The sequence below is a fragment of the Lolium rigidum genome, chromosome 1 (genome assembly GCF_022539505.1).
Source record: "Lolium rigidum isolate FL_2022 chromosome 1, APGP_CSIRO_Lrig_0.1, whole genome shotgun sequence".
Lineage (NCBI taxonomy): Eukaryota > Viridiplantae > Streptophyta > Magnoliopsida > Poales > Poaceae > Lolium > Lolium rigidum.
The window spans coordinates 320,503,082-320,575,170 of NC_061508.1; the positions used below are offsets into that span (position 1 = coordinate 320,503,082).

Sequence of the window (72,089 nt, forward strand, 5' to 3'; positions counted from 1 at the left end):
ACACCAAATTAACTTGATTCCAGGAGCTTCGCTGCCCAACCGTGCGCCATATCACACCAATCCTGAAGAGACCAAAGAGATTCAATGACGAAATCAGGTTCTCCAAAATAATGGTTACATTCGTGAGTCTCTTAGCACATGGGCTGTTCCTATTATTTTGGTACCTAAGAAAAACGGTTCTTCGCGTATGTGTACTGATTGTAGAGCTATTAATAATATTACCATTCGATACCGTCACCCTATACCTCGTTTGGATGATATGCTTGATGATTTGAGTGATTCTATTATATTCTCTAAAGTTGATTTGCGTAGTGGTTACTGTTATCACCAGATTTTGGTCAAATCAGGAGGTGGGCCGTAAGAGAGATGGGCTTAGAAGATTACACGTGGGAGATCTTTGAAGCGGCCTCGCACGAAGAGTTTGGGCTAGATTGCCCGTGTATCTTTAATTATAGTAGATTGCATCTTAGATTAGAAGATAGAATTTTACCCGTGCACGGTTAGGTGCACGCCTAAATTAGAAAGTCCCTGGACTATAAATATGTATCTAGGGTTTATGGAATAAACAACAACCAACGTTCAACCAACAAATCAATCTCGGCGCATCGCCAACTCCTTCGTCTCGAGGGTTTCTACCGGTAAGCAACATGCTGCCTAGATCGCATCTTGCGATCTAGGCAGCACAAGCTCCACGTTGTTCATGCGTTGCTCGTACTGAAGCCTTGTTTATGGCGAGCAGCGTAGTTATCATAGATGTGTTAGGGTTAGCATAGTTCTCCGCGTAACATGCTATCGTAGTGCAACCCTTGCATGTCTAGCCGCCCTCACACCTATCTTAGGTGTGGGGGCAGCACCCCGCTTGATCATTATTTAGTAGATCTGATCCGTTACGATTGCTCCTTGTTCTACAAGGATTAGTTTAATATCTGCAATAGTTAGGCCTTACAAAGGGGTGGAGGATCCAGCGGCACGTAGGGTGTCGTTCGCTGGCCCTAAACAGGATGTTCCGGGGATCAACCTTGTGTTGGTTTTTAGGCCTTGTTTAGGATCGGCTTACGATCACCGTGCGTGGCCGCGAGGCCCAACCGTGAGTAGGATGATCCGATTATGCGGTGAAAACCCTAAATCGTCGTAGATCTCATTAACTTTATCTTGATCAAGCAGGACCACCATATATTCGTGCACCTCGTACGAATCATGGGTGGATCGGCTCCCTGAGCCGATTCACAGGATAACCTGAGAGCCGATCGAGGCTCGTATTTAATGTTTACGTGTATGCCATGCAGGAAACTAAGCGAGGCATCTCCATCACCTTCCTGACCAGGTATAGGTCAGGTGGCACGCCCTTGCATCAGCTTCGGACGTGTGGCCAGAACGCTTTGCGGGCCGTCGCTCGGAGGGACCTCAGCCAGCCGCAGCTCTAGGTTGTTCCCGGCTCTACGGTGTTGCCCGTCGCTGCCCGCCGGTGGGTTTCTGATGACAACACATTCTGGCACGCCCGGTGGGACACGCTTCTACATCAACCACATCGCCATCTACATCTGAGATGGCGGACGGCACGCCAGTCACGTACGAGGATCTGACGGACGAGCTCAAGAAGAAGTATGACGAGATCAAAGTCATCCTCGAAGCCGACCTCATCGGCTCTTTCCACAGAACCCGTTCACATGGCATCAGGTGGAAGGGGTTCTCGCCTAATGGTGCACTGGATGGGATAGACCTCTCTGCCCCGTCGGAAGAACGCACCGGGTCCCCGCGGCAGGAGATCAACTACTTGGTGGCTCACTCGTACACCGCCACTCTGAGAACCTGGTCAACACGTTGGAGCGTGTCGCTCTTCGCGTGATCCAGGAGATCATGAGGCACCAGTACTCGCCGTCAGGACCAGCTCTCGGGACGCATCAAGGAGAGTTGCCACTCCGGGTCCCGTCCACCGCCGCCATATGCGTTGGCAGCACCGAAGTGCCGGCTACTCCGGCATTCGTCGTCTACAAGATCGGTGGTGACCCTAGTGACTACCAGTTCTTGCCCGAGGCGCCTAAGGAGGTCCCTCACGGGTACACGTGCACGTATGTGCCGGACCGTGGCAGCCGGGCACTCACAAACCAGGCCACAACATCGGGGACTTCGGGAAAACAGGAGGGACGTCGGCCGACGAGCCGGAGAAGCGGACGTGGCTAACTAAGTACGCCACTCCGACGAACCTCCGAGCTCAGCTCCTGCAGCTTGGCTCGTAGCTGGAAAAGCAAACATGGCTGGCTAAGTACGCCACCCCGGCGAATCTTCGAATTCAACTCCTGCAGCCAGCACGGCGGATCGGATCGGTACCATACGCGAGAGACCGGTTCGGCATGGTGCCGAAAAGAAGGGCCATCGGCTATTCCAAGCCGTACCCCGACGACTACGAGATGATCCCGCTACCACCTAAATATCGGCTCCTCGACTTCTCCAAATTCGGTGGATCGATGGTTCCAGCTCCATCGAGCACGTGGGCCGATATTTGGCGCAACTAGGACCGGCTTCAGTGTCGGATCAACTACGCGTGAGGCCCTTCTCACAGTCCCTCACGGGATCGGCTTTCGGATGGTACACCTCTTTGCCACCAGACTCCATCCGGACTTGGAAGCAGTTGGAAGAGCAGTTCCATATGCAGTACCATTCAGAGGCTTCCGAGTCCGGCATTGCCGATCTAGCACAACTACGTCGAAGCGCGGAGAAACGCGTGACGGAATACATCCAGGCGCTTCAGGAATCTTAGGAACCGATGTTATTCGGTTCGTATAACCGAAAAAGAAGCGGTCGAGTTGGCAGTAGCAGGCCTTGCAACACAGCTCAAGGACATGGCCTCCCAAGCGGATTATCCCTCACCGGCGCACATGGTTCGAAACTATCGGCATATGAACAGCGCCACCCGGACCTGTACCAAGACAAGTTCAAGCGTGCGATAGTCCCGGTCGATGCGAGAGGAAGACGAAGTTCCTGCGGGAGACCAAGAGGTAGCGAGTGGCTGAATGGACTCGGGGAGGAACCCCCGTATCCTGCAAATGGGTAAAGCCACCAGGCCCGCCCAGGGGATTTGATTTTGACGTGACCAAGACTGAGCAAATCTTCGATCTCCTGCTCAAGGAGAAACAGTTGACGATTCCGGAAGGTCTCAAATTCCCCACGGTGCAAGAGCTGAACGGAAAGCCATACTGCAAATGGCACAACTCGCTCTCCCATGCCACCAACGATCGCAGGGTATGGCGTCGGCACATCCAAGCGGCGATAGAAAAAGGGCGTCTAATTTTCAACCAATACGCCATGAAGGTCGACACCCAGCCCTTCCCCGCCGTTAACATGGTAGAGTGCACTTACCCTCGAAGGTTGCCAGCCAGGATCCTCGTTCAGCATCAACATGGTAGGACCTGGGAACCACTCTGGCAAAGATGGAGACGAGGGCAGCTGCTCTCATAGCAAGGACACAGAAGAGGCCGCTCCAAGCGATCGGCTCCGTCATGATGGCAAGCGCTACGTCGCAGAGGGAGAAGTGAAGAACATGAGATATCAAAGACCCCTCTCTGATCACCTCCTCAACAAGTATGTGAGTCAGTATGACCAACGCCGACGATCCAGCGATGATGATGAGAGAGATCGTCTGGCTAGAGAAGCCAGAAGACATCGTCGGCACGATCGCGATGAGGAGGAGCACGAGCGCCGTGCCACGGAAAAATCAAGGGAGCAAGACGACAACGATATGCACTGGGACTGCCCCTTCTTCAGACACTGCTGGGATTCAGGAATGAGCCGATTGCCCACAATCGGCAATTGCCCAGAATGCAACCAAAAGAAGAAGGAGGCAGCCAACGTGTCCGTGTTCAGGCGCTTAGGGCCTCTCCCGCCACAGAGCAAACGCGCTGAGTCCCCTTGGTGGGCGGATCTCGAGGATTCAGAAGACGAGGGACAAGAAGAGGAAGACAGGTACCACCGGCCAAGGTGGTGCCTTGATGGACTCAGTCGTTCACAAAAGCGCAGGGTTCAGCGTTTGCGCGGTCTGGAGGAAGCCGAAAGGATATACTTGCATACATTAAGGAAGGCACGACCTGATCTGGCTGCGAAAGTTCAGCGAACCCTGGACGAAGAGGGTCGTCCACGGAAAATGGAGTGGCGCCCCAAGCAAAGGAAAGCCGATGATGAAACATCGGCTGGCACAAACATGGTGCTCGTCCTTCCGACGGAGCTTAGTGCTCCACGATTACACGATGCACTCAAGGTGGACGACGGCAAGCGCAACAAGTCAGAGGTTGGGCTGGTTTTATCCACCAGCCTGACCGAGTAGCTGAAGCAAAGCGATAAGCAAACGTGGCGAGGCTGATCCTTGTGATCGGCCCCAAAAATTATGAAGGAGCATTACAGAACCTTCAGTCAGCGCTTCAATCAATATGGAGGCCGATTCCAGCAATCGGCCAAAATTATCTTCACCACATGTTCTGCTTGTGTTCAACATCGGTCTACCGGGCAGCGGCCACGTCGGCGGATATAAGTCAGCACGAATCCTCGCGGAGCCGACGTGCAAATACAGTGCTTTGGCTAACCACAAAGCCGATATCTGCAGTCACCTGGCAGATTCGGCTCGGGGGGCATATAGTCAGATGAACATGTGCAGATAAACATGTGTAAACATGTGTGTAGCAACCATTGGGGGCCGATGGGAAAAATCGGCCAGTAAAAAAAAAATATACACTCGCAGTGGGTATACAGCCGATGCATGGCCATCGACTCAAGAGGTACAGCTGTTATGAGCAGAAGTCTGGTGGAACAGTTGTTGAGTTACAAGAAGATTTCTTACTGGATAAATTCCTTCTCAAGACTCCCAACTCCTTCTGCGAGTCTCCAAGTTCGGCAGTACTCGGTCAAGCATGGACCAAGGAGGCGGCTATGATGTTTTGCCTAGCATGGACCAAGTTTGCCGAGAGATGATGAGCCGATCCGATCGGCAAGGCGCGAGTAAGGAGTTGAGAAGCCATTGTGTTTGAGGCTTCTTAGTCCGAGGAACAGATTTGCCGATCTGTCCAAGGCTTTTCGGTCGACTGTTTTTCCGAAAATCAAAGGCTCGGGGGCAGCTCGCCCCGAAATATCTTTGCTCTAGAGAGCCGATTTTGTTGGAATCGGCTGTTTCTGCATTATAACTTGGAAACCAATGGCGACGCATTTGGCTCGCTTTGGATGAGGCTCGGAGGGCAACTCGCCCGAGAGGTTCTTGGCTTTGGGAGCCGATTTTGTTGGAATCGGCTGGCTCTACATTGCAACTGTTCTGAAGAATGATGCTTTATTACAGAGTTATCAGTTTCAGCATCCAAGCTGATTCAGCAACAGTTCCGGGGCTCTCTTGGGAACGTCCGCTCAAAATCAAAGAAAGCCGGTCTGCTGCGATCGGCTGCACCCAGTGCTATCGTCATCGGCAGAGCTAGTTAACTTGGAAGAGCTAAGTTAACTTGGAAGGATGACTGAATTGGCCTGTCTCGCGGATTATCGTGAGAGACCAAGGCGTGGCCCCATCTGGTCATTGATCATTGGTTAGGCTAACAATCGGCAAAGTCAGATGAGGAAAAATCGGCTAAATCAGCATGAAGAGCATCGGCAAAATCAAAGGAAATTTTTCATTGATAATAAGATTTCTTACAAAGAGGAGCCGATTGTTCAGCAAAAGGGACAGAGTTGTCGCTGCTAATCCTATACTAGTAGGTCCCTATTCTAAGGGCCGTTGCCGTCTTCGCCGTCACCGGGGTAGCTGCCTTCATTGCTGCTGTCGACGAATCCCTCTGTGCTGCTACTGTGACCTTCAGCAGAGGCTTCTTCCTCGTCATCATCATCGTCCTCGTCTGACCAAGCCCAGCCCCGGATGCGCTTTGGCGGTGGTTCGTCGGAGGAGGTGTCGTCCTCCTGTTCCTTCTTCAGGTCGGAGGAGACATCTTTTTATTCGTCGTCCTCTTCTTCTTTGGTGACGGAGGTGAATTTGCCCCGGAAGAGAGGGTCGTCGTCATCACTCTCCACCTCCAGTGCTCCGTCAACCAGGTACCGGAGGTCATCTTCCCCGTCGGTTAGGGGCATGGCCCCATCTGACCAGACGAGGTCTTCACCCTCCGGCACGAAGTCGAAGTCCCACTCCTGCTTGTCCCAATGTTTGGGAGCCCGGCGGTTGTACGCCTCCATCTTGTCGTGCTCTGGGATCAACTCGCTTGAGGAAGAGGATTGGAGGGAGACGGAAGAGGAGGAAGAAGACGACATCGCTACAGAGGAAGAGGGTTTTTGGTGCCGATGACTCGGAACAGAGGAAGGGGATGAAGAGAGCTAATTAATCGGCACGGTTAAATAATGAGAGGCTCGGTGGAGATTTAATGTCATTGCGGTTTTCGAGGAAATGATGCCAAGGTTATCAAATTTTGCGAGAGAAGCTGGAAAGACAAGGCATCATGATGAGGAATACTCGCGACAGGTCCGCTTCCGCCATGACATGACCCTTCGAAGGAAAAACGAGTGGTTTTGAAATTATCATTGCCAAAACCAGGGGGCATGTGTTATCACCGGATTTTGGTCAAATCGGGAGGTGGGCCGTAAGAGAGATGGGCTTAGAAGATTACACGTGGGAGATCTTTGAAGCGGCCTCGCACGAAGAGTTTGGGCTAGATTGCCCGTGTATCTTTAATTATAGTAGATTGCATCTTAGATTAGAAGATAGAATTTTACCCGTGCATGGTTAGGTGCACGCCTAAATTAGAAAGTCCCCTGGACTATAAATATGTATCTAGGGTTTATGGAATAAACAACAACCAACGTTCAACCAACAAATCAATCTCGGCGCATCGCCAACTCCTTCGTCTCGAGGGTTTCTACCGGTAAGCAACATGCCGCCTAGATCGCATCTTGCGATCTAGGCAGACAAGCTCCACGTTGTTCATGCGTTGCTCGTATCGAAGCCTTGTTGATGGCGAGCAGCGTAGTTATCATAGATGTGTTAGGGTTAGCATAGTTCTCCGCGTAACATGCTATCGTAGTGCAACCCTTGCATGTCTAGCCGCCCTCACACCTATCTTAGGTGTGGGGGCGGCACCCCGCTTGATCATTATTTAGTAGATCTGATCCGTTACGATTGCTCCTTGTTCTACAAGGATTAGTTTAATATCTCGCAATAGTTAGGCCTTACAAAGGGGTGGAGGATCCAGCGGCACGTAGGGTGTCGTTCGCCGGCCCTAAACAGGATGTTCCGGGGATCAACCTTGTGTTGGTTTTTAGGCCTTGTTTAGGATCGGCTTACGATCACCGTGCGTGGCCGCGAGGCCCAACCGTGAGTAGGATGATCCGATTATGCGGTGAAAACCCTAAATCATCGTAGATCTCATTAACTTTATCTTGATCAAGCAGGACCACCATATATTCGTGCACCTCGTACGAATCATGGGTGGATCGGCTCCCTGAGCCGATTCACAGGATAACCTGAGAGCCGATCGAGGCTCGTATTTAATGTTTACGTGTATGCCATGCAGGAAACTAAGCGAGGCATCTCCATCACCTTCCTGACCAGGTATAGGTCAGGTGGCACGCCCTTGCATCAGCATCGGACGTGTGGCTAGAACGCTTTGCGGGCCGTCGCTCGGAGGGACCTCAGCCAGCCGCAGCTCTAGGTTGTTCCCGGCTCTACGGTGTTGCCCGTCGCTGCCCGCCGGTGGGTTTCTGACGACAACAGTTACCACCAAACTAAGTTTAGCTTACATGAGTGGTTAGTAATTTTTTTTTCGAAATGGGGAGCAAAACCCCGGCCTCTGCATCGAAACGATGCACACAGCCATTTATTTTATTATTCATAGGTTCAAAGGTTTAGTTTTACAACTCATGGGTCACATAAGATGTACATCAACCAGCGTAATAAAAAGAAAGTCTACTCATGCATCATGTAATCTTTTAAAAAGCCGCCAACCACCCTGGTTGTAGATAGCCCGAGCAACCATCTCCAGACGGATGCATCCAGAATCCATAGGCGCCCGCTGCGCCTCCGGAAGAAGATAAGACCACTCTCGGGTCCAGTGGGTAGCCATACGGATAACCTGTAAAAAGTGAGCAGTTCCAATCTTGTTAAAGACCATATCATTTCTACAGTTCCAAAGGGCCCAAACTAAAGCACACACACCTAGACGAATTCGAGCTTTAGTGTGCTTCTCAACTCCATTTAGCCAGTTTCCGAACATATTCGTAACATTAGCAGGTGGAGGAATATCAAAGGTAAAATGTACTACTCTCCAAACTAGGCTAGCGAAGGGACAAGCGAAAAATAAATGGTTAATAGACTCCTCCGAGTCACAAAAGGCACACTTTTTACAACCATTCCAATTACGCTTTGCAAGATTATCTTTTGTGAGTATTACTTTATGATGTAGAAACCACATAAAGATCTTTATCTTTAATGGTACTTTTAATTTCCAGATATATTTTCTTAAGAAAACTGTGTGCCCGTTCATCATATCAACATACATAGACTTTACCGTGAAAAGCCCAGATGTTGTGAGGTTCCACACAAATTTATCATCTTCGTTCGATAAGTTGACTCTCATGAGCCTACGGACTAGTTGCAACCAAGTCTCCCATCTATTTCCCGTTAGATTTCTTCTAAATTCGATATTTAGATGATCCTCCGATAGGATATCAGCAACTAAAACGTTTTTCCGTCGCACAATATTGTATAGAGATGGGTATTGGCTTGCAAGCGGCAAATCACCTAACCAAGTATCTTCCCAAAAACGAGTTGTCTGCCCGTTTCCTATTTGGAAATTTCCTCTACTAAAGAAAATTTCCTTGACTCTCATTAATCCTTTCCAGAATTGAGAGTCGGTTGGTTTGGCGGTCACTTGTGACAACGTTTTTTGGCGGAGGTATTTATTATGCAGCAGTTCTTGCCACACTCCATCTTCGTTTAACAGTTTGTAAAGCCATTTGCTAAGCAAACATTTATTTTTTATATCTAGTACCTCCACCCCTAGACCCCCTTGGTCTTTGGGCCGACAAATGATGTTCCATCTTGTTAGTCTATACTTTCTTTTGTGCTCATCTTCTTGCCAAAAGAAGCGAGACCGGTAATAGTCCAATCTTTTCCTTACCCCTTTCGGTATTTCTAGAAAAGAAAGCATGAACATCGGTAAGCTCGTCAGAACAGAATTAATAAGAACAAGCCTATCTCCGTATGAGAGCAACTTGCTTTGCCATCACCCCAACTTTTTCTCAAAGCGGGTTTCCACTGGATTCCATTCTTTATTTAGTAATCTTCTGTAGTGTATAGGTACCCCTAGATACCGAATAGGTAGAGCTCCAGCTTCGCACCCGAAGATTTGCTTATACTGGTTCTCCATCTCTTTTGCTTTTCCAAAACAAAAGATCTCACTCTTGTGGAAATTTATTTTAAGGCCTGATAGTTGCTCGAAGATACAAAGAATCAATTTCATGTTCACGGCCTTCTCTAAGTCATGTTCCATGAAAAGAATCGTATCATCAGCATACTGGAGAATGGACACTCCACCATCCACTAGATGGGGTACAAGTCCTCCCACTTGTCCATCCTCTTTTGCCCTTGCAATAAGGATAGCCAACATATCAGCCACAATGTTAAATAAGATGGGGGATAGAGGATCGCCTTGTCTTAACCCCTTTTTTGTTTGGAAATAATGGCCAATATCATTATTAACCTTTACTCCTACCGATCCCCCCTGGATAAATTGCATAATTAAGTCGCACCACTCTTGTGCAAAACCTTTCATACGCAACGTTTGTTGAAGGAAAGACCATTTCACTTTATCGTAAGCCTTTTCAAAATCTATTTTAAATATAACTCCATCCATTTTCTTCCTATGAAGTTCATGAATGGTTTCATGCAAGACCACTACTCCCTCAAGAATATGACGTCCAGGCATGAAAGCTGTTTGAGTCGGCTTAATTACTTTTGGGGCTATCCCCGTTATTCTATTTGTACCTACTTTTGTGAATATCTTAAAACTCACGTTTAGTAGGCATATAGGGCGATACTGCTGAATCTGAATCGCATCTTCTTTCTTAGGAATTAAAGTTATAATACCAAAGTTTAGTTTATACAGTGGCAACTCTTTTTGTTGCAACTGCCTAAACAACGACATTAAATCATGTTTTGTAACTTCCCAAAAAGATTGATAAAATTCAGCTGGGAACCCGTCTGGTCCCGGGGCTTTATTATGTTCCATTTGAGATATAGCCTCAAACACTTCTTCCTCTGTGAAATCAGCTATAAGAATGTTGTTCTCCTCTGAAGACAACTGAGGAATGTCTGAAATTACATCTTCTCGCATGCTAAAGTTATTTTTGGCCGGTGCCCCAAATAACTTTTTGTAATACTCTGTTATAAATACCTTTAAATTTTCCTCGCCAACTATAGTCCCTTCGTCTTGCTCTAATTGATATATCCGTTTTTTCCTATGTTTACCATTCGCAATCAAGTGAAAGTACTTCGTGTTATTTCCACCCTCTTTTATATGTTTAACTTTTGCTCGTTGAGCCCATTTTGACTCTTCCTCCCTTCTAAGCTTAGATAACTTATCATTTGCCTCTCTTAACCTATCGCTTTCAACTTTATTAAGAGGGCATGTTTCAGCTCGAATATCTAGCTCATCAATAAGTAGCATCAACCGCTCTCTCTCCTTCTTATATCGCCCACTCCTATTTTTAGCCCATCCTCTGAGAAAGCGCCGAAGGTGACGTACCTTGTTTTGCCATATCTCAAGAGGATCTTTCCGGACATTAATGGCGTTCCATTCTGTCTTGACCATTTCATAAAAACCATCCTCACTTAACCAGGATAGTTCGAATGAAAATTGGGCTTTATTACCAAGGTGAGCTTGATCACCTGAATCTAATAATAAAGGAGTATGATCTGACCCCGACCTAGTTAATGCCCTAACAGAGACTAGTGGAAACTTTTGTTCCCACTCTACGCTTGCTAGTACTCTGTCTAGCTTTTCGTAGGTAGGATTTTCTCGACGACTCGCCCAAGTAAATTGTCTTCCCGAGAGAACTATTTCTCTTAGGTTCAAGCTTTCAATAATCGCATTAAAAACAAAGGGCCATCTTGCGTTATAATTATTGTTATTCTTCTCCTGGGGGCTGCGGATAATATTGAAATCGCCACCCACGAGCATGGGTAGCGTTTCATTTTCACAGATCCGAACTAATTCTGCTAAAAAGGGGGGTTTATGGGCATCTTGTGCAGCTCCGTATACTGCAACAAAAGCCCATTCAAATCCATCCAACTTGGACCTTAGATGGAATTTAACGGAGAAATCTCCTGGATCAACTTTTTTGACCATTAGAGAATTCGAATTAAAACCAGCCAGTATACCCCCGGAACGCCCGTGTGGCGGGAGGCAAAACCAAACAAAATCTTGACCGCCTGCTAAATATCTTAAAAAAGATGAAGAAAAATTAGACCGTCCTGTTTCTAACAACGTGATGAAGTCTAACTTTTGCTCCCTGATAGTTTCTGAAATAAATAGATGCTTCCCCGTATCTCTAATCCCTTCACTATTCCATATAAGCCCTCTCATCTTAAAATCTTTGGTTCTTTCTAATTCTTGAGCTACGCCGTACCTTTGTTTTATCATAAACTATTTTCCTACGGGTACGTGTGACTTTCACATCTCGGCTAGACTGGTCCGTATGACCATCGGAGCCCATGTCATCCTCTTCTGTAAGGTCTTCGCATAGACCAGAAATCTTGGATACGAACAAATTTTGTGGGTCATTATCAATGGTACTAGCATTGGTCTTTAGCATGGTTAAGTATCTATCATTCTCTGTCTCTTTAATTATTTTCACAGAAACATCCACTAAGCTAGGAGATTCCCCTAAAGAAACGCCTAACCTACTAGCTCTAGTTGCAATAACATGATCAGGAAAATTAAGAATCGAATGCTTAGGGGGTGTGGCCATACCTGTGAAAACCGGAGAGTCCCGTTGTTGTGCTAGATGCATTGCCCTATGCAGCTGCGTCTCGTCCGCATTCGGCTGAGCTCGGATGCGGTCACTCGAACGTACTCCAGCGACCAACGGATCAGCAACTCCGCCAAAGGCAATGACCTGCTCCCTCGTGGGTGATACTGCTTCCTCGCCCCTCGCGGTCTGTCCTCCTGACACCATGGAACTCCCATTTGGAGTAGAGGGAGAAGAGCGCACAGAAACTGGCATAGCAGACTTGACCACTGACGCCACTCCTAAATTCTTGCCAGGCAGCACCGAACCTCTCTTGGATTCATGTGGTTGCATATGCATCTCCGCATCAACAGCAAGAGAATCCAGGGACCTCCGATCAGAAACAATAACAGACTTGTTGGCCGATGTATTTAAAAACTGAGCCGTCTCATCCACTCTTGTAGTGTCTAGCACAGGATCACGTCCAGGATATGACTCGTAAAAGGTACTAGCTGGTTTTTCTGGCTCCCCATCATGCAACTCACACCTGTGTGGATGTGCATCTGCCGCCACAGTCTCCTCTTTAGCAACATCGGAGGTACGTTGATCACCTGCCGAAGAAAAGAGGCGGCGACATGCTGATGATGCGCCCCCTGTAGAGTGCACCGTCTCAGCCTTCTCGACTTGGTCCGCCCATCTATCCGAGAAAGAACCAAATCTCATATTTGGTTCTAAACCAGTTGTCCGAACATTAGGCGCAATAATAATAACACCGCTTCTCTTCGGAGATGAAGCCGATGTCTGATTACCACTACGCTTATTGTTTGAATTTTTGTCCTTTGACTGCTCTGCATTTCTACTTTCATCTTCTTTATCATCGTTCCCATCTTGAGCATTCAGCATATCTTCATCCTCATCTACAGGAATAAAATCCTCCTCCACTTCGAAAGTTAACTTATAACCCTCATCTTCGTAGAAGACAATTTTTTGATAGGGAATATGGGCAATGTCTGTAACCTTAATCAAAGACCTTACCACCCCGTGACGACGAGTGTATGCCCGTGACGACGAGTGTATGCCATGTCCACTTGTTTAGTTTTCCCAATAAAATAACCAAGACCCCATAGAGTAAGATAGTTGCGTATCATACCATCCGGAACTCCAGAGGTAAGGATCCAAACCTCATCCAGTTTGGCAACAGGCTGCACAGCGGACTTCCATTCTGTGAACTCAATAGAACAGGCGGTGTCCTTTACTTTACAAGAACCAAAACGAGTTGCTCGAACCAACTCCTGCTTGTTAGGAAATTGTGTCTTATACACATTATCCCCTTGAGGTTGAACATCCCATGAAAAGTTATCATCTACAAGCCATCGAAGCCTTTCTACTATATTCTCAATACTCAAAACACCACCACTGACCTTAATTCTGCACATCCTTCCGCTATCGGACCTTGGCCGGTAATCATCGGTAGAATCTACTTCAAGAAACATAAGTTCCTCATGTCCATAACCATACATGGATATCTTTGGCTTTGGAGCAATGTGAAGATGACAATCATCATTGGCATGATCCGCAGACTCACAGAAATCGCATATTTCAGCCTTACAGTCAATAGAAAAATGACCAACATCATCACATCGGAAGCATTTGATTTTGCCGGGATTTTTTTCTTTCTTTTTTGGCTGCTTTGCACCCACGTTGGTTGCCTTACTTACTCCAGCAGCTGCATCTCCGGTTAGCATGGTCTTTGTAGCCTTTTGCTGCACTGCGACCTTCTTCTTTTCCCCCGTCTGGGTCTTAGAGCATGTCTAACAGGCCCCGTATAACCCGCCCACCCCGTAAAATTCCGGCGACATACGGGGCAGGCGCGGTTTGGGCCGTCTAGCAGGCCCCGTATTCGGGCCGCCCCGTTTCGGCGGAATACGGGGCCCAGGAAATCTGCCCCGTCGCCCCGTACATATAGTGGGCGCAGGTGCGAGTGAGGGGTTAACCCCTCACTCGCAACCCTAGCTCCGCCGCGCGCCGCCGCCTCCTCCTCCTGCTCCGGCGAGCAATTAGCCGCTCCCCGCGCCGCATTCCACCCCCAAGCTAGGATGGACTCCCGCCGCCGCGAGTAGGGCCTCGCCGGCGAGCGGATCGAAGCGATCCCGCTCGCCGGACACCGTAGAGGAAGCGTGGCGGCTGAGGTGCAAGCTTTCCGCCGCCGGGAGCCGTCGCGCGGCCTGCAAGTACGCCGGCGCGCTGTACGTGCCGGAGCCGCTCCGGGAGTACGCCGCGGGTGGGCGGTGGTACAAGCGGGACCCGCCGCTCCAAGCCGATGAGCGGCGAAGCGTTCGAGAAATGGCGCGCGCGGTGGCACCGCGACCGCGCGGCGTTGGCGGCATGGAGGGCGACCATCGGCGGCAGCGGCAGCGGCGGAGGAAGCGGAGGCGGCGAGGAGGAAGAGGAGGCGGCGGAAGAGGAGGCGGCCTACCGCCGTGCGGTCGCCTTATCCGAGGCGGATGCCGCCGAGAAAGCGCGGGCGGAGGCGAGAGGAGGAGGCGGCGGCCATCGCCGCCGTCCAGGAGTTCGAGGCGCGGCAGGCGCGGGAGGCGCGGCAGGCGCGGGAGGAGGCGGCGAGGATCGCCTTCATCCCCTACGTCATCCTTGACGATTAGACGTAGGTTGATGCTTACTTAGATGTAGTATGATCCGTAGTATGATCAATATGTATGTATGATCCCTAGTATGATCAATGAAGATGAACTTCCCGGGGTTTTTATTTTTGAAAATACGGGGCGAAATACGGGGTCTGCTAGACGGAATGGCTCGAAATGGAGCAGTTTTTCGATACGGGGCGAAATAAGAGACTTATACGGGGCAGCGAAATACAGGGCCTGTTAGACATGCTCTTAGTCTGCTGCTTCTGCGTTGCCAAAGCCCTCTGCTGCTGAACAGCAGCGACATGGTTCTGGTTCCTTGTAACATCTTCAGCGATAGCCCCCTGTATCTCTTGAGTTTCAGGAGGTATGGTCGCAGGAGGATTACGACCACGACCTCGTCCCCGAGTATTGCCGTTTGCACGGTTCCCTCGGAATTCATACCTTCTCCGGTTGCGGTAACCATAATCACCAGCACCAAAGTCATTTCCGCGAAAGAAATCACCACCACCAGCCCCGGGGTGAAAATTTCCATAGAAGTTCCCCGGCGGCCCTCCACCCTGGTAGCCATCATTGAAGGCATTAAAACCAGTGTAGCCGTCGTGTCCCTGATAGCCACGACCTCCGCCATTGAACCCACCACGACCAGCATCAAAGCCACCACGACCAGCACCATGACCATAGTCATAGCCTACGCCGTTGAAACCGCCATGATTGCCAGGCCCCTGACCGCCAAAGCTGCTCGTCCCGTCACCAGGATCTCCTTGAAAACCTCGCTGACCGCCAAAGCCGCTCGGCCCTGCACCAGGATCTCCTTGAAAGCCTCGCTGTCCGCCACCATCACCTCCAGTATCACCTCTACCGCCTCCATTTGGCATCGTGGCAGCGCAGAGATGGCGATCGCCGCCAGCACGTGCACGGTGGCTAACCTTAGGAGCGAATTGCGTCGATCGCGACCACGATAAACCTAGGATGCCCCTTAGCCCGATTCCAGCCTTAGTTAGATCTGGGCCCTTATGGCCCAATGATGAGGATGGAGGCCTGCGTTGCATTGCTGACGAGCCCATATGGCTACTGCGAGATGCACGCGATTTTGAAAAAAGAACTGAAGAATCATTACCTTGATCTGCCGTCGATGGTGACGAAGACCTTCGCCGCCGTTGCACCGTGATCCAACCTTCCGCGTCGAAGCTATCTTGGACGAAAACTGTTGGTTCTAGGGCCGGAAGGCGTTGGCATCGCTCAGTGCCTACTGCCCTGCCTTCATCCGATGGTCCACCTGCACAAGAAAGATCACAAAGACCTACCAGCGGTGATCCCGACAAGGATCTGATCAGCATGGCGTTCCGGCTCTGTTCTCTTCTCTTCTGCATTCTCTTCTTGAAACGTGATGAATTCTCCTTCAAATCCCGTCCATGCATCGGAGAAGGTGTACCACAACGGTACATCCAGTCCGTGGGACATGGCGAGATCTCCTTGATCTGGCTCTCTCCCTCGTCTTCCTCGTCGGAAGCTGACTCCGGCGAGCCGAGCACCCAGAATCGCCCTCCAGGTCGCCCTAACGGCTCTCCTGAAAAAGCGGTCTCCATTACTCTGCCTTTTAGTTTAGTAATGCCTTTTAGTTTAACTAATGCTCCTAGTACTTTCATAAGACTGATGAACGACGTTTTACGTGTTTTTATTGGACGATTTGTGGTAGTATACTTTGATAATATTCTCATATATATAGCAAATCTTTGGAGGATCATTTAGATCATTTACGTGTTGTTTTCAATGCTTTACGTGATGCACGTTTGTATGGTAATCTTGAGAAGTGCACCTTTTGCACCAATCAGGTTGCGTTTCTTGCTATGTTTTTACTGCGCAGAGTATTGAAGTTGATCCAGCCAAGATTGAAGCAATTGAGAATTGGCCGCAGCCCAAGACGGTCACTCAAGTGAGGAGTTTTCTTGCCCTCGCTAGTTTTTATAGGCGCTTTGTGAAAGATTTTGAATCCATTGCTGCGCTGCCGGATGATCTTACATAGAAGGATGTGCCCTTTGTGTGAAGCGACGCACAACAAGAAGCCTTCGTGATATTGAAAGATAAGTTAACGCATGCTCCTTTGCTCCAACTTCCTGATTTTAATAAGACTTTTGAGGTTGAATTTGATGCTAGTGGAATTGGTTTGGGAGGTGTGTTATTACAAGAGGGCAAACCTATTGTATATTTTAGCGAGAAATTGTGTGGGCCTAGTCTGAACTATTCTACTGATGATAAAGAATTATATGCGCTGGTTCTGACATTAGAAACTTGGCAACATTATTTATGGCTTAAAGAATTTGTTATACATTTTGATCATGAATCTTTGAAGCATATTCGTAGTCAAGCTAAGTTGAATCGCCGCCATGCAAAGTGGGTTGAATTTATTGAGTCTTTTTCTTATGCTATCAAACACAAAAAGGGTAAAGATAATGTTATTGTTGATGCTTTATCGCACCGTTATACTATGCTATCTCAACTTGACTTCAAGATTTTTGGATTAGAAACTATAAAGGAACAATACTTGCATGATGTTGATTTTAAAGATGTGTTACTGAATTGTAAAGATGGTAGAACATGGAACAAATTTGTCCTCAATGATGGATTTGTGTTCCGTGCTAACAAGGTATGCATCTCACATAGTTCCGTTCATCTTATGTTGTTGGAGGAGGCGCATGGAGGAGCATTTATGGGCCACTTTCGTGTGAAAAAAGATGGAGGATGTACTTGTTGCACACTTCTTTTGGCCACGTATGCGTCGAGATGTTGAGAGATTTGTGGCACGCTGCAGTACTCAAAAAGCTAAGTCTCGACTTAATCCACATGATTTATATATGCCTCTTCCTGTTCCTAGTGTACCTTGGGAGGATATTTCTATGGATTCCATTTTAGGATTGCCTCGTACACATAAGGGGAGAGATAGTATTGTTGTTGTTGTGAATCGGTTTTCTAAAATGACACGCTTTATTCCTTGTCACAAGACTGATGATGCTATGCATGTTGCTGGTTTGTTCTTTCGTGAAATTGTTTGTTTACATGGTGTGCCAAATACTATTGTTTATTATTGTGGTACTAAGTTTCTTAGCCACTTTTGGAGATGTTTATGGACTAAGTTGGGGACTAAATTATTGTTTACTACTACATGTCATCCCCAAACTGATGGATAAACTGAAGTAGCAAATAGAACTTTGTCTACTATGTTGCGGACTATTTTGAAGAAGAAGTTAAAATTGTGGGAAGAATGTTTACCTCATATTGAATTCGCTTAGAATCGTTCGCTGTATTCTACCACTACGATGTGCCCTTTTGAGATTGTGTATGGTTTTATTCCTCGTGCACCTATTGATTTATTGCCATTACCATATTCGGTGCAAAATAATTTGGATGCTACACAACGTGCTGAAATGATATTACAATTTTATGAGACTACTAAAAACAACATAAAACACATGACTGCTAAGTATAAAATTGATGGGGATAGAGGAAGAAAGCATGTTATGTTTGATGTTGGTGATCTTGTTTGGTTGCATTTGCGTAAATATCATTTTCCTGAATTGCGCAAATCTAAGTTAATGCCACGCGATGCGGGTCCATTTAAGGTGGTAGAGAGAATAAATACTAATGCATATAAACTTAAGCTTCTAGCAGATTTTGGTTCGGTTAGTCCTACATTTAACATTGCAGATTTGAAGCCTTACTTTGGTGAAGAAGATGAGATTGCGTCGAGAACGACTTTAATTCTAGAAGGGGAGCTTGATGAGGACGTCTCATCTATTGATACAACAGCTGTACCTACATCCACACTTACACAAGGACCGATCGCTCGAGCTCGTGCCAAACAACTTAACTTATCAGATACTTTCGTTTCTTGAAACTATTCCTCACATACATGAGAATATGATGCTGCCTAAATCAGATGTGTTTGTTACTCTTAGTAATGATGGACCTAACATGGACAAGAGGGACAAGCTTTGGAGCATGATCGTGCATGGAGATGGGAGCAAACATGTAAGGATTGAAGAGGACGCTTTGAGTGAAGATTTCAGAACTTTGAAGCCTCCATAATGATGAAAGAAGAGCTTGGACGAAATATTCAAGATGATACTTCATATTTTCTTCCTAAGTATGATGGTGTTGCGTCATCTTTAGTTTTGGGCCAGACCCATGTCAAATTCGCAGGAATTAAGTCAGCTACTTTTTAGAGTATTGAAGGAGAAAATGCCATCTAGAGGTCGGTTCGGTCACCATACCTAGGGCTGGCCGAAACCCTCTCCTTTTCCTCCTTAAATACCTCCTTAGCCGCCACGTTTAGACTTGAATTTTGATTAGACGAAAAGTTAGCCATTGCTGCAACTCTCGTGTACTTCTTTTGAGGCTAACGCCTAGAACAAGACGGACTATTCGGAATCCCACCTTTTCAATAAAGGTTTCATCTTTATCCGCAATATTCTTATTGCAATATTAGTTCTTACTTGTTCTCGATTTCAGGTAGGAATTAAGACCTTTTGGTCAGGCTTATCGTGCATCCGCAAGATCAGTAACTTGCAAAGATTGTCCTAGCGATTGCATTGGCGCACGAGCTTTGCACGTGCAGTCGGATCGTCAAGCAAGAACTCCACCAACAAATAGATCTATCCTCGTCTCATCGAAAAATCGGCCACCTTTGCTCTATCAGATCAGGTCTACACCGAAGCCATGTCTCCACCGCCAACGATTTCACCGCATCGTTATCATCATCTCCATCTCTCTCCCCTAGATGTAATATTGATTCATTCACGATTAACGACATTGTAAGTATCGTTCATGTCATTGAGTTTCATGATAAAATGTTTATGATTGTTGATCTAATCATGTATGAGTAGTCCTCATGGGCTATGGGCTGAATCCTAGCCTCGTAGCATCAAGTGCACGTATTTACTTATGGGATATTGTGTAGCATGGTATTAGAGACTCATTTCTAGTCTTCGATCTCTTTGTCACGATCTTAAGGTTCAACGGGTACCCGAACTAGAAAAATTAGTTAAGGTATTAAGTTTGAGTAGAAATAGTTGCATGGTTGAATGCCATGGTCAAGCGACAACATTCATGAGTCGATAGTATGGTTATCTTCTTGGGAATAACGGTGACGTCACTGATCCTAAAGCTATTATGTGGTTTATCTTAATAACTAGACTCCACGTGATGCCTAGGAACTTGAGGTGGATAATCGATCCATAAAGACTACGACTAGCAGCATTGTGGTGATTTTAAGATGCATCACCCACATTTAGTATTTTGATCGCTATTTATTCATATGAACTCCGATTTGGGTGTTTTTCAACTCGTTGGAATCGTATGAACGAGGGCTACAACACCATTATATTAGATATTTAATATGATATGATGGAAAATATGATTTTTTATACCTCATATGGCTAAGTCTGCTACCTGCAGTTTCTCTATATTGCATCATCTTGGCTCCTTTTGCCTTGCTTTATCATTAATTGTCCATCACACCTACAGACATGTCAAAGACAATCAAAGGTAATAAAATCCTAATAAAACTATAAAAATAATACTTGTGCAAAAACCCATGTGAAAATGAATGAGAATTAGTAATCATGCACAATAGACATAGTTGTACCTAGATAGAGCATGGGATGAGTGGCGATATGAGTATTTTGTATGCTTAACTAGGTGTCATAATTGCACTCATCATGCACCCTGAACCTGAGGATGTCGGAGGGCTTTACAGGGAGGTTAGGGCACGACATGGACCGACGATAGGGGACATATCGAGGAGGGCGGGGCGCTCACGCCGTCGGCCACAGGTGGCGGCAGCACACGTCCTAGCCGACGTCGGAGACGGGGGCACCCTTCTGCGTCTGAAGGAAGAAGAATCAGGGAAGAAGAAGCATATGGGCCACAGCCACCGGCCCATCATGCTTTGTTGCGTGTGGCCCGTCAAGCACACCCAGGTGGCCAGGTTTGGTTGCAAAACGTGGCGGCGGACTTCAGACTTGGCCCGAGTCCAGGGCGCCACGGAAGAAATGTCGGCCCACTGCCATAGGGTCCCGCTCGTCAGACCTGTCCCTAACCTCCATCTCCGGCTCGACGGCGAAGCAGCGCCGCCCTCGCCAGCATCAGCGCGCGATGAGAGCCCGCGCCCTTCCCCGCTTCGCCTCGCGCAGACTTGCAGCGGGCATACACCCGCTCGCGTCGCATCGACCCAGTTTCCAGCGCGCTCGAGTGCATCCGCGTCCCTCCCGTCGCTGCCCCCCTGCGCTCCAGCCTTCTGCTGACAAAATCAGAGTCCGAGCCCCCCACCCTCACCCCAGCACCCCACCCCGATGAGTTTGCCTCGCTCTTCTGTACCACATTCCCAATTCACTCTCTGGAGCTCTGTAGCGTGTCGCACGTCGCCGATCTCCCTGACCGGTGAGCCTCGTCCACTTCCATTCGCGTCACAATGCTCCGTTATACTCCATGTAAAATTCCCCCCTCGCTTAATTTTCCAGCTTCCCGCACCGGAGATCGAACTGTCGCGTCTTCGCCAGCTTCTTCAAAGACTGCCGCGCGCTCCCGCGTCTTATCTTTATCTTTATCCTGTTATCAGTAGGAGCATGTTCAGCAGGAGAGGTGCCTCTGAGAGTGGCTTTAATCTTACTTATCCTAACTGAGTTCATGTTTTCGATAAATGACAGCTTATCTAATTTATTGCTCAGAGTAGCAGATTGCGTGCTCGGGTGAGTTTCTGTGCAACCTCTTCGTTCAAATTTCCTTGAGTTGGACTTCCTTTTATCCTTGTTGAACCCTGATTGCTGTTGCCGTTCTCGGACTGCTATTACAGAGCAAGAATTGTCGCCGCCCGGTTTCACCGCATGTATGCCTCAGACCATCCTGGAGTATGCTTCGTATGCCGGTAATGTTGTAAAACCCATAGCCGTAGGGCCTTTTGAGTGCAGTACAATTTAGCGGTAGCATTGCCATATGTTTGGCTTTGGTGATGGCTGCACCATGAGGTTGCCTCACGCCGTCACTACCACATCGCCCTATACCAATAGTCCAATATGAGCGCCACAGCAACCCACATCTTTGCACATGCACCGGGATTCCATTTGTTACATCCACAGACCTCCATTGTGTTGTAATGTGATAATGTCAAAGTCATGTTTAAGCCGATCTATGTTGTCGTGGAAACCGTCTGACTCTTATCAGAAGATACATCACCGGGAGTCAATAATATATTTTAAAAGCATATAGGGACCATAGCAAAGTCGGTAATTACAAACTGATGTTTTCATGGCTAACATTATACTGGGCATTTTTTCAAGAGTACATCAAAAGAGTTACAACGCTGTAAGTAACACAACTATATTTCTGGTTACAAGCATCACATTTGCACAGTAAATATAACTCTCACTTCAAATGTAAACATAAAGTCTGGTATTTAATCGTAACATCTAGGCATTCAATCCAGCTAGTTTCCCATGAAAAAAAAGGTAACGAGCACGTGTAATGCTAGCTTCGACCAATAGCTTGAAGTAGCCTTGGTATCGGGGGCATTCTGATATCAACTAGACCCTCGAGAATCTGAACCACCTCTCCCATTGTTGGTCGATCAAACTCCTTATCTTGGATGCACCAACATGCAACCTTGCAAACCAGCTCAGCCTCATCCAGATTGACACCACCCTGTAATTTGTTATCTAGCAAACTCTCCACATCTCCTTCAAGAAGCTTATGTGTGGCATGCACAGGGAAATAAACATCAAGGTTGCCACCACTAGAAGATGGTGCACACGAGTTCCTTCTTCCAGATATCATTTCCAGCAACACCATCCCATAGCTATAAACATCAACTTTTGGTGTAATAGGAACGCCAGTAATCCATTCAGGTGCAAGGTACCCTGCAGTTCCTCTAATTGTAGTCAAGACTCGGCTGTAATCCCTTCCTAAAAGCTTTGCCATCCCAAAGTCTGCAATTTTCGGGTGGAATGAAGCATCAAGAAGTATGTTTTCTGGCTTAATATCACAGTGTATGATGCAGTCTCGACAGCTCTCATGCAAGTAGGCTAACCCTCTAGCAACTCCCAGGGCTATCTTATAACGAGCAGTCTAATTCAACATCATAGGATTGGTTCGAAATAGATGGATATCAAGAGACCGGTTTGACATGTGTTCATAAACAAGCAACCTCCTAGAACCCTCACAACAGAAACCAACAAGCTTAACTAAATTGATGTGCTGAACGGCTCCAATCGAGCTCACTTCTGTTCTGAATTGCTTCTCTCCTTGATAAGCACCATCAAGCCTCTTCACTGCTATGGAAACTGAATCATTTATGAACCCCTTGAATACAGAACCAAAACTGCCTTTCCCCAACTTATCTGTGAAATTTTTCGTTGCACGGTGTAAATCAGTGTATCGAAATACAATGATTCCATTACAAACTTGAGCATCATGCACTACGTGGACAGACCTCTTCTGTTTGTTGCTCCAAAACATTAGTAGGAGGATGAGTGCGAATAAGCCGAGGGCAGAAACACCTGTACCAACTGCAACTTCAATAAGGATCCCTTTTCTCTTGTTTTTCAAACTTTGGATATCTTTAGCAGAAAGGCGAAGGTAAAGAGTTTCTCCGTTTGCATTGATACTGACACCACACTGTACCTGTCTTATGTTGAGCAATTCATTATGCCAGATGGAACATCCATTGGTGCTAAAGGAATACGCGGTGCAAGAGCAATTATTCAGGCAAAATTGTTTGCACTCACTCTTGCTTTTAGCAGCCTCTCCTATTGTGGCATTGTGGGGCAACATAACACATGATACGGAGTAGAAGTTGTCTGTGGTATGTGTTGTGCTTTTGTTGCTACTGCAGTCTAATGGAGTATTTCTCGAGCACCCACCAGTTCGATCTTCTACCTCCCAGTCCTTACGGGATGTGATGGTGAAGCCCTTCATACACTTGCAATCTAGAAGTGAATTATCACTGCAAATTGTGAAAGGTCCACAAACCGCATAGACGTCACATGGAGTTCTTGGTTTGGCGAAGACCATTTGCCAATCCTTTGAGCCCTCGAACCAAACGAACACCTTTAATTGACCGGAGACATCAATTACATGACGAGTAACCGCTTTTTCATTTAGTAAGCTATATGTGTAGTACCTCTCATGGATATTATTGACAAATTTTGAAATCCATCTAACATTTCGTGCCATCTCTGGAACCAAGGCAAAGGATTTGCCATCCCATGCACCACTGGACCAATATGGTACAGAGTGGCCCAGTCGTGCAAGCAATAACTGGTCAACACCACTAGGGTCTAACTCATAGCAATACACACCGGTAGCTGGGTCGACCAAGTTCTTCCAAGAAACAATACGGCGGTTCAGGCCAGTGACCTTGTCCCATCCAAGCTCTGCCTCTGGGAAAAATGTATCTGTTGGCTGATCAAAACTCTGCCACAAAAATTCTGATGAATTTGAAGAGTTAGACAGAATGAGATTTCCACTATTTAACAGCACAGCAGTGGTGCTATTTCTTTTGATGTTTGCTTGTGTTGACCAGATGATGAACTTGGTAGACCGGTTTAAGATGACAAGGTTGCCATCCTGGGATATTGTGAGCTCCAATGAGGTGGTGTTCTTGATTGGCTTGTCTCTATTTGCAACCCATGCAGAAGTAAATTTTGGGACTGTATTGAACCATATGCCGAGGTACCAGTTGTTCGTGTTTCCAGAGGATTTGCCATTTGTTTCGAAGAAGCCAAGAGCATACCTGCCATTTTTGGAGATGAGCTTGTTGTTGATGCCAAGTGCTTGGCCTGCCAAGATGGTGTCCGTCGCGGCAGAACTTGCTGGGATGCGTAGGTACAAGAGCAAGGTGAAAAGAATGAGGAGAGGCATGATGAACTGAAGAGGAGGCAAGCGTGCGGATGAGGAGGCTGCAAATATAGGATGGGTGCTCGAAAGTCTGGCCATTGCAGTAAATAAGCACATGGTGGAGTCAACAGTCAATTAAAACAGCACAGACTATTTGAATTGACATTTATGCTAGTAGTGGTTATATGATCAACTGCGTCGCATCCACGGAATCACAGAAGGGCAACGATGTAACCTGGTCTTGTTCTGGACTGGGTTTGAGTGGTGTAGAGGAGAGGAGTGAATGAAGATGAACGCGTGGGGCATGAGATCCTAACATTTGGCTACTGGTCCACATCAAGGTATTTACCATCACAACTTCGCAAGCCTGTGAACAGCTCAGGTGCTATCCTGATCATAAGTTGTCATGTTTTAGCTGATTTCTAGAGGTTCATTATATTCACCAAATTATCACGATTTCCTCTTTTGTAAGGCTACAAATTGCTCCTATGAGACAGACTTCATATATGCAAACAGATGTCAGTTGATACAGGTCGTGTAAGGTTGTCGTTAGCATTATTACCCTGATGCGTAGTGCCCTATTTATCACCTCTGTCGTTGTCAGTATGTTTTTGACATATTAAAAACAGGGCAACAGCCAGGACGTATTTTAGTTTAGCTATAACAAATAACCTTGTGGATATTCTCATTATGTTCTCTTGGGAGGACTTTCTAAGGATTGTAATCCTCAGTAATTTTTCCGGTGTGGACTCTTTGATTTGTAGGATTACAATCGATAGAAAATTTTGGTCTGAATTCATTCGTCAGTTATATCCAACTTTGCATTGGTTCTAACATTTTGAGATATTCCTACATTTCCTATCTTAGCACCCCCTTCTCCAGTAGGTGCATGGCTTCGCATTAAAATGTGCAGTACTTTTTTTTATCTATCTTTTTTACATAACGTATCACTGTAGATAGTGCTGTTGTTCCGACTCGTTCGACTCTGGATAGACTTGAAAAATGCGCCTTGTACGTATGAGCAACGGCTTAGCTCACCCATTCTTTTTATGAAAAGATGGCTAAAGTTAGAAAAGATTTGTTGCTAACATTCCACGAAGACTTGTACTCCTATTTGACATATGAAATGATAGAATGAGACTTTGATAGTTTTTTTTGAGAAAGTAACCACGTTCATATATTAAAACACACAGAACAAGCACACACACGCGGAAACCTCAGGAAGAGACTGGAAAGGATACACGTCGAGGAACAATTGCAGAAAGACCCCCCAACAAAGGAAAATAAAGAAAAGCTCCTTGAGGACCCTGCATCCATCGTCTTCTCCAATCGTCGCCGGATCCGAGCGAGCACCATCGCCGTTGCTGGCTTTACGGATCGAAGGAGAAGCTCCTCGCAGACGGAGGAGCCATGAGCGTTGGGGAGCGTCGACCGGGGATCTTCCCCATGCTGCAGATCAGACCCCAGATCCACCGTAACACGCCGACTACGTCGGGGAAACCCGGCGAACCTGCCACCATCAAGCCACCATCCTGCTCCCGAGCCGCCATCCTCTCCTGAAGGCCAACGCCGCCGCCGCCAAAAGCAACGGACGCCAGCCGTCATCTTCACTCATGGGCAGGATCTCCAAGCTTCGCGACAATGCCGGAGGAAACGCCATCGAAATGGGGCCGAAGCTTGAGAACAAAATCCCCTGGATGCGGCGCCGCCGCCGCCTCGCCGACGCATCCTGGGAAACCCTAGCCACACCGTCCAGCAGGAACGGCTGGAGACTACGCCACCACTCCCCTCGAAGAAATCGAGATGGGGCCGGAGGTGGTGGATCTTATTTATGGTAAGCGTCGTCGCCGCCGCCATCATGGCAACGCCGCCCCCAAAGCCTAACCCTAACCTATCTACACGTCGGGCCAAAGGAGCTGGAGCTCCCCCACTCTCCCCTCACCGCCGGAGCGACGAGAGAAGAGAGAGGGAGCCAGCGCCCTCGCCGGCGGCGGTGGACGAAGGGAAATGGGGCTCCTCCCTTTTCGCGTCTTCTACTGTAGCAAGAGATAGGGGAGAGGGAGAGCAGACAGGTTTTTGAGACTTTGATAGTTACTTGGGAACATGTGATCATGGAATTTTCTCAATTATTTATCCTCCTGAAAGTAGCTCGAAATCGTCACAACTCACAACCCAGCATGAGTTTGGAAGCTAGTTGTTGTTTGACCTTTTTGTGCTGAGACCCTTTTAACTCTTCCCCTTAACTCGAGTCAATCTGAACTGGTGTGTCTCTTGCTACGAGTTGACCTCCAATTGTTGTAAACAGCTGCTACGGCGCTCTAACAGCTACCGTAAATAGGCTCAAAACCGAAAACTTCGGCGACATACAGGCCGCTCTCTGTTTTGCGCTTCGTGCAGCGCTGTTCAGTGGCCCGAGAAAATCCCGCTTCGGATGGTACATACGCCGCTCGGCTAGCCGGACCCGAGCAGAAACCCTATCTACTCCACTGCACTCCCTTGCCAAATCCGCCGCCGCCGCCGAACCTCCAACGCCCAAATACTCCACCCCAACCACTTAATCCACACCTCCGTCGACGCAAATCGCTCCGCCGTGTTGACATGGAGCTGTCCCACCGCCCTCCCGCCGCGCTTCGGTGCCCGCGGCCAGCGCCTCAAGACTAGCGCCGAGCTCCGAGCAAGTCGCTTGGTTAGCAGCAAGAAGTGGGCAGCGCGGCGCTGAACCAAATGGGGAGCGCTGGTGCCTCCCTCCCTCGCACACCGTATGCCTACGGCGATTCCTCCTCTTTGGGTGCGGGGAGCAGCAGTAGCCGCTGCCGTTGCCGCCATACTCCCTCTCCGCCGCCCTCCCTCTCCTTGGGGTTTAGCTCTGAGGAATCCGAAGAAGACGTCGACGGCGACGAACAAGGCCGAGGCGCGCGTCCTCGTGCTGATCAAGCGGCGCTCCGAGCGCACCCGCCTCTGCGAGGTTGCCGTCAACGACGCCAAGCTGGAGGAGGTCCTCTGCCTCATCGAGCGCCAAAAGGCGGAGGAGGAGGCGGTGCATCAGCTTCAGCAGCGCCAGAAGGTGGAGGGGTGCGGCGGACATTATCGTCATCGAATGAATCATCGCCGTCGCTGCCGTAGTTACCTAGCCAATGTAGGTAGATGCGTGCTAGCTTCTTTTGCCCTGTATGATCGCTCTGTTCCTAGCGACGTTTGAACTATGATCTTGAACTGTGTGTGTGATCTTACTGAATTTTATCTGGATTTTTTCTCGGGAATGCAATGAACACGAAATTTTTAACGGTTTTGCTATGTCTCAGTCAACTGAGAATTTCTTAAGTCTCAGTCACCCACAAAAATGAACTTGAGTTGCAAAAAGTGCAATTGCACTTTACTAGAAAAGTGCAACTGATACGAGTTGCACATTTTTTTTGAACTGCAGTTGCACTTTTCTGAGGTGACTGAGACTTAAGAAAAATCTCAGTCAACTGAGATATAGGCACACCCAATTTTTAAAATCTCAGTTTAAAATTCAGTGATCTGCTCGCGAGTTTCTCAAACTAAAAATACGGAATTCGGTGAACTGAACTCCTCCATTTACAGCTCATGTTTTAAGGTAGCTGCTAGAGGTGCTCTGAGCGCATCTCCACATGCGCACTAAATTTCGGCGCACTAAACGTCGGTTCCACCGCGTTGTAAACGTATAGCACGCTGCGCTGAAATTTCCCCTGACGGATGCTCTATTTTGCAACGCGTGTTGAAGCGGTAAAAAAGCTCCTCCGCCGGGTACTCCATTATGCAGCAAGCAGCGCGGCGCAAATAACAAACACACACAAGTATGCATCAAAGAAGATCAAAGAAGCATCATAAATTCACAAATAAACTGTACCATACAAATACAATAATTTTTTCACAACAAATAAATAAGTACATCAAATTGTTCACACCAAATACAACAAGTTTAAGGATCAACATACAACAATATAATATAGTTTTGAGACAATACAACATATAGTTATCAAACAAATACAAAAAGTATGCAATTGTCGTCCATGCCAATTCCACTATTCTTCCATGAGATTTGGAGCTCATCATGTGTGTCGTTGGAGCGAATGGCATGGTACGAGGCAATGGACCGGGCAATCCTATGTGCGGACCTCCTCACTTGCACGGGAACCCCATCAACTCGTAGTGGGTATGATCCACATCTTTTCCACGATCATCCTCTATAATCATGTTATGCATGATGACACAAGCGGTCATGATATACCAAAGGCACTCTTGGTCCCAAAATTTAGTCGACCCTCTCACAATGGCAAATTGAGCTTGCAAAATCCCAAATGCTCTCTCTACATCTTTCCTAGCTGTCGCTTGTGCATTGTGGAATTGGGTTTGCTTCTTACCTCGTGGTTGAATAACCGGCTTCACAAATGTTTGCCACCTTGGATATATGCCGTCGGCCAGGAAGTAGCCATAATTGTACTTGTGGCCATTTGCTTCAAACTCCACCAATGGACCTTCCTGCATTGCAAGTCTTGTCATTGGTGGTGATCGTTGAAGAACATTTATGTAATTGCAAGACCGGGCATTCCAAAAAAATGCATGCCATATCCAAGTCTCATGATCGCGACCGCTTCAAGGACTATAGTGGCATCCTTCCCTTTGAGTTGTCCATGCCATGACACTGGACAATTCTTCCAACTCCAATGCATACAATCAATGGAACCAAGTATACCTGGAAATCCTCGGTCGGCGTTGAACTCAAAAAGTCTTGCCGTGTCTTGAGCATTGGGGGCTCTCAAGTATGTGGATCCGAAAACATTCACAATTGCCACGACAAAGCGCTTCACACACAAATATAGAAGTGTTCTCTCCCATGGCCAAATGATCATCAATTAGATCTGCCGGTATACCATATGCCAACATACGCAAGGCAGCGGTCACCTTCTGATATGTGCTATGACCAAGTTCTCCGGCGGCATTTCTCCTTTGCTCAAAGAATCGATCATGCTTGGTCACCTCCGTTGCGATGTGCTTGAACAAGTCGATGCTCATCCGAAAACGCCGCCGAAAATAGCTTTCGGGAAATATCGGATTCTCACTGAAATACGCGCATCAACTTCTCATGCCCTTTAATCCTTTCTCTTCACAACTTCTGTCTACCGAACACCGATCCACCAATTTTTGGCTTCTTGACGGTGCGGTATGCTAATAGTAAGGATATGTTCTCCTCTTCCTCTTGGTCGTACTCGTCATCCGATGAACCGTATGATGAACTCTACAAACATACATATGAAATGACTTAACTACAACTAACTAGTGGCAAAAGAAATCGACAAAATCATGGCGGCCGCCCGACGGAGGCGCATACCTTGCGAGCAAATCGACGAGCATCTTGGCTGTGCCTGTAGGATAACGTTGCATAGAAAACAAAAATTTTCCTACCGCAAACACGAAATCCAAGCCAAGATGCAATCTAGAAGACGGTAGCAACGAGGGGATTATCGAGTCTCACCCTTGAAGAGATTCCAAAGCCTACAAGATGAGGCTCTTGTTGCTGCGGTAGACGTTCACTTGCCGCTTGCAAAAGCGCGTAGAAGATCTTGATCACGATCGGTTCCGGCGCCACGAACGGGCAGCACCTCCGTACTCGGTCACACGTTCGGTTGTTGATGAAGACGACGTCCACCTCCCCGTTCCAGCGGGCAGCGGAAGTAGTAGCTCCTCTTGAATCCGACAGCACGACGGCGTGGTGTCGGTGGTGGTGGAGAAATCCGGCGGAGCTTCGCTAAGCGTGCGGGATGTGGTGGAGGAGAGAGGCCGCTAGGGTTTGGGGAGAGGGGGCGCCGGCCACTAAGGGGTGCGGCCACCTTGGTGGTTCTTGGGTGGCCGGCCCCCTCCCCTTGGCCCCTCATTATATAGGTGGATCCCCAAGTGTTGGTGTCCAAGTCTTCGAATAAGACCCGAACCAAAAAACCTTCCATAAGAGGGGGAAACCTAGCCAAGCTAGGACTCCCACCAAAGGTGGGATTTCCACCTCCCATATGGGGGGTGGCCGGCCCCCTAAGGGGGAGTCCACTTGGGACTCCTCCCCCACTAGGGTTGGCCGGCCATGGAGGTGGAGTCCCATGTGGACTCCACCTTCCTTGGTGGTTTCTTCCGGACTTTTCTAGAACCTTCTAGAACCTTCCATAGAACCTTCCGCGACATTTTATTTCACATAAAATGACATCCTATATATGAATCTTATTCTCCGGACCATTCCGGAACTCCTCGTGATGTCCGGGATCTCATCCGGGACTCCGAACAAATATTCGAACTCCATTCCATATTCAAGTACTACCATTTCAACATCCAACTTTAAGTGTGTCACCCTACGGTTCGTGAACTATGCGGACATGGTTGAGTACTCACTCCGACCAATAACCAATAGCGGGATCCGGAGATCCATAATGGCTCCCACATATTCAACGATGACTTTAGTGATCGAATGAACCATTCACATACAATACCAATTCCCTTTGTCTCGCGATATTTTACTTGTCCGAGGTTTGATCTTCGGTATCACTCTATACCTTGTTCAACCTCGTCTCCGACAAGTACTCTTTACTCGTACCGTGGTATGTGGTCTCTTATGAACTCATTCATATGCTTGCAAGACATTAGACGACATTCCACCGAGAGGGCCCGAGTATATCTATCCGTCATCGGGATGGACAAATCCCACTCGTTGATCCATATGCCTCAACTCATACTTTCCGGATACTTAATCCCACCTTTATAGCCACCCATTTACGCAGGTGGTGTTTGGTGTAATCAAAGTACCTTTCCGGTATAAGTGATTTACATGATCTCATGGTCATAAGGACTAGGTAACTATGTATCGAAAGCTTATAGCAAATAACTTAATGACGAGATCTTATGCTACGCTTAATTGGGTGTGTCCATTACATCATTCATACAATGACATAACCTTGTTATTAATAACATCCAATGTTCATGATTATGAAACTAATCATCCATTAATCAACAAGCTAGTTTAAGAGGCATACTAGGGACTTCTTGTTTGTCTATATATCACACATGTACTAATGTTTCGGTTAATACAATTATAGCATGATATATAAACTTTTATCATAAACATAAAGATATATAATAACTACTTTTATTATTGCCTCTTGGGCATATCTCCAACAGTCTCCCACTTGCACTAGAGTCAATAATCTAGATTACATTGTAAGGTACCTAACACCCATGGCATTCTGGTGTTGGTCATGCTTTGCCCTAGGGAGAGCTTTAGTCAACGGATCTGCTACATTCGGATCGGTGTGTACTTTGCAAATCTTTACTTCTCCATCTTCGATGTACTCGCGAATCGAATGATAACGTAGCTTGATATGCTTCAGCCTCTTGTGTGACCTTGGTTCTTGTGCATTGGCGATGGCACCCATGTTGTCACAATAGATGACTAGTGGGTCCAATGCACTAGGAACCACACCGAGCTCTACAATGAACCTCTTCATCCATACCGCTTCTGATGAAGCCTCTGAAGCCGCTATGTACTCCGATTCTGTTGAGGATTTCGCCACCGTGCACTGCTTCGAGCTTGCCCAGCTTACTGCAGCACCATTCAATATAAACACGTACCCAGACTGTGACTTAGAGTCATCAGGATCAGTGTTCCAACTTGCATCGGTGTAACTAGTTACAACGAGCTCTTGGTCACCTCCATAACAAAGAAACATATCCTTAGTTCTTTTCAAGTACTTCAGGATATTCTTGACCGCTGTCCAGTGTTCCATTCCTGGATCACTTTGATATCCGCTAGTCAAACTAACGAGCATGTGCTATATCCGGTCTTGTACATAGCATGGCATACATGATAGAGCCTACTCGCCGAGGCATAGGGGATCTGACTCATCCTTTCTCTTTCTTCTGCCGTAGCCGGACCTTGAGTCTTACTCAAGACCTTGCCTGGTAACATAGGTAAGAATCCTTTCTTACTTTCGTCTATTCTAAATTTCTTTAGAATCTTGTCCAGGTATGTACTCTGTGATAGCCCTATTAGACGTCTTGATCTATCTCTATAAATCTTGATGCCTAATATATACGATGCTTCACCAAGGTCTTTCATTGAAAAACTATTATTCAAATAACCTTTTATCTTGCTTAATAGTTCTATATCATTCCCGATCAATAATATGTCATCTACATATAATATCAGGAATGCTACAGAGCTCCCACTCACTTTCTTGTAAATATAGGCCTCTCCATGACACTGTATAAACCCGAAGTCTTTGATCACCTTATCAAAGCGTCGGTTCCAACTTCTCGATGCTTGCTTCAGTCCATAGATTGAACGCTGAAGTTTGCATACTTTGTCAGCATTTTTAGGATCTACAAAACCTTTGGGTTGTACCATATACAACTATTCCTCAATGTCTCCATTAAGGAACGCCGTTTTGACATCCATCTGCCAAATCTCATAATCGAAAAATGCAGCTATTGCTAACAAAATCCTCACAGATTTTAGCTTCGCTACAGGTGAGAAAGTCTCATCGTAGTCAACTCCTTGAATTTGTCGGAAACCCTTTGCGACAAGTCGAGTTTTATAGACAGTAATATTACCATCAGCATCTGTTTTTCTCTTGAAGATCCATTTATTTTCGACAGCCTTTCGGCTATCAGGTAAGTCTACCAAAGTCCATACTTTGTTATCATACATGGATCCCATTTCGGATTTCATGGCTTCTTGCCATTTATTGGAATCTGGGCTCATCATCGCTTCTTCATACGTCGCAGGGTCCTCATCATTGTTGTCCACAATCATGACATTTAGACAAGGATCATACCGATGCGGAGTGGCACGTTCCCTTGTCGATCTGCGAGGTTCAGTAGCTATCTCGTTTGAAGTTTCATGATCATTATCATTAGCTTCCTCTCGTTGCCGGTGTAGGCGGTGCCGGTACAACTTCCGTGCTTGCGCTACTCGATCAACGAGTATAGATTCATCAATCTCATCGAGTTCTACTTTTCTTCCGAGTCACTTCTTTAGTGAGAAATTCTTTCTCAAGAAAGGTTCCGTTCTTAGCAACAAAGATTTTGCCTTCGGATCTGTGATAGAAAGTGTACCCTATAGTTTCCTTAGGGTATCCTATGAAGACGCATTTCTCCGCTTTGGGTTCTAGCTTGTCTGGTTGTAACTTCTTTACATAGGCTTCGCAACCCCAAACTTTCAGGAACGACAGCTTAGGTTTCTTATTAAACCATAATTCATACGGTGTCGTTTCTACGGATTTTGATGGTGCTCTATTTAAAGTGAATGCGGTTGTCTCTAATGCATAACTCCAAAATGATAACGGCAAATCAGTAAGAGACATCATAGAACGAACCATATCTAAGAGAGTTCGATTACGACGTTCGGACACACCGTTTCGTTGTGGTGTTCCCGGCGGTGTCAATTGTGAAAGTATTCCGCATTTCTTTAAATGCATGCCAAACTCATAACTCGGATATTCACCTCCACGATCGGATCGTAGAAATTTAATCTTCTTGTTACGTTGATTTTCTACTTCACTTTGGAATTCCTTAAACTTCTCAAAAGTCTCGGATTTATGTTTCATGAAATAGATATACCCATATCTACTCGGATCATCTCGTGAAGGTTAGAACATAACGATAACCACCGCGCGATGCTACACTCATTGGTCCGCACACATCGGTATGTATGATTTCCAATAAGTCGGTAGCTCGCTCCATCATACCGAGAAAATGGAGTCTTAGTCATTTTTCCCATCGGACATGCTTCGCATCTATCAAGTGACTCAAAATCAAGTGATTCAAGTAATCCATCGGTATGGAGTTTCTTCATGCGTTTCACTCCAATATGACCAAGACGACGATTGCCACATATAAGTAGAATTATCATTCAATTTAATTCGCTTAGCATCAATGTTATGTATATGTGTATCACTACTATCGAGATCTAACGAGAAATAAGCCATTCTTTTGTGGTGCTCGACCATAAAAGATATTATTCATAAAAATAGAACAACCATTATTCTCGGACTTGAATGAATAACCGTCTTGCATTAAACAAGATCCAGATATAATGTTCATGCTCAACGCTGGTACAAAATAACAATTATTGAGGCTTAAAACTAATCCCGAAGGTAGATGTAGAGGAAGTGTGCCGACGACGATCACATCGACTTTGGATCCATTTCCAACGCGCATGGTCACTTCATCCTTTAGTAGTCTTCGTTTATTTTTTAGTTCTGTTTCGAGTTACAAATATGAGCAACCGAACCGAGTATCAAATACCCGTGTACTAGTACGAGAACCGATAAGATAAACATCTATAACATGTATATCGGATATACCTTCTTTCTTCTTCTTGACAAGGCCGCTCTTCAGATCCGCCAAATACTTGGAGCAATTACGCTTCCAGTGTCCCTTCTCCTTGCAGTAATAGCACTCAGCATCAGGTTTAGGGCCAGTCTTAGGTTTCACAGGAGGCGTAGCAACTTTCTTGCCACCCTTCTTGAATTTGCCTTTAGACTTGCCCTGTTTCTTGAAACTGGTGGTTTTGTTGACCATCAACACTTGATGCTCTTTCTTGATCTCAATCTCAGCAGCTTTAAGCATGGAGAAGAGTTCAGGTAACTCTTTGTTCATGTTCTGCATATTGTAGTTCATCACAAAGTTCTTGTAACTAGGTGGCAGTGATTGAAGGATACGATTAATCCCCATTCTGTTAGGAATAACTATTTCCAAGTCACTGAGTTTCTTCGCATGCCCGGTCATAACGAGCATGTGCTCACTAACGGAGCTACCTTCTTCCATCATGCAACTAAAGAAGTGTTTCGATGCTTCATAGCATTCCACGGCCGCATGAGTCTCAAATATAGTCTTCAACTCATTGATTAACTCATGTGGATCGTGGTGCTCAAAACGTTTTTGAAGATCGGCTTCCAGACTGCATAAGATGGCACACTGAACTTGAGAATACCGAGTTTTCCGAGTTGCGTAAACAGCTTTTACTTCATCGGTTTCGGTTTACGCAGGAGGGTCACCTAGCGGTGCATCAAGCACATATTGCGGATTTCACGCCGGCGAGGAAAATCCTCACATGACGGAACCGGTCGGTGAAGTTGCTACCGTTGCTCTTAAGCTTTTTCTTTCTCTAGGAACTGGTTAAAATTGATTGAGGACGCCATATCTACAACATATTTGCAATAGTTTAGACTAATGTTTATGATAAATTGAGTTCAAATTTTAATTCAATATAATTAAAAAACTAGGTGAACTCCCACTCAAAACAATATCCCTCGCATTGTCTTAGTGATTACACGAACCAAATCCACCACACCAAGTCCGATCATCACGAGACAAGATGTAACTTCAATGGCGAACACTCAAAGTGTTCATCATATCAATTATATGATTCATGCTCTACCTTTCGGTATCACGTGTTACGAGACCATGTCTGTACATGCTAGGCTCGTCAAGGCCACCTTAGTATCCGCATGTGCAAAACTGGCTTGCACCCGTTGTATGCACTTGTTGATTCTATCACACCCGATCATCACGAGATGCTTCGAAACGACAAGTCTTGGCAACGGTGCTACTAAGGATGAACACTTTATTATCTTGAGATTTTAGTGAGAGGGATCATCTTATAATGCTACCGTCGCGATCTAAGCAAAATAAGATGCATAAAAGGATTAACATCACATGCAGTTCATATGTGATATGATATGGCCCTTTTGTCTTTGCGCCTTTGATCTTCATCTCCAAAGCACGGACATGATCTCCATCATCAACGGGCATGATCTCCATCATCATCGGCGAAGCACCAAGGTCAATGGCACCGTCTTCATGATTGTCCTCCATGTAGCAACTATTACAACTACTTTGAAATACTACTCAACATGAAATTTAAAGACAACCATAAGGCTCCTGCCGGTTGCCACAATACAATAATGATCATCTCATACATATTCATCATCACATTATGGCCATATCACATCACCAAACCCTGCAAAAACAAGTTAGACGTTCTCTAATTTGGTTTGCATATTTTACGTGGTTTAGGGTTTTCGAGTAAGATCCAATCTACCTACGAACATGAACCACAACGGTGATACTAGTGTTGTCAATAGAAGAGTAAATTGAATCTTTACTATAGTAGGAGAGACAGACACCCGCAAAGCCACTTATGCAATACAAGTTGCATGTCGAGCGTGGAGCAAATCTCATGAACGCGGTCATGTAAAGTTAGCCTGAGCCGCTTCATCCCACTATGCCACAAAGATGCAAAGTACTCAAACTAAAGATAACAAAAGCATCAACGCCCACAAACCATTGTGTTCTACTCGTGCAACCATCTATGCATAGACACGGCTCGATACCACTTGTAGGATAACGTTGCATAGAAAACAAAAATTTTCCTACCGCAAACACGAAATCCAAGCCAAGATGCAATCTAGAAGACGGTAGCAACGAGGGGATTATCGAGTCTCACCCTTGAAGAGATTCCAAAGCCTACAAGATGAGGCTCTTGTTGCTGCGGTAGACGTTCACTTGCCGCTTGCAAAAGCGCGTAGAAGATCTTGATCACGATCGGTTCCGGCGCCACGAACGGGCAGCACCTCCGTACTCGGTCACACGTTCGGTTGTTGATGAAGACGACGTCCACCTCCCCGTTCCGGCGGGCAGCGGAAGTAGTAGCTCCTCTTGAATCCGACAGGCACGACGGCGTGGTGTCGGTGGTGGTGGAGAAATCCGGCGGAGCTTCGCTAAGCGTGCGGGATGTGGTGGAGGAGAGAGGCCGCTAGGGTTTGGGGAGAGGGGGCGCCGGCCACTAAGGGGTGCGGACACCTTGGTGGTTCTTGGGTGGCCGGCCCCCTCCCCTTGGCCCCTCATTATATAGGTGGATCCCCAAGTGTTGGTGTCCAAGTCTTCGAATAAGACCCGAACCAAAAACCTTCCATAAGAGGGGGAAACCTAGCCAAGCTAGGACTCCCACCAAAGGTGGGGTTTCCACCTCCCATATGGGGGTGGCCGGCCCCTAAGGGGAGTCCACTTGGGACTCCTCCCCCACTAGGGTTGGTCGGCCATGGAGGTGGAGTCCCATGTGGACTCCACCTTCCTTGGTGGTTTCTTCCGGACTTTTCTAGAACCTTCTAGAACCTTCCATAGAACCTTCCGCGACATTTTATTTCACATAAAATGACATCCTATATATGAATCTTATTCTCCGGACCATTCGGAACTCCTCGTGATGTCCGGGATCTCATCCGGGACTCCGAACAAATATTCGAACTCCATTCCATATTCAAGTACTACCATTTCAACATCCAACTTTAAGTGTGTCACCCTACGGTTCGTGAACTATGCGGACATGGTTGAGTACTCACTCCGACCAATAACCAATAGCGGGATCCGGAGATCCATAATGGCTCCCACATATTCAACGATGACTTTAGTGATCGAATGAACCATTCACATACAATACCAATTCCCTTTGTCTCGCGATATTTTACTTGTCCGAGGTTTGATCTTCGGTATCACTCTATACCTTGTTCAACCTCGTCTCCGACAAGTACTCTTTACTCGTACCGTGGTATGTGGTCTCTTATGAACTCATTCATATGCTTGCAAGACATTAGACGACATTCCACCGAGAGGGCCCAGAGTATATCTATCCAGTCATCGGGATGGACAAATCCCATTGTTGATCCATATGCCTCAACTCATACTTTCCGGATACTTAATCCCACCTTTATAGCCACCCATTTACGCGGTGGTGTTTGGTGTAATCAAAGTACCTTTCCGGTATAAGTGATTTACATGATCTCATGGTCATAAGGACTAGGTAACTATGTATCGAAAGCTTATAGCAAATAACTTAATGACGAGATCTTATGCTACGCTTAATTGGGTGTGTCCATTACATCATTCATACAATGACATAACCTTGTTATTAATAACATCCAATGTTCATGATTATGAAACTAATCATCCATTAATCAACAAGCTAGTTTAAGAGGCATACTAGGGACTTCTTGTTTGTCTATATATCACACATGTACTAATGTTTCGGTTAATACAATTATAGCATGATATATAAACTTTTATCATAAACATAAAGATATATAATAACTACTTTTATTATTGCCTCTTGGGCATATCTCCAACAGTCTCCCACTTGCACTAGAGTCAATAATCTAGATTACATTGTAAGGTACCTAACACCCATGGCATTCTGGTGTTGGTCATGCTTTGCCCTAGGGAGAGCTTTAGTCAACGGATCTGCTACATTCGGATCGAGTGTGTACTTTGCAAATCTTTACTTCTCCATCTTCGATGTACTCGCGAATCGAATGATAACGTAGCTTGATATGCTTCGACCTCTTGTGTGACCTTGGTTCTTGTGCATTGGCGATGGCACCCATGTTGTCACAATAGATGACTAGTGGGTCCAATGCACTAGGAACCACACCGAGCTCTACAATGAACCTCTTCATCCATACCGCTTCGATGAAGCCTCCGAAGCCGCTATGTACTCCGATTCCGTTGAGGATTTCGCCACCGTGCACTCGCTTCGAGCTTGCCCGACTTACTTGCAAGCACCATTCAATATAAACACGTACCCGGACTCGTGACTTAGAGTCATCAGGATCCGTGTTCCAACTTGCATCGGTGTAACTAGTTACAACGAGCTCTTGGTCACCTCCATAACAAAGAAACATATCCTTAGTTCTTTTCAAGTACTTCAGGATATTCTTGACCGCTGTCCAGTGTTCCATTCCTGGATCTACGGCCGGTACTGCTGGCAGGAGACGCGGGCGAGGTGAATCTACGGCGTGGCGGCGAGCAATAGCGGGGACGGCGGCGGAATCGACCGGAGGCGGCGTAGTGGGAAATGGAGGGCGCAGGAGGGGGGGGGGGGTTCCAGCCGTTGGGGTATTCGCGCGTATCCGAAGCGATGCCACACGCTGTAGCCGACGCGTCACATTTAGCGCTCGGGATTGTGCAAAAAGCCGCACACCCCAATTCTTTTACAGCGCCACCCGTATGGCGCGTCTGCCGGAGGAGCGATTCCGTCTTTTTTTTTTTTGAGACCCCTCGATCTGTGTTACAGTTGTAGTATCTGAACTTATGCACTAACTCAACACCACACTCACACCACACACACGCACACCACTAGTGCACAAGTTAGACCCTAGAACTATACACACAGCACACATAATTTGAGTGTCCCTAGGAGCTAGTAGTTGTGGCACATATGTGTGGAGGGGATTTTATTCTGGAGCAAAGCCCCGGTGAGACACCTGAAAATCGTCCCCTGCGGGGAACGAACCCAGGCGGGCTGGCTGGCCACTGCCAAGCCAAGCCACTGCGCTGACCGCGCGTCCAGAGCGATTCCGTCTTCGCGCGGCCTATATAGCGCGGGAGATGCTTTGAGAGAAGTGGAGGGGAAACCAAACCAACCACGCCAGTAGGCTACTCCGGGGGCGCCCGTGCAGCTGGTGGCCTGGTCCGTGTGCCTCGCCGCGCCTGGTCACTTCTGGAACCGCCCATCGGAGCCGTCCGCGTGCCCCGCAGATCCGATCCGACGGCCCAGATCCATCGCAGAGGACGGCTCCAGTGGGCGACGACGTCGACGAGGCCACCGCGCGTGCCGCCGCTTTCCCCGTCCACTCGTTCGTCTTCCTCCTCCCCCGACAGCGAGGCAGCAACCCAGCCCCAGCCCACCATTCCCACAAAACCTCCCACCCAATCCCGACCTCAATCCGCACGCGCGCGCGCCGCCATGAGCTGAGCCGCGGCGGCGGGGGAGCCCGGATCCGGACCTAGGGTTTTCGGCCGCCCGCCCGCCCGCCCGCGCGCGCGCGCCATGGAGTGGGACAGCGAGTCCGACGGCGCCGCCAGCGCGGGGAGCGGGGACGAGATGGAGGAGCAGGAAACGGGAGGGGAGGTGGTCGTCGGGGGCGCTGGCGGCAGCGAGGGCGGCAGCGGAGGAGGCGACGGGGTCGGCGGGATGTTCACGTTCGCCATCGAGGGCATGCTCCGCGGGGCCGGGCCCTACGGGCTCGTGGTCACCGACGCGCTCGAGCCCGACTGCCCCATCATCTACGTCAACCGCGGCTTCGAGGAGGCCACCGGGTACCGCGCCGAGGAGGTGCTCGGCAGGAACTGGTTCGTCCCTTCCCCATCCATCACCATATGCTTTTTTCCTACACTTCGATTCCTGAATTAGTACAATCGCTACCGCATCACTTAGGAATTAGAATCGAATGCAAACTTAATTTGTTGGTTTGGCTTGTTCCATCACGAGCCTCTGTAGCAGTGATTTGTTTGTAGCACTAGAAGTGTGTCTATATTGGGGAATTGGTCAGGTTACTTTTTGTGTCTATATTGGTGAATTTGGTTAGGTTACTTTTTGGAGGACGCAATATCCAACAGTGACGCTTGTCTGCTACGCTGAAGATTCATTGTGATTGTTTGCGGTTATTAGCATGTGACTGTAATTCTATGGGAACTGGTTCGTTCCCCATCGATCACCATATGCTTTTCTTCAGTTCGGTTCTTGAATTAGTAGAATTGCTGCCACCACTTACAAATTGAAATCGAATGAAAACCTAATTCGTTACTTTGGCTTGCTACAGTTTGTTCCATCACGAACCTCTGTCGCAGTGATTTGTTTGTAGCACTAGAAGTGTGTCTATATTGGGGAATTGGTCAGGTTACTTTTTGTGTCTATATTGGTGAATTTGGTTAGGTTACTTTTTGGAGGACGCAATATCGAGCAGTGACACTTGTCTGTTATGCTGAAGATTCCTTGTGATTGTTTGCGGTTATTAGCATGTGACTGTAATTCTATGGGAACTGGTTCGTTCCCCATCGATCACCATATGCTTTTCTTCAGTTCGGTTCTTGAATTAGTAGAATTGCTGCCACCACTTACAAATTGAAATCGAATGAAAACCTAATTCGTTACTTTGGCTTGCTACAGTTTGTTCCATCACGAACCTCTGCCGCAGTGATTTGTTTGTAGCACTAGAAGTGTGTCTATATTGGGGAATTGGTCAGGTTACTTTTTGTGTCTATATTGGTGAATTTGGTTAGGTTACTTTTTGGAGGACGCAATATCGAGCAGTGACACTTGTCTGTTATGCTGAAGATTCCTTGTGATTGTTTGCGGTTATTAGCATGTGACTGTAATTCTATGGGAACTGGTTCGTTCCCCATCGATCACCATATGCTTTTCTTCAGTTTGGTTCCTGAATTAGTAGAATTGCTGCCACCAATTACATGTTGGAATCAGATGAAAACCTAATTCGTTAGTTTGGCTTGCTACAGTTTGTTCCATCACGAGCCTCTGTAGCAGTGATTTGTTTGTAGCACTAGAAGTGTGTCTATATTGGGGAATTGGTCAGGTTACTTTTTGTGTCTATATTGGGGAATTGGTTAGGTTACTTTTTGGAGGACGCATGCTTTGGCAGCAAAATATCGAACAGTGATGCTTGTCTGTTATGCTCAAGATTCCTTATGATTGTTTGTGGTTATTAGCCTGTGACTGTAATCGATGGGAACTGGTTGGTCCCCATCGATCACCATATGCTTTTCTTCAGTTCGGTTCCTGACTTAGTAGAATTGCTGCCACCACTTACAAGTTGGAATCGAATGAAAACCTAATTCGTTAGTTTGGCTTGCTACAGTTTGTTCCATCACGAGCCTCTGTAACAGTGATTTGTTTGTTGCACTAGAAGTGTGTATATTGGGGAATTGGCCAGGTTGCTTTTTGTGTCTATATTGGCGAATTGGTTAGGTTACTTTTTGGAGGACGCATGCTTTGGCCGCAAAATATCCAACAGTGACAGCTTGTCTGTTATGCTCAAGATTCCTTGTGATTGTTTGTTGTTATTAGCATGTGACTGTAATTCCATGGGAACTGGTTGGTCCCCATCGATCACGATATGCTTTTCTTCAGTTCAGTTCCTGAATTAGTAGAATTGCTGCCACCACTTATAATTGGAATCGAATGAAAACCTAAATCGTTAGTTTGGCTTGCTACAGTTAGTTCTGTCACGAGCCTCTGTAGAAGTGCTTTGTTTGTAGCACTAGAAGTCTGTCTATATTGGGGAATTGGTCAGGTTACTTTTTCTGTCTATATTGGCGAATTGGTTAGGTTACTTTTTGGTGGACGCATGCTTTGGCAGCAAAATATCCAACGGTGACGCTTGTTTGTTATGCTCAAGATTCCTTGTGATTGTTTGTTGTTATTAGCATGTGACTGTAATTCCATGGGAATGGTTTGTCCCCATCGATCACCATATGATTTTCTTCAGTTCGGTTCCTAAATTAGTAGAATTGCTGCCACAACTTACAATTGGAATCGAATGAAAACCTAAATCGTTAGTTTGGCTTGCTACAGTTAGTTCCGTCACGAGCCTCTGTAGCAGTGATTTGTTTGTAGCACTAGAAGTGTGTCTATATTGGGGAATTGGTCAGGTTACTTTTTCTGTCTATATTGGCGAATTGGTTAGGTTACTTTTTGGAGGACGCATGCTTTGGCAGCAAAATATCCAACAGTGACACTTGTCTGTTATGCTCAAGATTCCTTGTGATTGTTTGTTGTTATTAGCATGTGACTGTAATTCCATGGGAACTGGTTGGTCCCCATCAATCATCATATGCTTTTCTTCAGTTCGGTTCCTGAATTAGTAGAATTTCTGCCACCACTTACAATTGGAATCGAATGAAAACCTAAATCGTTAGTTTGTCTTGCTACAGTTAGTTCCTTGGCTTGCTACAGTTAGTTCCGTCACGAGCCTCTGTAGCAATGATTTGTAGCACTAGAAGTGTGTCTATATTGGGGAATTGGTCAGGTTACTTTTTGTGTCTATATTGGCGAATTGGTTAGGTTACTTTTTGGAGGACGCATGCTTTGGCCGCAAAAATATCGAACAGTGACACGTGTCTGTTATGCTAAAGATTCATTGTGATTGTTTATGGTTATTAGCCTGTGACTGTAATCGATGGGAACTGGTTGGTCCCCATCGATCAACATATGCTTTTCTTCAGTTCCATTCTTGAATTAGTATAATTGCTCAGTTTGTTTGTTAGAGGATGCATGCTTTGGCCGCAAAATATCGAATAGTGTCGTGCATCTGTTATGCTGAAGATTCCTTGTGATTGCTTGTGGTTATATTAGCCTGTACCTGTGAGAGCTGCCTTCTCCAGTAGTATTGTTCTAGTTAATGTATTATTAGAACTATGTAGATCTACAATATTTGATCTTTTGGTTACTTTTTTGATGCTCAGTTTGTTTTGTTCTTGGTCATACAGTTATCAAATCTATTGCTTGTAGTATATTAATTACAAATTCTTTAGCTTGATCGGATGTTTTTCTTTGATATAAGAATTTCCAGCATTTTTTTTTTTTTACACATCGTGCTTGCCAAATAGAGTCTAATTTATTTATGTCCGGTTGAAGTTATGATGAACTGTTAGAAGTGTTAAGCTTCATGCACTAGCTAACACAACCAAAAGTCCGAACTGATGGACTTGTTAAAAAAAAGAAACTGATGGAAAGTGCTAGGCAATCTACTTATACACTTCCACACCCCCCCTCACATGTGACGGGAAGATAGGAAGATGAGTCAACACGTGTAGAGTCAGAGGCAGGCTCAACATGCCTACACGTGCATATACGAGGACTCCGAGGGGGTAACAACAATTTTAGGATAAATTGCGAAAGCCAGGACTTGAACTCGAGACCTTGGGCTCTGATACCATGTTAAGCTTCATGCACTAGCCAACACAACCAAAAGTCTGAACTGATGGAAAGGGTTAGGCAATCTACTTATACATTTCAACAAGAAGGATCTGTTTGGACACTTGAGGAAATCTATTGGTTGTAGTCTACTAATAAGAACAACATCCATTATATTGATGCTTGGGTGTATTTTTTTATTGAGATTATCTAATATACATCCTTTCTTTGGCCATATTTGTTTAACATATAGCATATTACGTAGCTTCTATCTGTTTTCTCTAGGAATAATCTATGTGTATAGTATGTGACCACGTTGACCGGACCTGTAATCTTAATTATAGTGGATATTTCCTTTTTATTAATACCTGGATTTTAAGCAGTTATTTTTTCTTACGTTAGTTTGGACTACTCAAGTTCTTTCATCAGCGAAAAGTAAGATACATGTCGTCCTTCGTTCCAAACCATAGCCGGCTCCCTCGCCTTAAGCAACGGCCAGGCCCACAGTAGGCAAGGGAATAATTTATTAACTTCTATTGTGTAGTTAGTACATTATTATTTGGTTTGAGTGTTCATTGGAACATCATGTGGGTGGTGCATGTTCCACCATACAAAATGAAGGTCTCCTAGTGTTATCCCCATCTCGTCCTAGCAATCGTTATCTACGTCATAGTGCTAGTGGTTCTCAATGTCGTCCACTGTGTTGTGTTTCTTTAACCCGTCTTATGGTTTGTAACAATATCTCAGTCCACTGTGTTGTATTAATTTGTTCATCTAGAGGACAAACTATTCTTAATCGACTCAAAGTTAACTTATCATTAGTCGATTTTACAAGTTTGGTCGTACAAATCTAAAAAAGTAGTGTTGTGATATTTTGCTTACCTGGGGAAAACATGCAGTATTTTTCATAGAATAAAAAAAATGAATCTTACATGGATCTCAGTGTCATATCGACGGTTCGCTGACTGAGGTCAACTTTACAAATTTGTTCACATATAAATCTAAAGAAAATTACTTGTGTTGGAGTAATTTGCTAATCTAGCGTAAAAATATGCAGTTTTTTAAAACGGAATCTTACTTGGATCTTAGTGTCCTATCGACGGTTGTCTGCGTCAGTTGAGAACTATGACATTCTTGGAACGGGGGGCATTAGCAAAACCGGTACTTTGTAGTGCTTGCTAATCCATGGTTCTAAAAACTACTCTAAACCAGATGCAACTCTAATACTCTCTCCTATCCATAATAGGTGTCGGGAGCATAGTATAGAAGTTGTACTAACTTAGTACTAAATCCCTGACACTTATTATGGATCGGTGGGGAGTAGTAATTTGGACCTTTGACAGTTCCACATCGGCATATTTTACAATTGTTTTCTCTATGGTTTTGCATGCACATGCATTAATATTGCACGATCAGCAATGGGTGCAAACATGGTTCATGGCGTCTTCTTCTTGCCTTCAACTTTGATTGCACATGCAGATAATATGAGCTTCGTCCAAAGCAAAGTATCTACTGCTTGGTAGGCCAGTCCCATGCATTTATAGGACTACATAGCGTTCAACTTTGGATTTTGTTTCAACGTCCGTGCTTCACATGGACTTTATATGGGTGCACAACCCATGAAAATCGTATGGTGCCTGATTTTCAAATAAATCGTGGCGCATAAGTTGCAGATCCAACGACTGGTAGGCATATCTTGTAACATGGGAGACTATTAAATCCTAGCATTAAATTAAAGATCCAACCGTCAATATAATAATGATGATGTGGAGTAACCTGGTTCCTCGAAAAAACTCTATTGCTTTTATATAATATATAATAGATAGATAGCAAACAAAGGCATATTTGTAACAGGTGTGAATCAACTGGTGTCATTCTTTTTTTTTCAGTTAACGGGTCTTACATATTAGTATCCTTTGACAAAACATATTTGTTGAACCTTAGCTGCTTAGCACCTTCAAATTGAAATCAACAAACTATCTATTGTAATCGTTCCTCGCAAAGAAAGTAGTGTCATGTCCTCGATCAAATTTTCTGTATCATGCCCAGTATTCCGGACCCCTGAGTTTCCAGTGATCAAACTGTTGAAAATTTTCATGCAAGTTATATTAAATGAAAGATGGCCATTAATCCATTACATGAAAAGTTAGAATAAAAGAAGTTACTGTGAAATTACTGGAGCTCAAATTTTAGGGCACACATTTAGATAGCGAAATAGTAAACTGTGATGTGTTCTGATATTGTAGAAGTGTGTTTCTTATTGACATTTCAGAGTCAGATCCTTAAGTTCTCTTAACTCTTAGGTGCTATCTGCTCTGTTATTATTGTTGGGCATATGGTAGACGTTATTAATAGTTCAGGACAGTGGAAGTACTTAAAAAAAAAAACTTAGTTCTAGTGGTATTATCTGATGGAAAAAATAATGAATAAAATGTTGGTTGAAGTTTGTAGATTTTATTCATAGACCTTTTTTTTACACAAAGGGAGTAGGACAAAGCATCTGCTCAATTAATCTTGCATTTCCAACCACATAATCTAAATAATTTGCTATTTATATCAAAGCGTGTACCTTGCTGGCCACATGGCAACATTGTGCAGAATGCCCCCCTCCCTCTTTTTGAAGAGTAATGTTCATATACCTATTATCTCGTAATCAGAAAACTTGCTATCTTTTGTGTACAAATTTAGGGTGCTAAATCTGGGAAATTCCAATTTCAATGGCCCATGTGATAACCCATGCAAGTTTGTGGACCTATGGTGCACTTTACTCAGTTATCGTATGTTATATTAAATCTAAGGATCTAGCAGTTACTATTATTACTATCAAAATTACCTGAGCCTGATTTTCTTTGCCTAGGAAACACTAGTCTTTATTTAGTATTTACAGATAATTTGCCAAGAGATGATTTGTTCAATGTAAATATGAAGATGTGACTTGGAATCGTGACATGGATTTGTGAAAACGTGGTTTAAGATGTTCTGCTGTTTCTGTCTTGTGTGAATTTAGAAACTCATTTAAGATATTATTAGGCTCTGATGGTAATCAAATTGTCTTGCATTTTCAAATCATGAGGTTTAGATTCTGGATGCATTAGCAAGAATGCCAGGAGCTGTCATTTGCTATTTTTGGTTCACATTTCGTGTCATTTTTCAGATCAAAACAAACATGAAAATTAAGGGGTTGTTGACAAAAAGTTCTGAGCAAACAAGACTGTTACTGCCATGCGGGTTGATAGGATACCAAGATTCTTGTGTGCTAAATAAATGTGGAAGTAGCGTTTACCAAATTTCCTTGCAACTGAAAATATGATACTCCGTATCTTTTATTCTCTTTTGCAAGTGTGATTCTTTTCTTGACACATTTTTGTGCAGGTTGTTTATTATTGAACTTACTATACTTGATGTTCTTACACACTGCTGTTTCTCCTCTTTCAGCCGGTTCCTGCAATGTAGAGGCCCATTTGCTCAAAGAAGGCACCCCTTAGTTGATGCTGCTGTAGTTTCTGGTATTCGATTATGCATCGACAACGGTACCCAGTTCCGCGGTGATTTGCTAAATTTCAGAAAAGATGGCTTTCCATTGATGAACAGGTTGCATATGACCCCTATATATGGAGATGATGATATCATAACTCACTATATGGGCATTCAGTTCTTCACCAATGCTAATGTTGATTTGGGACCATTACCTGGCTCAGTTACAAGGGAACCTGTGAGATCCACACGGTTTGCTCCAGATAACTCTTTCCGACCCATATCCACGGGACCAGGACAGAGCAACTTCTGCCGGGAGTATTCTAGTCTCTTCCAGTTGACTGATGAAGTACTTTGCCAGAGTATCCTGTCAAGGTTATCACCAAGAGATATAGCATCTGTGAGCTCTGTGTGTAGACGGTTGTATGACTTGACAAAGAATGAAGATCTTTGGAAAATGGTTTGCCGTAATGCATGGGGTAGTGAGACTACTCGAGCTATTGAGACAGTGCCTGCCGCAAGAAGATTGGGCTGGGGCCGGCTGGCAAGAGAACTGACCACCCTGGAATCTGTTGCCTGGAAGAAATTGACAGTTGGAGGTGCGGTGGAGCCATCCAGATGCAACTTCAGTGCTTGTGCTGTAGGGAATCGTGTCGTTTTGTTTGGTGGGGAAGGTGTTAACATGCAACCAATGAATGATACTTTTGTGTTGGATTTGAATGCCAGCAATCCGGAATGGAGACATATCAATGTAAGTGCAGCTCCTCCAGGTCGCTGGGGCCATACACTATCTTGCCTAAATGGATCTTGGTTAGTTGTCTTCGGTGGATGTGGAAGGCAGGGCCTGCTAAATGATGTATTCATATTGGATTTGGATGCAAAGCACCCAACTTGGCGTGAGGTTCCTGGTGTTGCACCACCGGTACCACGTTCGTGGCACAGCTCCTGCACTTTGGATGGGACGAAGTTGGTGGTTTCTGGTGGCTGCGCCGACTCAGGTGTACTACTCAGTGATACATATCTTCTTGATGTAAGCATGGACAGACCTGTGTGGAGGGAAGTACCTGCATCTTGGGCACCACCTTCTAGATTGGGTCACTCAATGTCTGTCTATGATGGTAGGAAAATTCTGATGTTTGGCGGTCTTGCTAAGAGTGGTCCTCTCCGACTGCGGTCTAGTGATGTGTTCACAATGGACTTAAGTGAAGAAGAGCCCTGCTGGCGGTGCCTCACTGGGAGTGGAATGCCTGGGGCAGGAAATCCAGCTGGAGCTGGTCCACCTCCTCGTCTTGATCATGTTGCTGTGAGCTTGCCAGGGGGAAGAGTGTTAATATTTGGTGGATCAGTGGCAGGCCTCCACTCGGCATCACAGCTGTATCTTTTGGATCCGACTGAAGAAAAACCTACCTGGAGGATACTCAATGTTCCTGGCCGACCTCCACGGTTCGCCTGGGGCCACAGCACCTGTGTTGTTGGAGGAACAAAGGCGATAGTGCTTGGAGGACAAACAGGTGAAGAGTGGATGCTCACTGAAGTACATGAGCTCTCTCTAGCTAGTAACTCAGTTTGAGGTCCAGAGGTCTTTTCAGCAAACCTCCTTGAAAACAAATGGCGCCAGGGCCGGAGCAGTGAATGTGCAAACTGTGATACTGAATCTTTTGCTTGTATTTGCTTGAAACAGATGATTAGACCTCAAGTAAGATTAAACCTCTGCAGTCAGGGTTGCTCGCTTTATGTAGCTGATGGGTAGTTATATGTTTTTTTCCTGTTGTTTGTTTTGGTCCTTTACCAGATAAGTATAATTCATAAGCTACTTATAAGGACTGAGTATCAGTTTATGTATTCTCAGACGATCCTGACATCAACTCTACTATTAGGGAAAACAAAGGACTACGCTGTACAGATGAATTTTCTTTTGTATTTTGTGGTACTGTGATAGTGCTAGGATGATCTTTGGTCAATACTCTTTTTTCGTCAGACATGTAACAGGCTGTAGCAAGTTTCTCTCGGGTGAGCTTAGTTATATGTATGTCAACTTCTCCTTTTTTCGTGTTATGGACAAATAATTTAGTACAATGTACAGCTGTGTGCGTGTGTAAGAGCATCTCCACTCGTCCCCCCGACGAGGCCCCCGAGCGACGTTTTTTCCATCCGGACGGCGAAATTCGGCCCAGTCGCGCCCCCGGTTCCTCGTTTTCGTCCGGATTTGACCCTTCATCCATCCGGCGAGCCCACGCCATCCCCGGCCCCCGGGCGCGCTCGGGGACTCCGGACGAAGCTAAACCAACCGCCCACGCCCACGTGTCTCCTCTTTCGTCCGGATCCCCGAGCCATCCTCTTTTTCCCCGAGAAACGCCGCTTGGGGAGCACACGACTGGGAAACTACTCCTCCCCACGCTAAATCTTCCTCCAATCCGGACGAAAAATTCGCCGGATTTGGGCGTGGGGAGCGCCAACGAGTGGGGATGCTCTAACAATGTTTAAACTGGCATGTTTATATGACATTTTGCTACTCTTGAGATTGAGGTACTTTACCTCATTGGGTTGCAGAAAGGCAGATCGTAAACTGAGGTGCTTTTTTACTACCTCTGTTTATAAAAAGATGTTGCATGCTTGTCTAAATTTAGATGTATGTAAACACTATTTAGTATATATAGATAAATTCGATTTAGATAAATCTTTGACACCCTTTTATGGATGAAGGGAGTATTTGGAAGAAATGCTCTACCTGCAATTCCGTTACAGCAGCCAAATTTGCACACCTATAATCATGCTTGTACTTTCCATCTTACAGGTGTTTCACTGCCTAGTTCGTCATGGTAGGGTATTATTGTCGCGATACAATGTATAAACTGGAATTGGTGTTCAAAAAATAAAAATAAAACTGGAATTGAGAGCGAAATGTGCAGGGAAGTTCAATACAGCAGAACAATAAAGAACCATTCATTAGAGCAAATCATCTCGTGACCTGGAGGACTAAACAAAACAAATACGCCCCAAAAATGAAAAATGATGAAACAATCTCACTAGTAAGCAACGCGGCAGCCTGCATTGCACTATGGGAGTGCCGCGGCCGCCGGCAAACACTTGGCAGGGTCGCAGCTGAGGAGCCCGTTCAAAACCAAAACCTCCAATCCGTCCCGTGACAGGCGCTTCTCGGGGAACAGCCGCGGGTTGCCGGCCGTGAGCGGCGCCGAGCACATGGAAGATCCCCAGGAGCTGGTCGGTCGCGTTCTCTCCCCCCTGTACAGCGGCTCGCCGGCGAGCATTTCTGCCTAGGGTCGCACTCCGGCTTGCCCAGGAGCACCTCCGGAGCCATGTACCAGAGCGTGCCGGGCTGGCCGCGCGACGGCGTCTCGTTCATGGACACGGCCAGCCCGAGGTCGCACATCTTCACCACCACGTCGCCGCGCGCGACCCTCGCCGATGCCGACGAGGATGTTCCCGGGCTTGATGTCCCGGTGGACGATGCGGCGCTCGTGGATTCCTCCTGGCGCCTCTCAGCAGCTGCCGCATCACGAGCCGCGTATCCTCCTTCGTGAACGGTTTGCCTCGTCGGCGCAGGACGTGGGCGAGGCTCGGGCCGACGTGCTCCAGGACGAGGCTGCACACTCGCCCGTGCGCGGGTCCCGCACTCCCACGCGATGCCGTGGAAGCCCACGACGGAGGGGTGGCCGCGGCACGCCGCCAGGTATCACGCTTCTCGTAGCAGCTCGCGGTGAAGAACGACGTGGGAATGGCGGCTCCTCTACTTGCAGCCGGCGCGCGCCGGCGAGCGGCGTAGGTGGAACTTGAGCGCAACGTCAATGCCTGTGCCTCGGTGGCGCGCCTTGACGACGACGCCGAAGCCGAAGCCGCCCTTCCTGAGCACGCGCGTTAGCTCGTGAGTCGTGCCTCGTAGTCGTCGGTGTTCCCAATGCGCCGTTTCTTGCAGGAGCCGGCGGCGTGGTCCTTGATCATGGCGCGTATGGTGTCCTCGGCAGCGGCAGCTCCCGTGGTGGCCATGGGATGTTTTTCCGAGCTAGGACGGAGAGGTGGCACCACCACCGTACCTGTCCAAGTTTTCGTGGCGCGCGCGCAACTCATTGATCAATGATCATGCCAGTGTTGAGTCGGACTCGGACGGGAGAGAGAACGCGCTTTCAACACCGACTCCCATCTTACTCCGTGATCAATATAAGCTGTGCAGTTCAGCTCTTCTGCATACACACATCCACCGGCCTGAGAGGAGCCCTAGATTGCAAGCTCGATCGTGAATTCGCCGCCATGGCCGCACCCGCACAGAGCCCGCTCCGCCGCTGGAAGCCCTTCTTCTGCGCCTTCGACTCCATCGACGCCGCCATGGAGGCCTACGACCCTGTAGAATTCTCCCGCCGCGAGTTCCGGACAGCCAGGGGCGACATCGTCGAGCGCCTCTGCAACGCCGCAGACGACGACGACCAAGCGGAGCGGCTCTGCCTCCTGCTCGACGACGTCATGGCGGAGTCCCTCGAGACGCTCCGGCTGCTCCCGCTCATGCCCACGGTCCTCGCCAAGACCGACCTCGCCAAGTGCGTCCGCGCGCTGCACAAGGATCACGGCTCGGAGCGCGTCCGCGTGCTCGCCGGCGGCATCGTCGCCGCGTGGAGGGCTTCCGCCCGGAACGACGACGCCAAGGTCAGAGACGCCATGCCCAAGCTCCTGAACCACCTGCCGTCCCAGCCCAAGACGATCATCGACCATCCGACGCAACCTGCCAAGATCCCGGAGACATCCACAAAGAAGAAGACAGTGGGGATCACAACAAACAGGGCGTCCGCTCCCGTCGCCCCGGGCATCATCTTCCGCGGCGACCGTGTCGGGCCCATTCCCGAGGAGAAGATACAAGCTGCAAAGCGCAAGTTCAACGAACGGTACCGAGAGGCGGAGGAAGCCAAGCGACGACGTCTGCCAATAAAGGTGGTGGCGCCAGAGATGATCAAGCAAACGCTGAAGAAGAAGCACCCAATCATGAGGGAGAGGAGCCAGGCGAGGTGCGGCAGCTCCATGATCAAGAAGACCGTCAGCGTGACCAGGATGGCTTCATAGGGTTTACTGATCTAGCCTTCTAGCTAGGAGAGTTTCGATTCCAAATGTCTCCGCTCAAAATTGTAATACGAGTGCAACATTAACTTCCCTGTAGCATGTTCTGTAATTGTGAAGTAATCTATGATGATGTCAACAAAATTCTTTATATTTCATCCCTCAACATAAGCACAGAATCTTGAGGGAGAGTAGCCAAGCGAGGTGCGGCAGCTTCATGGTCAAGAAGACCTTCTCCATTATTAGCCAGCTTCACAGGGTTTAGGGCTCTAAGTGTTATAGCTTTCTAGAAAGGTTGATCCACAACTCAATCGAGGCTTGTTCGCCGTGTGTCAGTCTATCGATCTCGAACATGAAATGTGCTACTGCAATTGTAACTAGCACGAATAGGGCAACACAGTTTCTTGTTTGACTGTTCTGTACATGTACATGTGATCAAATTGAGAGCGTGACTTGGTGTTTCAGAATCTTGGAATACGCACTAACGCCTTGGAGAAAGGTAATTGGTGATTGGTCATATTGAAGATGTTGCGCCTACCAATTTGCTATTCTTGACAAAATTAAGCGTACTTGACTTAAAATTGCATAGCACAAAAAATGAGCTCACCATATCAACTTTTGCCTTCTTCGGTAACAACAAGCTATTTCGAAGGAGAAACAGCTATATTACAAAGAACAAAATGAGGGCTCATGGAGTCACTCGCGTAGAAGTAGTAACATTTACAGGTGTGCACAATTTCCTTTTATCCATGACGAACCGACCAGCGCTGGCATTCAAAACACTGATTCAGTTTGTAGCCGCAGACCAGAAGAGCCATTTACACTCCTTGGGTATACAGCATGATGGTGTTAGATTCGCCCCTCTACTCCAGCGGGGCAGCGCCAATCTCCATCTCCTATCACTAAATGGTCCCTGATAGCGGAATTTCGAACTAGAGACGCAATACCCCACCATAATGTTGACTGATGGAATCCTACAAAATGACCAATCAAAATTATGCATGTGTGGTACAATTTTCTTAAAACCTAACAGAAACAGCTGTAATTTTAGAATCAGAAGAAGAAAAAACTGGACAGCTGATTGCATCCATCTAAAAGCTAAGAAGGTACTCCGGCCATAAAGTTTGTGAAAGCCAAAAGTGATAAAGCAAAGGACATTTTTCGATAAAGAGCATATATTAATATCGTGGAGATACCAATTACACCCAGCCTCTGCAACAACATCATGCCCTAATGACATAAAGGATGCACACAACCAAAAAAAGAGAAAAAATTACAGAAAAGAAAAGTCACGCTACAGAGATCGATAAACTTGAAACAGCAACACTGACACCACCAAGACAACACCAGAAGATTAGCATCTCCATAAGCGACGCCTCCAGGAAGGAAACAGTGCACAAACGCTATCGTCGCCCGATCATAGATCTTAGGTTTTCACCCTGAATAAAGTCCTCCCTCTCAAAACAATGTCTTCAACAAGAACATTGCCAGGCACAACCAATTAAGGCTAGACCTTGGATTTTCACCCTGAAATATAGAACTCTGAACTTCTCCTGTGCAGTCGCCCCCACATACAAGCTGTTGTTTGAAGTCACAAATCTCCAAGCCAATTCCATCTCACCACCACGATCCGACCACCATTTCTCTTCCACCGATCTTAGCTTTCATGACCTTCTCCGTCAGCACCATGGAAAGAAAACGAGCTCCATGATATTAACAGCTAGCAGAGCTTCGAAGCGCTCCCTCTGAAACCAAACGGTCAGATAAAAAACATGGGTGCGCCCGATCGAAAACGCCCAATCCAGCAATCTTCACGTATTGATCGCACAATGAATTTCGCCGGCAGGACCTTCCGGAACACGACAATCTAGCCAGCTTGGTGGGAAGAAGCTTCCGACGATCTTCACTTGGAGCGAGAGAAACCCTAGGACTGCCACCTTTATTAGGCAGAACGGCAGGCCCCCTCGCCGCCGCCCGCCGACCTCAACGGCGGAAGAGGAGGCCGCCACCGACCACAAGCCCGTCGACAAGTCATCCGCCGCCACCCCCAAAACCGAAGAAGGCCACCAACGTGAGCCATCGGAAGGAGGGGGCGCAAAGGACTCACCGGCAACAACCAGGCACGGCCACGCCATCGAGGAAGCCGGATCCGCAGCCTTCGGGATCACCCCGCCGCCGGCCGCATCGCCGAACCATCAACTGGCCACCGCAGCCCTTGCCAAGGTAGTCGGCGCGAGAAATAGCCGCACGAGACCACCGCCCCGGATCCTACCCTGGATCCCACCACGCTAACCACCGACCAGCCCCGCCGCCGGTCAGTCGTCACCACCGCCGATCCAGCGCCGCCTCCGCACGCGCGACGCAAGAGGGGGCCCTGCCGCCGCCGAGAGCTTCACGAGATTTTCCCGCACGCGCGCGTCGGCGGCGGCAGGGAGGAGGGAGATCGGAGGAGGGGGGTGGTGGCGGCGCTAGGGATCCGCCCGAGTCACCCAGCGCGGGGTGGGGGGGGGGGGAGGGGCGACGCGGGGGCGAGAGCCTAAAGCCGGTTCAGCCTTGTTGGGTCCATGATGATTCCTAAAGCAAAGGACATGAAGGACAGCCATAACAAATACATAGATAAATCTTAATATAAAGTCTTGAAAAACATATAATAACTAAACATGTAAATTTTACCTGTAGCAAAGGAAGAAGGCTATTGTGTAACTCCGGAAAAAACTCATATGCTGATGAGAACCAACAATGAGAAAGTTCAGTAATTAATGATAATGTGGCACATTCCTCTTCAAGAGAGACTAATTGCGCCCATATTACACCTTCATATCTAATAATGGTTGAACGGTTGTATGCTTCACCTTTTCAAAAGAAGGAAACATTTGTGCAGCTCTTCAATATCAGAATCGACTTTCATGTGTATATACTCTATAAGAAGCCCAGAGAGGCAGGAGAGTGTGTTGTTCCATTCTTCGCTACCCGAATTCGGGCACAGAGGGGGGAGGGAAACGATAGACTCTAAGATAGAAGATATAGGCTTACTGAAGATAGAATATGTATGTTGCTCTGCAATAGCATTCAATATTACAGAACTGCTAACTTTCAACTGTTCAACCCAATTTATAGAACTTCCTGGGAGATGACAAGTTGGATCATCAGTTCCTTCCCCATTCGGAGATTTACTCTGAGTAACATTGGAAGTGCTGCATGTAGGATCTTTTGACCTAGGTAATGGAAGCACATTAAACAAATCAACCTTGACATCCTCAGGTAATTCCTGCAGAACTGTGAAGTCTGCCTGGCTTAGAGAATTAGGCATGAAATCAAGCCGTGTGACACTGTTTGTATCACCCAATTCACAGGCTCTTGAGCACGACGCACTGGCAGCTTGAACTTCCTGGTCTATTGTCACCTGTGGCAGTAAATAACAACATTTAGAATACTAAAGGAATGGTTTGAAATATCAAGATAACAAAGTGGTGGCTTTGAACTGTGTACTTCCACTATGTTTCCAGTTTAAAGTTGACTAATTAGATCACCTTAATATCATTCTGCTTTCCTAAATGGACGGAGTCTCTGCGCTCTCCATATCCATACAACTTAGCATTACGATCTGGCGCAGAGTTCTGATCAACGGCAGGTGAAACGAGAAATTTTGAATTGCTTTCCTTGCCTTCGTTGCCGCTTATCATGTCCAGAAAACCACGCAATTCTCCCTTGTACATGACATTCATTTCAGATATTATCTCGGGAGGAAGGATTTTGAGGATCAAGTTCGGATAGTGGTGGCAGCTCAACAGCATCGACTCTGGTAGACCTATCTTTGATGAATGGGATGCCACGGGTGTAAATGATGGTCTGGAGCTTCCCAATTTTCGCGGGTAAATTGCTCCTGCGACATCTTTGAGCGGAATTGGCTGAAAAGCAATGTCCTTCATCTGAATAGCTGCAGAACGACACTTCACGCAGCCCAAGTAGCTCTCACGCGACACGGGCCTTAAGCTGAGTAGAGGTTGTTATAAGTTTGGATTATGTGAACTGAGCGGGACCCACAACTTATCCACGTCAGCGCTGACCCACACACACACTGTCCAGTGAACCTAGGACCCATCTCACTGCATGTAGGACCCACAACTTTCCCAGCTCATCTTCCTCTACTTCAGATCTCTCCGCTTGCTCGTGTCTGCCTGCCGCCGCTTGCCTACCGCCCCCATTTCGGAGCCGCTTATTCTTCTTCTTCTCCGGCGATGTCGTGCGACTATGGCTGACGATTTATATCGACATCTAGTTAAGCCTCCCGCCCCTCATGGCCTAAGTATAGTGTAGTGCCGATGACAAAATGTCCTGACTGCACACACGCCGCACCATTGAAGCGATAGGTCACAATCAAGGAGGAGAACGGTAACTTTAGGTGATAATTTGTGAAGTGCAAGAGCAAGTCCGAGCCGGGAAAGGTTAGATCTGAGTTATCTATTGCCCTTTTTCGGTAATTTGTGCAGATTTTTTGATTTTTCCACCTATTTGGGAATTAGGGTTCATGTGTTTCTATTTCAGAATCTACCATTTTGAGTGAATTGATGTGAGTATGTTGAGAGGCTTGAAGTGGAGGGCATCATTGACTTTAGGAGGGGCGCAACCCGGGAGATCAATCAAGCGCTGGCGATGGAGAAATTTGCCACGGGTGATGGGGAACTGATTGGGGAAGTGAACAAACTGAACACGCACCTAAGGCAGATGGTTGCTTTGAAGAAGCAGGCAAATATGATCACTGCAACATTTTATTTCTGTATAATTTCTCTACGAATAATTTACCTTCAGTTGATCAGTCGTTAGACGTGCCTATTATTGTGGTTCCTATTTTAGATCAACTGGTTATGTTAGTTTGTGTTTAAATTGTATGCTCAATGAGATGCATAATTTGGGCGCTGGCAGTAATGAATCAAATGTGGCAACAATTCGACCAAAAGGTTCTACGTATTTTTAGTTTCGTCAGTTAACGAAGTGTTGGGTTCCAAAAAAAAAGTAATTGTTGCCCTTGGCCCATTGAGAAAGGAAGCCCACCTAATAGGGTGGACCCATTTAGGTTGTGACAAAAGATCGGGCCATAGGCATGTGTGGTTTTGTATTCCCCCAAGTGATTTGGGAATTTTTGTAAACATTTTATCTAGTGATCAATAAAGTTTCGGTCGTTTAGCCTCAAGAAATGAAACAGATCCCTCTCAACTTTGGCTAAAGTTTTTTTTTTGATATTTTGGTCGTGCAATAAAGTTATGAAAGGAATTTGCACCTTTTATGGTTCAAAAATATGACAACTAATTTTGTGTTGGTACTACTTTATCTCCATTCCAAGAAACAAGAAGCATATTTTAAGTCAATTGACATTGTCCTATAACTTAAAGTAGCATATTTTATATACTGAATGGTAGCTTAGTTATTATTTCACTCAAGTAGCACCAAGTAGCAAAGTTAGTTTTCACCTTGTGAGGTTATCTCATTTCACCCATTATGGGATTATTGCTTATTTGACAACTCATTTTTAGATTGTTTAGTTTCTTGTGTAGTGCTTATAAAAGTTAACAGATGGAGTAGTTTCATTTTTCTCTTTAGGTACCCATTTATTTTTATCTTTTGCTTTATGGATTTGTGTGGTTTATTATTGATGAAATTTGACGTTGATATTGAGCCTTAGTTTTCACGAGCTATTCATCCATTTTAGGCAAAATAAAATGGAAACTTCTACGAATAACAATATGCAAACTTTAATTAGACAAAATAGGTTTTTTCCAAGAACTATAACCACATATATAAATATAGCACTATAGTAGCATTACATAAACCCACTGACATGATACAAAAGCACACAACTAGACGGGTAACTAGACATAGACAATAAAAACGCTCATGCAAACTAGAAAAAGACACATAAACCAGGGAGACAACCCCGCCGTCTTCCCTCCTTGGCTCTCTTGGCTCCTCTGCGCGGGGGGGGGGACTCGTCGTCGTCCTCCGGCATGCGGTAGGGGAGGGTGTGCATTTGCCAGGCCAGGGGAAGATGGTGTGGAAGTCGATGAAGACGTTGTAGGTCGTGAATGCGATGAACTCGCTCCCACACTAGAACACACGCCCGAGGCGCTCGAAAGCGTCAAAGGGGTTGGTGAAGTGGACATAGAGACTGATCTCCATGTTCCTGTCGCCGTCGAAGTGCCTCTCGAGTGTGAACATCCACGGCAAGCCCGGAAGGAGGTTGCGGTAGCCGTCTGAGAGGAAGAAATGTGCTAGGCTCCTTGGGCCCTCCACCTTGAGATCACCCACATGCGCAGCTCATTCTGCACGATTGTACCCGACGGGAACTCCCGCTCCGGCTCGGTGGCTGGGCGACGGTAGGTGGGGCCGATATACTGCATGGTGGCTTGGGTTGGTTGTTGGTGGCTTTTGGTCGAGAAGAAGATGTTGTGGTGGCTTCAGAGGAGTTGTGACGAGATTGGGGACGAGATGGTTCCATTATATAGGTGTGGTGTGAGAGAAGATGAAGAGAACACAGGTGGCATTTTCTCTTCGTCGAGCATCTAAAGAGCCAGAGTATTCATCGGCGCTTGACGGTAAGGCTTCCTTCAAAGCGTCTTTTGCGTGTGTACGTGTGTACGAGTGTACGTGACGAGGTTCACGTAAAATAAAATTGAGTTTCACTTAAAATAAAAAGAGATGCCATAACCGCTGCCATGCATCTAGTCGACCCTAAACCATTAACTACACGTGCTGACGTGGGAGCTGCAAAACCATGCATCATAAATCCTAACCCTAACCCTAAACCCTAAACCTATACCTAACCATTAATCCTTACCTTGACCCTAAACACTAGCCCTACCCCTAAACCCTAGCCCTAACCCTAAACCTAACCCTAACCAGTAGATCAGGCACACCCTCGATCGTGTGATAATGGCTCTAGCTACGGGTATATGAGCCAAAAGGTCCCAGTCTTGGTTCTCAATGTGTACATTTCCTAAAAAAACCTAAAAGAATGAAAAGGTACATTGGTGCACCCTCGCGCGGAGAAATCTTGGGGGTAGACCCGCCGGGGCACACATACCGCTGTTTTTGGGGAAGGAGGGGGAGAACGACCGCCGGAGTACCGGAATCCCACCAAATCTTGCATGTGGACGTATTATATGTGTGAAAGTGTGGTGGAAGGTGTAATGGAGAAAAAGTAGATCCCCTAAACCCTAAACCCTAAATCCTAAACTGGGGACGCTTCGAGCCCTAAACCTCTAGACCCTAAACCATTAACTACACGTGCTGACACCGGAGCTGCAAAACCCTACATCATAAACCCTAACCCTAAACCCTAAACATATACCTAACCATAAAACCTTACCTTGACCCTAAACCCTAGCCCTACCCCTAAACCCTAACCCTAAAGCTAACCCTAACCAGTAGATCAGGCACACCCTCGATCGTGTGATAATGGCTCTAGCTGCGGGTATATGTGCCAAAGGGTCCCAAGATTGGTTTTCCATGTTTTTATGTCCTAAACAAACCTAAAACAATGAAAAGTACATTTGTGCACCCTCGCGCGGAGAAATCTAGGACCCGCCGGGGCACACATACCGCTGTTTTTGGGGGGGGAGGGGGAGAACAACCGCCAGAGCACCGGAAACCCACCAAATCTTGCATGTGGACCTATGATATGTGTGAAAGTGTGGTGGAGGTGCAATGGTGCGAAACTAGCTCCCCTAAACCCTAAACCCTAAACTGGGGAGGCTTCAAGCCCAAAACCCCTAGTCGACCCTAAACCATTAACTACATGTGCTGACACGGGAGCTGCAAAACCCTGCATCATAAACCCTAAAGCTATACCTAACCTTAAATCCTTACCTTGACCCTAAACCCTAGCCCTACCCCTAAACCCTAGCCCTAACCCTAAAGCTAACCCTAACCAGTAGATCAGGCACACCCTCGATCGTGTGATAATGGCTCTAGCTGCGGGTATATGTACCAAAGTGTCCCAAGATTGGTTTTCCATGTGTATATGTCCTAAACAAACCTAAAACAATGAAAAAGTACATTGGTGCACCCTCGCGCGGAAAAATCTAGGGGGTAGACCCACCGGGGCACACATACCGCTGTTTTTTTGGGGAGGAGGGGGAGAACGACCGCCAGAGCACCGGAACCCCACCAAATCTTGCATCTGGACCTATAATATGTGTGAAAGTGTGGTGGAAGGTGCAATGGTGCAAAAGTAGCTCCACTAAACCCTAAACCCTAAACTGGGGAGGCTTCGAGCCCTAAACCCCTAGTCGACCCTGATGTCTACGGGTGCTTCTATTCTTGTAGACAGTGTTGGGCCTCCAAGAGCAGAGGTTTGTAGAACAGCAACAAGTTTCCCTTAAGTGGATCACCCAAGGTTTATCGAACTCAGGGAGGAAGAGGTCAAAGATATCCCTCTCATGCAACCCTGCAACCACAAAGCAAGAAGTCTCTTGTGTCCCCAACACACCTAATACACTTGTCAGATGTATAGGTGCACTAGTTTGGCGAAGAGATAGTGAAATACAAGTGGTATGAATGAATATGAGCAGTAGTAATGGCGCCAGAAAAGTGCTTGCTGGCGTGCAGTTGATGGTAGTAATATTGCAGGAAGTAAAGATGCGATAGAAACAGGTAAACAAGCAGCGATAGCGATATTTAGGAACAAGGCCTAGGGATCATACTTTCACTAGTGGACACTCTCAACATTGATCACATAACAGAATAAATAAATAGATGCTAGACTCTACACCCTCTTGTTGGATGATGAACACCACTAACTGTGTAGGATTACACGAACCCTCAATGCCGGAGTTAACAAGCTCCACAATATTCAATGTTCATATTTAAATAACCTTAGAGTGCATAACAGATCAACATAACCAAACCAAGTACTAACATAGCATGCACACTGTCACATTCACACTACGAAAGGAGGAATAGATCACATCAATACTATCATAGCAATAGTTAACTTCATAATCTACAAGAGATCACAATCATAACCTACGCCAAGTACTACACGATGCACACACTGTCACCATTACACCGTGCGGGAGGAATAGACTACTTTAATAACATCACTAGAGTAGCACACAGATAAATTGTGATACAAAACACATTGCAATCATAAAGAGATATAAATAAGCACTTCACTATGCCATTCATAACAGCGAATAAGTATTCTCGTGAAATATAGCCTAAGAGACCCACACGGTGCACACACTGTCACCTTTACACACGTGGGACAAGGAGTCTCCGGAGATCACATAAGTAAAATCCACTTGACTAGCATAATGACATCTAGATTACAAGCATCATCATATGAATCTCAATCATGTAAGGCAGCTCATGAGATTATTATATTGAAGTACATAGGAGAGAGATGAACCACATAGCTACCGGTACAGCCCCGAGCCTCGATGGAGAACTACTCCCTCCTCATGGGAGACAGCAGCGTTGATGAAGATGGCGGTGGTGTCGATGGAGAAGCCTTCCGGGGGCACTTCCCCGTCCCGGCGGCGTGCCGGAACAGAGACTCCTGTCCCCCATATCTTGGCTTCGCGATGGCGGAGGCTCTAGAAGGTTTTCTCTGGTTTCGTCGAACGTGGTAGGGTTTTCGCGACGGAGACCTTAAGTAGGCGGAAGGGCAGGTCAGGGGGCCACACGAGGGCCCCACACAACAGGCCGGCGCGGCCAAGGCCCAGGCCGCGCCGCCCTAGCGTGTGGCCGCCTCGTGGCCCCACTTCTTATCCCCTCCGGTCTTCTGGAAGCTTCGTGCAAAAATAGGACCCTGGGCGTTGATTTCGTCCAATTCCGAGAATATTTCCTTACTAGGATTTCTGAAACCAAAAACAGCAGAAAACAGGAACTGGCCCTTCGGCATCTCGTCAATAGGTTAGTTCCGGAAAACGCATAATAATGACATAAAGTATGCATAAAACATGTAGATATCATCAATAATGTGGCATGGAACATAAGAAATTATCGATACGTCGGAGACGTATCAGACCCTAAACCATTAACTACACGTGCTGACACGGGAGCTGCAAAACCCTAACCCTAACCCTAAACCCTAAACCTATGCCTAACCATAAATACTTACATTGACCCTAAACCCTAGCCCTACCCCTAAACCCTAGCACTACCCCTAAACCCTAGCTCTAACCCTAAAGCTAACCCTAACCAGTAGATCAGGCACACCCTCGATCGTGTGATAATGGCTCTAGCTGCGGGTATATGTACCAAACGGTCCCATGATTGGTTTTCCATGTGTATATGTCCTAAACAAACCTAAAACGATGAAAAAGTACATTGGTGCACCCTCGCGCGGAGAAATCTAGGGGGAGTAGACCCGCCGGGGCAGACATACTGCTATTTTTTGGGGGAGGTGGGGGAGAACGACCGCCGGAGCACCGGAACCCCACCAAATCTTGCATGTGGACCTATGATATGTGTGAAAGTGTGGTGAAAGGTGTAATGGTGCAAAAGTAGCTCCCCGGTGTGACCTTCCTCACATTTGGGCGATAATACTTAGCAAATTTTTCGAAGCGCGGATTGCTCCGAAACCCTGATATATGTGGGGTGAACATGGAGAGTAATTTTGTATTGCACATTGTATTAAGTAACACTAATAAATAATCATTAAAAAGTAAAACTAATTAAAAATAAATATAAGTATTAGATGAAATAAAATAGAAAGAAAAACAAATAAAATGTATATTGGCGCACGGCAAAGAGAGGAACGCACGGCAAAGGCCCCTTTGCCGTGCAACTTGTGTGTCCGCACGGCAAAGGGCGAGCCACGGGAACGTCCAGGGCCTTTGTCGTGCAGTATTTCTTTGCCGTGCGGCCTGTAGGGACTTTGCCGTCGATGTTTCTTTGCCGTGCGATTTCTTTGGACTTTGCCGTGCAAAGATTCGTTGTCGTGCGCCACTGCTGACTTTGCCGTGCATGGATTCATTGCCGTGCGCTGCTCTCAGACCTTGTCGTGTGAAGTGTCTTTGTCGTGCGTGCTGCTTGCTACGCACGGCAAAGAAATCTTTGCCGTACAGCGGCGCACGGCAATGGCATTTTTTCCCGTAGTGAGAGTTGCTCTTAGCTCTGTTTTCTCGAGGGACGTCGACGTACATGCTGCACACCCTATTGTGTTTTTGCGAGCGACGAGCACCAAATGTATGGCGTCTTCGGCAGCGAACTAGGAGAGGTGGCCGCGCATATGTGTCTACAATACAAGAGGTTGCACCTGTCCAAGTTTTCGTGGCGCGCGCGCAACCTACTCATGGATCATGGATGCGGGATGCCACTGCTGAGTCGAACTCGGACACGGACGGGAATTCTTCTGAACGGACGCGCTTCCGTAATCAGCACCGACTCCGACATTACTCCGTGATGATCAATATAAGCTGTGCAGTTCTGCTCCTCTGCACACATATCCACCGGCTCGAGACTTGAGAGTTGACAGCCCTGGATTGCAAGCTCCATCGCGATCCGCCGCGCGCCATGGCCACGCCCGCGCTCGCGCAGACCAGCCCGCTCCGCCGCTGGAAGCCCTTCTTCCGCGCCTTCGACTCCATCGACGCCGCCATGGAGGCCTACGACCCTGTGGAGTTCTCCCGCCGCGAGTTCCGGACAGCCAGGGGCGACATCGTCGAACGACTCTGCGACGCCGCCGACGACGACCAGGCGGAGCGGCTCTGCCTCCTGCTCGACGACGTCATGGCGGAGTCCCTCGAGACGCTCCGCCTGCTCCCGCTCATGCCCACCGTGCTCGCCAAGACCGACCTCGCCAAGTGCGTCCGCGCGCTGCACAAGGATCACGGCTCGGAGCGCGTCCGCGTGCTCGCCGGCGGCATCGTCGCCGCGTGGAGGGCTTCCGCCCGGAACGACGACGCCAAGGTCAGAGATGCCATGCCCAAGCTCCTGAACCACCTGCCGCCCCAGCCCAAGACGATCATCGACCATCCGACGCAACCTGCCAAGATCCCGGAGACATCCACAAAGAAGAAGACAGTGGGGATCCGAAAATGCATTGGCACTTATGAATTGGGGCGCAAGTGAAATCACAGCCATTCACATGCATATGAATGCTCATCTGTGGGGTCCGCTAGCTTATCCACTCATTGCAAAAGATTCTCTTTTTGAAATACACTACTAATTCTAAAATGAGTATAACTTTCGCGTAATAAATGTAAATGAGATTTTGTTTGCATATTTGACTTCCTCCCGACGAACTCTTCAAAATGAGTCTAATATTTAATTTTTTAAAATTGATTTCGTGAACTGTATCTATAAAGTCCTCTATTGTTTGCGCATGTAGTCCATATGCCATGTTCATGTAGTCCTGCAAAAAGTACTGCTGAATTTATAAAGTCCTTGTCAATTTTTCATATGGTACATGTAGTAATGTCAAAAGTACTGTTGATTTTACACACATGACAGCTGTAGATTCCTTTTTCACGTGGGGTCATGCTGGACCGAATCTCGAGGAACACAACTATAAACAACGGCTATGATATCAACTGCGCCCCATTTTATAAGCACAATCTGCGGGTCGGTGGGGATCACAACAAACAGGGCGTCCGCTCCCGTCGCCCCGGGCATCATCTTCCGCGGCGACCGTGTCGGGCCCATCCCCGAGGAGAAGATACAAGCTGCAAAGCGCAAGTTCAACGAACGGTACCGAGAGGTGGAGGACGCCAAGCGACGACGTCTGCCAATAAAGGTGGTGGCGCCGGAGATGATCAAGCAAACGCTGAAGAAGAAGCACCCAATCATGAGGGAGAGGAGCCAGGCGAGATGCGGCAGCTCCATGATCAAGAAGACCGTCACCATCACCAGGATGGCTTCATAGGATTTAGTGATCTAGCTTTCTAGCCAGGAGAGTTTCGATTATTCCAAATGTCTCGCTGCTCAAACATGTAATACGAGTGCAACATTAGCTCCCCTGTTGTATATGTTCTGTAATTGTGAAGTAATCTATCATGTATGTAGCATGTTCTGTAATTGTGAAGTAATCTATCATGTCAATAAAATTCTTGATATCTCATCCACCAATTTAAGTTAGCCAAGAGGACGTCTACAAATCGGGTCAAGACGACAAAGATTGCGGTAGGGCCACCGCTGCTCGAGAAGGCGGTTGAGATCACCAGGAAGAAGGGCTCTACTCTTAGGAGAAGACTAGGAAAATTGCCCGTGCGTTGCTACGGCGTCATCATCCGAAGTATATCGTTTAGAAATATTGACTGCAAGGGGTCTTCGCCACGTCAGTCTCCATGAATTGTGTTCCGGCTATATGTAAATAATATCTATATAAATGAATATGTGCAAGCAAAAGTTTCAAAACTACGGAAGTATCTAGCACGAACCTTTAGCTATGCAACATTTTCAACATCGTCACAAATACCACACTCTTATGTATTGCATAATTCTAAATGGATGAGTAAGAAATGAATCTGATCCTTGGAACCACGTGAAAGCATGTCCATCAATTTCATCCACTAACATCCTAATTTACACCTAGGTACCAGCTGCCGACAACAACATAAAACCTGTGACAAGAATTCTTTGGCCGTCACCTGAAAACCAGCACATGCATGATTTAAAACCCCAAGTAGTCAGAACAGATAAGGGCGCCTCCTGCCCCTGGCTTGCGTCCAGAATTGACGAGCCTCGCGTGGGTGGACTGTCAAAATCGTGCCTCCCTCGCCCACCCAGGCCAGACTGGCCCACCATGGCTTGGCCCAGGTACGTAGTCCCCGAGCGAAACCCTATTTGCTAATCCTCCTCTGGGTCGACTCTATCCCAGAAGCGCCGCCTCCGTGCGAGCACGCCCCCAAATCCCCTTCGCCCCTTTGACGCCACGCTTCACGCTCTACGGCAGAGTAGTCCGATTCATTAGGGGTTCGAGCTTGGCGGCCTAGATCGGCGCCATTGATTACAACATTGGAGCTTCTTTTTTCCATTCCCTCTCTCTGAGATTTCTATCGGCGCCATTGATTACAACATTGGAGCTTCCTTTTTCCATTCCCTCTCTGAGATTTTAATCGGGTCGTCTACGTCTGCGAATTGCGAATTTCGTTTCCGTTTTTTCATTCCCTCTCTGAGATTTTAATCGGGCCGTCAGCGTTTGCGAATTTCGTTCCATCCCGGCGGCATCCGCTGTCAGTCTCGCTCTTAGCTCACATCCAAATATATCTGTTAATCAAGGAGACACACCTTGCTGATAATACGCAAATTTTCGTGGTATATGAATTGGTGAAAATTCCTATGAGAAACCGAGGTGGGACTAATAACAGGAACATAAGAAGACCCGAGACATATGATTTACGAAAAGAACCGAGACGCTCGTGAATCACTATTGATTCTGGCAAGTGTATTGGGTTGTTCGGCCGGCCCAGCTCGCGCGAGAGTTCCGTGTGGACGAAAATATACCAAAAACAAAAATAAACAACGAACCGGTACAATGCCACAACTTGTTATATGTGATTTGGTGGGAGGGCAAAACGGTCCAATAAAAAGTTGAACGAAAATTTTGGCAGAAACCTTAGCTCCTTTATTATTAGGTATAGATTGAGGCCACAAAGCGTGAGACTGGATTTTCTAGCGCGCACGGTAGATATTGTGCAACTCAACCGTTCGTCGCATGCTTTAAGATTCGTGCTAGAATATTTCGGTAGGTTTCATCATGTTTCAGAAAAATAACATTAATCTCCACACATGGCACACGGTGGATCCACGCACGATAGATACCAAGCATGTTAGAATGTCAATTCTCCGCAAAACGCAAGTTCAAGGGTACTGATGAGAAGCAAGCAGAGGAGGCCAAGTGGCGACACAAGATCAAGTCATGGAGTCGCCAGAGATGCTGCAGAGGAAGATGCAGCCAATCATGAGGGTGAGGAGCCGAGAGAGATGGGGCAGCTCCATGATCAAGATCTTCTCCATTACTAGCTGGGGGATACTCAATGTTCTTGGGCGACCTCAACGGTTTGCCTGGGGCCACAGCACCTGTGTTGTTGGAGGAACGAAAGCGATAGTGCTGACCAGCAGGTCTCGCGACCATGTCCGTGACGGAGCCGCCCCGGCCGCCGCCGCCTTGATCTCCGGCCTCCGTCCAGCTCCGCCGCCGCCGCGGCCAGATCCGGTTCCTCCTCAGCGTCCTCTCCCCATCCGGCCCAAAGTTCGCCGCGGCCGCCGCCGAGTCGCAGCAGTCACCCTGCTCTGTTGCGCCGCCATGTCGCCGGTTCCTCCTCCCGCGCAAGCTCGTCGCCGGGACTCCCCACCACTCCATCCTCGACCCCGGTTGCCCCCGCCTGCTGCTGCCTCTCGCAGGTCATCGCGGCTGCCCCCGGCTGGACGGTTTCGCATGGAGAATTGCGGCGCGTTGGTGTCGTCAGCGGACGTCCCCGTCCCTGCAGCGCCCGCTCATGGTCAGCTGCTCAGTGCCTCTGCCGATGCCATCTCCGGTCTGCTCCCGTCATCGGCCTCGCTGCCTCTTGGGGCTTCGCCTTCAGCAGCGCTGGCTTGTGCTGCTCCGAGTGTTGGAGAAGCCGGGCAGCAGTTGGAGGCCCTGACGGCTGCGCCCTCTTCCGCACAGCTTTCCGGCACTGCTGCGCCTGCCCTCTCCACTCCGCCTACTCGCGTCGCCGTCTGCTCCGTCTCCAAGAGGCCCCTCCGCCTCACCGCTGCCTGCGTTGTGGGTATCCTTTGCAGATGTCGATGAGGACAGCGATGCGGACGATGTTGAAGTTCTGGCCCCCAAGACGCCGCCGGATGTCATCAAGACCTGCTGCGGGGCTGATGTACCGTGTTCTGCTGTTGTCGATGGTGTGGCGGGAAATGGGGCACCGCCCTCGCTGCCATGCTGTGGCCTCCATCTTGGGTGTCCGCTGCGGACAACGTCGACGAGGACGGCGAAGAGGAACTGGTCCCCGGACGCCACCGGCCACAAAGACCTTCAACACTGCTGCTGTTGTCACGGTTGATGGCGTGGAGGTGGATGGTGTGGCGGACGAGCGTGATGGTTGGCAGGAGGTGCTGCCGCGGCGCGGCCTGCGTTGCCCGGCTCCGCCGGCCCCGACTTTTGCTCGCCCCCTGTCCCTGCTTGGCTCAAGGGTAGATGTTGCAGGTGTCTTGCTCCTGGTCACCGCGCTACGGTTTGCTGTGAACCCTTCAGGTGCTCTCGATGCCTCGACAATGATCATCGGGCACGTGTTTGTCGCAACGCTTGGCGTCCTCTCAGTTGGTTGGCTGGCCATGTCGCATTGTCGCCCCGCCAGGCGAATGCTCCTCGCCGGGTCCAGAGTGGGGTCTCGCTCCCGTCCGTTGTGCCTTGTCGTCGATCCTGGGCATCAGTTGTTGCTGCTCCTGTTAGCTCTTTGGCCTCGGCGGATACAAAATCTGCTTTGGAGGTGCAAGCTAAGTTGCTTCAGGAGGCCGTCCGCCCTCTTCAAGAGGCTGTTGACTCCTTGCACGGTTGGATGCTTGCGGTTGGGGGTTTTCTGGAGCGGGCGGAAGCTGTGTTGGGTAGGCTCTCCCAGACGCCTATTGATCCATTGGTTCCTCCTGTTGTTGGCAAAGTGGGCACGAGCGGAGCGGGCCTTCATGGTTGTTTCTCCCCTCGAGCTAGGGTGAGCTCGGTAATTACGGCTCCGGTCATGCATATCTTGCCCGAGCTAATGGAGTTGTGTGGTGGTGTGCTTACGCCTCCTTCCGTCGAGGAAGTGAGGCCCGGCTCACTCGAGTCCTCGGATGTTGCTTCTCCGCCGTGTCTTGGTGTTGTGAAGTGTGATATTGTTGGCGATGCAGTCTCTCTCTCTCCTGAGTTTGACAGGCAGGTGGTTTCTATCGGTGATGAGGTTTCGGAGTCTGGACTGTTGTCAGCGGTGCCTGGAGCGGTCGTCGCCAGAGAAGTTTGCGATTTTCTCGCTACCTTGGCTATTGCCTACCCTGGACCTGCAGTTGGCTGACGGGTGCCCCATATGTCGTAGCTTGTCCTTTGCGGCTCGATGTTGGAGTGTCGTGTTTGAGTGTTTGTTAGTGTCGCGATGTTGGAGTGCCTTAGTTGTGGGTGTGTTGTTTGTGTGGGCTTGGCCCTGTTGCTGTAGGTTTTCGCTCGGTTTTCTCCTAAAAACTGAGCACACTCTTCTTAATTAATAGATGGGGTAAAGCTTTTGCCTCCATTTCAAAAAAAAAAAAAAAAAGCGATAGTGCTGGGAGGACAAACTGGAGAAGAGTGGATGCTCACTGAAGTACACGAGCTCTCTCTAAGCTAGTAACTCAGTTTGAGGTCCAGAGGTCTTTAAATGGCGCTAGGGCCTGAGCACCGAATGAGCAAACTGTGATACGGAATGTTTTGGCGCAAAGTTGCTTATATTTGCTTGAAGCAGATAACTGGACCTCAAGTAAGATTAAACCTGTGCAATCGGGGTTGCTCGCTTTATGTAGCTGATGGGTAGTTATATGTTTTTTCTCCTGTTGTTTGTTTTGGTCCTTTACCAGATAAGTATAATTAATTCATAAGCTACTTATATGGAATGAGTATCAGTTTTATGTATTCTCGGACGATGCTGACATCAACACTACGAGTATTAGGGAAAACGAAGGACTATGTTGTACAGAAGAATTTTCTTTTGTATTTTGTGATAGTGCTAAGATGTGTAAGATGTTTGGTCAATACTCTTTTTCGTCAGACATGTAACAGGCTGTAGCAAGTTTCTCTAAGGTGAGTTTAGTTACACGTGTGTCAACTTTTTCTCCTTTTGTACAGCTTTGTGCGTGTCTAACAATGTTTAAATTGACATGTTTGTTAGATGTATATATCTGTATATTGTAGTTTCCACATATGTTAGGGGTTTCCTGCATATTGGCACCTGTACATGTACTATATATTGTGGCCTTTGGTCCCCTGGTAATACAACAAGCATATTGTCCTAACATGGTATCAGAGCAAAATTTGGTCCTCTAGTTTCCCGGCCGACGTTGCTTGTCCGTCGTTGCCGCTTGTCCGGTCGCCGTCCTCTGGCCGCTCCTCTTTTCTCCTCGTCACAGCCGCCACCTCGCCCCGGTCTCCGTTGCCGGTTCCCGATCTGGCCGCTGTTTTGCCTCGTCACGCCGGCATGTCTTCGATCTGATCTCGATCTGCTTTGCCTCGTCACGCCGGCCAGCACGCGCCCCACGATCCGCGCGCCTGACCCGACCCCGGCTCACGATCTAGGTCTCCTGCTCGATCTGCTCACCGCTCTGCTCCCTGGTCGCCCCCGCCAGGCCCGCCCGCCAGGTCCGCTCGCCCCCGCCAGGATCCCCCGCCAGGTCTGCTCGCCCCTGCCAGGACCGGCAATCGGCCAGTTCATCTTCGGGAATCGCCGGGATCCGCCGGGAATCGCCGGGAATCGCCGGGAGAAGGCCGCCAGGGCCGGCAATCGGCCTTCCATCGCCGGGAATTGGCCCGTCTTGCCGGGGCCTAGTTTTCGCCGGCGGCTGCTGTTTCTCTGTTGACCAGATCGTGTGTTAAAAAAAAGTTATATGTCTTCCTCGTCGGGCTATGTTGCGATTCCTCGTTGCCCGGTGATTTTTTATGGGGCGAATTATCCTGATTTCGCTGCCTTTATGCGCGTCCACATGCACGGTCTTCGTCTTTGGGGTGTGCTTTCTGGCGAGGTCTCTTGTACGCCGCGGCCCGTTGCTCCTACGGCGCCTACTGCACCGACCCCCGTTGCCCTTGCCCATGATGCTACTCAGGCGGATAAGGATGCAGCCACGAGTGCTGATGATACTGCTCTGGCTGATTATGACCGGAAGGTCCAGGACCACTCTACTGCCGTTGCGACTTACCGACTGGATCTGATCGACTACACTCGGTGGATAGATGAGGATGCTCGTGCTGCTGATGTTCTCACCTCCATTGTTCTACCTTAGTATGTTGCTGAGTTCATGGGTCTTCCCACTGTTGCTGCTCAGTGGGATTTTCTTCGTCAGCGCTATCAGTCGTCTGGGGATGCTCTTTACCTGTCTGTGGTCCGCAAGGAGCATGCCCTTCAGCAGGGTGACTCTACTATTGATGAGTTCTACACTCAAAGTGCTGCTATTTGGCGTCAGCTTGATTCTCTTTGTACAGCTGTGTGTGCCACATGTCTCTGCTGCTCGACCGTGCGCGCGGATCTGGAGTTTCAGCGCGTTTTTAGTTCTTGTCGCGGCTCCGTAAGGAGTTTGAGCCGCGCCGTGCACAGCTGCTTGCCCGTGGTCGTGTTCCGCTCTCCGAGGTACTGGCTGAGCTTCGTGCT

The 72,089-nt window shown here is 47.3% G+C and overlaps 1 protein-coding gene and 2 pseudogenes across 1 annotated transcript; 1 reads left to right on the plus strand and 2 right to left on the minus strand.

Annotated features, from left to right (window-relative positions):
• Positions 1–22,049: 22,049 nt before the first annotated feature.
• On the minus strand, positions 22,050–24,598 carry LOC124698339 (annotated as a pseudogene).
• Positions 24,599–40,359: 15,761 nt separating this feature from the next.
• LOC124698350 (adagio-like protein 1) lies at positions 40,360–49,806 on the plus strand. Its single transcript, XM_047230838.1, has 2 exons — positions 40,360–40,676; positions 47,692–49,806. The coding sequence occupies exons 1-2, from the start codon at positions 40,375–40,377 to the stop codon at positions 49,298–49,300; spliced, it is 1,911 nt and encodes a 636-aa protein (XP_047086794.1). The 5' UTR covers positions 40,360–40,374; the 3' UTR covers positions 49,301–49,806.
• Positions 49,807–53,723: 3,917 nt separating this feature from the next.
• Positions 53,724–59,186, minus strand: LOC124661997 (annotated as a pseudogene).
• Between the last annotated feature and the right edge of the window lie 12,903 nt (positions 59,187–72,089).

Coding starts and splice junctions, on each gene's coding strand:
- LOC124698350 (XM_047230838.1), top strand. CDS start 40,375: ATGGAGTGGGACAGCGAGTCCGACGGCGCCGCCAGCGCGGGGAGCGGG. Junction 40,677..47,691: donor GAGGTGCTCGGCAGGAACTG/GTTCGTCCCTTC, acceptor CTCCTCTTTCAG/CCGGTTCCTGCAATGTAGAG.